Consider the following 72,089-nt stretch of genomic DNA (forward strand, 5'->3'; position numbering starts at 1 on the left):
TGGCCAGGTGGCTGAATCGAGTCACAGACAGACAGACAGACAGACAGACAGACAGTCATACAGACCGACCAAAATTTCTGCGTTTAAGTAGTCCAAGAAAGATTATCGTCTTTTAAAACGACGTTGGGTGAATAGAGCAGGCGAATTAGAACACATTGGGACACTTGCGGGGTGGGGTTCGTCTTTCGGTGCATTGCTTCTACAAGCAGACTGAGATACTTCACGCCACAGCTTCCCGAGACACAGAGCACTACGTGACTGGCGGGTAACGGCTTTACTCACGCACCGTCAAGTTCCCCTGTGACCTGTCACGTGATATGACGTATGTCAGTCCTGCCCAAGGCTCACTTTCGTGCCCACTTGCTTAGGGAGCACTTGCGGGGTGCACTCGGCACAACTCTAGAGACACCGGTTCGATTGCCACGCGAACCCTACTTTTTAGTTTTTCACAAAGAAAAACTAAGCTAGGGTACGGGGACAAAAGGTACGCATAAGTACCTGACTGGGTTCCCGTTCCCTGTACGTCCATCAGCAGGAGCACAGAGTTAAAAGATACCAAATGAAAAATTCCTTACGACTGGTAGCCGAGCAAACAATCAATAAATTTAGAAACACCTGCATCCCTTTGCATGACAGTGTGAACATGACCCAATATATCATCACGCAAACACAATTTTAACATACATATAATTACAAAGCACCGAGATCCACATAGGAAATTATTTTTAAAAGGAGGAAGTCGCATATGAAACTGAAATGTGTTTTATTTCACATACTCCTTACACCTAATCCGCACTGGACGAACAGTGTAGAACCGTGGACCTGAAAATTAATATGCAGAAAACTAAAGTAATGATCAATAACCTCGGGACAGCACAGCGATTTGAGATAGGTGGCGACGCAGTGGAAGTGGTAAGCGAATATATCTACTTAGGCCAAGTTGTGACCCCAGATCCCAACCATGAGGCAGATATAATTAGAAGGATAAGAATGGGGTGGGGTGCATATGGCAGACATTCTCAGATAATGAATAGCAGCCTACCACTGTCGCTGTAGAAGAAAGTGTTTGACAGCTGCATCTTACCGGTACTCACCTACGGGGCAGAAACCTGGAGGCTCACTAAGAGGGTTCAACTTAAATTTAGAACGACTCAGCGTGCAATGGAGCGGAAAATGATAGGTGTAACATTAAGGGACAAGAAGAGAACGGAGTGGGTCAGGGAACAAACACGTGTTAAGGACATATTAGTAGAAATTAAGAAAAAGAAATGGACGTGGGCAGGGCATGTAATGCGAAGGCAAGATAACCGCTGGTCATGTAACAGAGTGTATCCCTAGAGAAGGCAAGCGTTGCAGGGGGCGGCGTAAAGTTAGATGGGCAGATGAGATCCAACAGTTTGCGGGGATAAATTGGTCACAGTTGGCACAGGACCGAGGTAATTGGAGAATAATGGGAGAGGGATTTGCCCTGCAGTGGGCGTAGATAGGCTGCTGCTGCTGCTGCTGCTGCTGCTGATGATGATGATGACTCCTTACACCACGGCCATTTTCTGTGCGCACAACCACAGCCACAACACCAGCTTATCGAACAATGGGACACTGATGTCTTCTTTTGCTCCACGTTTTTGCAGTGTGGCACATGAAAAAAGGATTGCACAATGAAAGATGGAAGAAAGTAGGGAATGCGAGGAAGAGTGGGTGGGAAAATCACAGATAACACGGAGGATAATAAGAGCGGTCGAGTCTGTATACAGAAAGTTCAGTAGCTACCTTCAGTATCAGTGCTAACGCTTGTAGTCATCCGGTTTATCTAACCGGCGACCAGATGCTCCTGACGCGTTGTTTGTAGTTATCGTCGTACGCGGGCACATCCACAGAAGATGCTTGGAATACGCATCCGTCACCAGAACGGGAAACTTGGCACGGGCTCCTCGGTCTTCTCATGTGGATTCCCAAGTCCAGGTGACTAGAGATGTGAGGGCCACCCCAGCCTGAAGCCTCCAGAGAGAAACTTCTTCCTCGCTTTAAAGATTTTGGGACTTTGTGACGCCTAATGTACAAGTGAACGCCGCTTAAGTGATTGAAAAGATGACTCATTGTTCCGGAATGCGCTTCAAAAAAATCTGCATTGAACCATTCATTATTTCCACACCCCAAAGTGTGTGATTACACCGAGTTATGATCATGTAGCTTTCTCCATACTTTTTCTGGAGGTCCTACGCGTATACGGAAGGCGCAGATGATGGGAATGCCGGATGAATCGATGTTATCCGCGAGATACCACTTCAGTGAAATAAAAAGTGCTCCAAAGGAATTTCCTGATGGGTTAGTATCCCACTTCCCATCAATGGTCATCGTTTCCTCCCCACAAGTAGCTTTTAATGTCACTTTCAATTCCTCCTAGTCAAAACACAACAGAAAATAAGACAGGATTATCCTGTAAGACAATGGGACATTCTGTCGTTTGTACAACAGAAACCTGTGTCGCGCGACAGGAATTCTGCAGTTCAGCAACAGAGATTCCTGTCGCACAACAGACCATCCAGTAGTCCCTACAGAGGTATCTGCTCTACGGCAGATATTCCTGCTTTACAACAGAAATGTTTGTTGTGCAACAGAAATTTTTGTTGTGCGACAAAGTTTTGTTGTGTTTTTCGATTGGGCTGTGATCTCCTTCCACCTTCTATCACGCGTATGTAATTAATGAACAGTTCTCCCAGATATAATTTTACGTATCAGGGTAATGAATATCACAGAGAAAAGAAAGTGAGTTTGGAAAACTATGGCTCACCGCTTTGGATGCATCGACGCGAGGTATCGATCCCCAGTGACGACGAAGACATTTTATTGTAGGAACATGCGCTAAAACCATCCACACACACGTGCATGCACGAAAGTACATTCAACAATTTGTATACAGTTGAGTATACGACAAATGCAAATTTATGTTCACCATTTTTTGCATTGGCTTCATTCAGACACCGTAATATATAATGTATGTTTACAATAATAGTAAACAGGTAATGGCGTAAGCCGTGGCTTCCTGGTTTTAATCTCTGTCTCGTCACGCGAAGCTGAGCCGAATTTTGTGGATCCTCGTTTTCCGTCCTTTCGCAGGTGCAAGACGGAAGACGGTGACTATACATACAAGACGGTGACGAGGATCTTTTCGCAATGTTATTGGAACCCGACCGTGATCAACTCTTGGGCGCGGCATACGAAGTCTATGTTGTTGATGTGGTTGATCTTTGACACTAAATCTCTGGTAAACAGCGCACCCACCCCTCGGGCTTAAACGGCAGTCCCCTATTTCTTCAGGGTCTGACCAGAGAAGGTCGCACATGAGTCCGATGTGGGGTACTTTCCGCGTGCGCTGAATTTCGCTTATCAGGTGCAGATTTCGGTGGAATGGCGACAGGGCGTAGTAAGCAGAAAAACCCGTGCCGTCGATGAGAGCCGAAAGGAGTAGGAAGTCTAATATATCGCTGCAGTAGCGCCGGGCGTCAAGAGGGCGGTACTTGGTGAAGTGCTGTGTGCAGTCAGAACAGCTACTTAAGTGCCGGCTTTCGTCGTTGTCTTTAATCGGCGTGATGCGAGCGGGATGGCGGAATTCGAGGGCGAGCAGTAGGGGGAAAGTCTCGACGGTCTGCCATCTTCGGTCTACGTATAGTCTCCCAGGAAGATGTTATTTGATGCGAGCAGGTCTCCGCTCAGCTTGAAGGGCTGTGTGGCCTCTAAGAAGCGTCCATGGATGTCTCCACACATGGTCACTGGGGTCCGCACTCTCGGAAGGTTGGCTTCCGCGGCGAAGATTTCCCCAGCTTTGGACAAAGCGACGTCAGCCAAACAAATGGCTGTCGCACTCAGGCCGACGAGCGGTGGGCAAGCATTTTTACGCCGTCATCTTCGAGCAAACAACCGTTCACGAGACAGGGCGCGTAAGCGTCGCAGAGCAGAGAAATTGCACAGGGTAGGGGGAGGGATTGCCGGTATCCCACACACATGCTTCAAACAACGGACTGTACCGCTAAGCCGGTATATATAAGTGACAATGTATACGGTGCTCTATACCAGGCTGTTCTTGGTTCCGAAGAACAAAAACCTATAGGGGTATGTGAGAAGCTGCGCTAAAAACAGAGATGCCCCCCCTCCCTCCCCTCCAAAAAAAGAGGGAAAACCGTAGGCGTCTTCATCTTTAAAAACGGCCAAGGTCGCGCATTCCACTGCGGGAAATCACTCGCCTAGTGTGTCATTATCCCCTCTCCTTCCTAAACCGTCAGTTCGAGGCGCAAGAACAGTATGAAGTAAAGAAGGAAGATAAGGGGAGAGCTTGCTTCATATAGAGCGGAACATTTTTTCCACTAGACCAAAACATTCCAGGGGCCGCTCGAAGGCCTGAAGGGGGTGGAAGGTACGAAGAGGGGAACAATATGAGGGATGATAGGGGTAGCTGGAGGAGGAAATGGGGAGAAAGAAGAACAGTGAAGATGGCGATATAATGGAAGAAGGGAATGAAGTCGTGGCTTCATTACATATGCAATGGTTGGGCAATAATGAACATTCCATTTTGTTACTTTCTTGCGGTGCTGTTGACTTCTTGCAGTAACCAGGAGAATGGTATTTTGATAGGTTAGCCAAAGTAGGTTGATGTCTTCTCTAGGGACGAAGCCCCTTAGTGGCTTGGGCTGTCGACGTCTCATGTCGTCGTCGTCGTCGTCGTCATCGTCTTAACAATCGTCTCATGCAGTCATGTAGTCATGGTGCTAAAACACTGGGAAACTCATTTACGCGTCACCTCGTGGTTACGTCGCTAATCTCGTTCAATGAGCCATCACCTACGGTTTATTCAACTACGTGCTGAGCCGGATATGTTATATGGAGTGGATGCTATAGGGTCCACAGCGTCGGTAGGGTTGGCTGTCGGCTTTCCCAGGCTGATGCTTAGGGGCCTTAGCACCGGAGATTATGAAGAGGTCCGCACAATGAGCATGACAAGGGCTTGAAATTCGTTTACTCCTCGAATCACTTTTGCGTGTTTTTAAGGGAGAGTATTTTGCACTGCATGCCGCCCTCTATTTTCAGAGAGCGACTTTAAATGCACTACCAATAATCTTAAGGCATAGTAGGATACACGTTGCACATTGTGTGGTCTCGTGTCACTGCAAGCTTCTTTTCGGAGTTTATCTCTGCTTTTATCCGGGTGAGTTTGCCCTGTGATTTACATGAGCTACTCGACCACAAGGAGCTAAAGGTTAGCCAAAGTAAGTTCATGTCGTCTCTAGGGACGAAGCCCCTTAGTGGCTGGGCATGTCGGCGTCTCATGTCGTCGTCATCGTCGTCGTCTTAACCATCGTCTCATGCAGTCATGTAGTCATGGTGCTAAAACACTGGGAAACTCATTTACGCGTCGCGCTGGAACATAACGCGTTCTAAAAAAAATACCAGGACACTCCTTTACGCCTCGCGCTAGAGAGCTTCGTGCTTGAAAGACGCGAGACGTTTACGGCACAACTGCATACCTCAACCCCCCAACGGTTTCATCTCCGTTGGCAAAAACGCCAGGGCGCCAAGAATACACTTTTACACTGCATGATGATGATGATGATGATTTCTATTGGTTTCCCCTTTGTATCGGGGTGATGACATGTCATCTTACCAAAAAGGACTAATATACATATGTTTTACACTTTTGGTTTAATAGTAGCGCTGCTTAGGGCAGGCACAAAAAGCTTATTAGGCACAAAATACTTTTTTTTTTCCTGTTACAGGTGGTAACTGTCCTAGGCAATATTCCCCTCTCTGCTTTTCGTCCACCAGCATTCTAATCTTCTTTTCGTCCCCTCGACAGCCTTGAAGGTAACTTCCTCTGTGATACCCTTAAATCCTAGGGCTTCTGAAAGCCCAATATTCCCTTCATGTAGATTTGGATGGATACCCTCACATTTTAACACGATGTGCCGCATAGTTTCTGTTTCTTTTCCGCAGACCACGCATACCCCATCATTTTGTGAATACTTCCCCACAAAACTCTTAGTTCGCAGGCAACCTGCTCTAGCCTCAAAAAGCAAAGCACTGCCCTGGGAATTATCGTAGAAATTTTCCTTTCTGATGTTCATCTTCTCAGCCCTGTACATTTCTAACGGCGTTTTAGCTTCCATTTTTTCCCTCCATTTATTCGTTTCAATCTGCCTTGCCTCTTTTTTGGTTACCTTGGCTGTTTTGGATTCTCCACTGTTCTTTCCGTATTTCATCTTTAGCCTTCTAGTCTTTCTTAAATTAACCACTGCGTGTCCACGCTTTTCAAGTATAGGTACCTAAAAACCTTAGCTGCCCACCTTCGTTGATCCATTGCTCTCAACCTCATGTCAAAGCATATTTTACTCTGAGCTTCTCTAACTTCAAACGACGCCCAGCCCATATCTCCCTGAACTGCTTCGTTAGTTGTTTTTCCATGCGCGCCTAAGGCCAAACGTCCTACCGTTCTCTGGTTTACTTCAAGGCCTGATAGAACATCTGATTTTAAGCAGAGTACAGCATTCGCAAACGTGAGACCCGGAACCATTACTCCTTTCCACATTCCTCTTACTACTTCATATTTGTTATACCCCCACAGAGCTCTATGCTTCATTATAGCTGCGTTTCGCTTTCCCTTAACCTTAAGTTGCTCCTCGTGAGTACTTAAGTAGTTATCCCCTTCGTTTATCCACACTCCCAAATATTTATATTCCTTCACTCTAGGTAATTCGCCTTGCTGGATAGACACTACGTCGGTGGTAGCGTCATTGAAAACCATTATTCCTGATTTTTCTGCACTGAAATTTAATCCGAGGTCAGTGGCTTCCTGGCCGCAAATATTTATTAGCCGCTGCATATCGGTTTGGTTATCAGCTAAAAGAACAATGTCGTCTGCGTATAACATTCCCGGAATATGCTGTTGTACCACTTCGCCTTGCAGCATATGGGTTAGGCTAAACCCTACTTGACTTTCTTCCATTTTCTTTTCTAACCCTGCCATGTAAAGCATGAACAGTATTGGGCTCAAAGGGCATCCCTGTTTCAGTCCCCGATGGATGTTGACCTGCTGGGCGCATTTCTGTCCTTCCCAAGCAAGGTGCACTCTATTGTCTTTATAGATTGCTATAAGGAACTGTACTAACTCGTCATCTAATCCCTGGAGTTTCAGCATCCTCCACAGCCGTTCTCTGTGTACGTTGTCATATGCCCCTTTAATGTCCAAGAACGTAATCCATAATGGTCTATTCTGTGCTTTCGCAATTTCAATGCACTGCGTTATCACGAACAGATTGTCATCCAGTCGCCTGTCTTGTCTAAATTCATTCTGCAGTTCCCCAAGTATTTCATTTTCTTCCATCCATGCTTGAATTTCTGATTTTATCGCCTGCATTACGAATCTATACACCACTGACGTTACTGTGAGTGGTCTGTATGAATCAATACTGTCTTTGTCTCCTCTGCCTTTATATATTAAATTCATCCTACTTTCTAACCAGTCCTCTGGTATTTGTTTGGTTTCTATCACCTTATCTATTGCCCTCATAAACGAATCCTTACTTTTAGGTCCAAGTAGGTTTATCAGTTGCATTGGTATTTCGTCCGGGCCCACTGCTGTCTGGGGGGAAACCTTCTGCTCTGCTTTTTTCCAATCAAGGTTGCTCAAACTTATTTCCCTTTCCGCAGTCTTTTGTGGCGCTGATGTTATCGGTGCAGGTTTCCCTACCACTATTGTCCTAAACTTCTCACTAATCACTCGATGAATATGCGCCAACGCGTGCTCTCCTTCTAAATGTTCCCCCTCTTCATCAATCAGGAATTTTTGATGGTTATCGTTTTTTGAGCTTAGTGATTTTACATGGTTCCAAAACTTCTTGGATGCGCTTTTGTCCTTTTTCCGTATTTCTACCATCCATTGTTCGCTTTTCTGCTTGATCTTTGTTTGCACCATTTTCTGCACTTCTAGTTTTTTCTCACGGTAGACCTCCCACTTCTCCTTCACTACCTCCGGTTCCATACTAGTTCTTTTTGCTTCTCTATGTTCTCTCGACGCCTTTCTTCGCTGGTCAATAGCCTCTTTTATTTCCTTATTCCACCAGCTTCTCGGGTTTCTCTTCCCTTTCCATCGGTTTCGTTCCTTTGCTTCATTCATCTTACCCTTTATGAACGCAATCATTTCGTCGTAATCCCAATTTTTGCCTGGGTATTTATTGATTTCATCTTCCAATTTATCAGCGATGATCTTTAACTGCTCCTTATTCAAATTATTTCCTCCTATTGTACCTATTTCTGCATTTTTCCGGGTTGCGCCTCCAAAGTGCAAGCTAAATCGCTTGTGGTCGCTTCCTAAGCTGTCTGTTCCATTTTCATCTATCCTCATTTCCCGCAGCCTTCCGTATACTGTCTCGGATACTAAACTGTAGTCTATGCTAGACTGTCTGTTACCGCTTTCCCACGTTATTTGTCCATCACACTTGCTTTCCGTGTTTACTATTACAAGCCGGTTTTCCTGGCATAGATCTATCACTAGAGAACCGTTGTGGTCTGTGTATCCATCCAAACCTTCTATATGGGCATTCATATCTCCAACTATGATTATTTCGCCCGAATCTTTGAACTCGTTTATATCTCTTCTCAAACAGTTTACCATTTCCTCATTTTCCTCCCTAGCACTACTTCCGGTCCACAGATACACCACTCCTAACCATGTATTTTTCCCCTCTATGGTGCCTCTTACCCATAGATGCTCTTTACAACTTTCATGCACTCTCTGCCAGTCGGTCCCTTGTTTAATAAGCATGCCAACACCTCCCCCTTTCTTCATTCCTGTGGTCCTGTTGCAACCTTCCCAGACATAATTGTCTATGATAGGTGGGGCTTCTAGGTCCCGGAGGTGAGTCTCGGCTAAAGCGTACACGTCTATTCCTTCCTGTTCAAGTTGCTTTTGAATTTCCACCCACTTATCTGGCTTCCTGCCTCCCTGCATATTTATGTAGCTGATTAAATATTTATTGCATTTGTTTTTCCCTTTCCGCTTACGGGGTCTGTTTTTGTCTTTTACAGAATTGTTTGCTCCATTGTTTTCACTTAAATGGCTTCTGTCAACGCTCTCAGTTACGTCCGTGGGTTCTCCGTTTAGCTCTAGGCCTGGCTGCCTCCCCGCGTTGAGTGTGCATGTGTCTCTTGCTTCCCCTATGTCTCCTAGTTTGCCTTCCTTAGCTGCGCGGGGCCCCCTAAAAAAGCTACCGCTCTCCCACCTAAGCGCCACCCCACCTTATTTCCTAGCCTGGGGCTGAAGTGAATCCCGTCCCACTGAAAAGCTTGCCTATGTCCGATGTTGCCCACTACCCTGTTCACGTCTATCACTTCCAGCCCAAGTTCCCTGCCGCACCTCACGATCTCGCTGTTAGCAGCGAGTACTACCCGTTCGGTGTGCACGCCCTGCTTCATCACCTCCGGCACGGTGCAGACTGCAATGCGCACATTTGGGGCCGTCGCCCGCAGGTCCTTTACCCCCTTCGCTATCTCCTGGCCAAGTTTTTCCTCCTCTCCCTTTAGAACATCGTTAAGCCCCGCGGCAATCACCACAAGGTTTCTGGCTTTACTAGACAAGGCCAGCTGCCCCTTCGCTGCAGTCATCACCGTCTGCATCGTTTGACCTGGGAAACACCCCACCTTCACACGCTTATCCCCCTTTACCCTTTCCACTATGGCAGCGCTGCTCCTCTTCATGTTAGAGTCACCCGCAATGATTACCACGCTATCATCTGCCACGTGCCGCTCTGTACTGGTACCCGGGTTATCAACTGGCTTTGCTGTCCTATTTCGCAGCACGTGGGAGTAGCTGTTGCCTATCGTTGCTTCCACCCCCGGTGTCCCCTCGGCGCGTGCCTCCGCTTCGCTGCATGGGCCGAGGTGGTCGTCATTTGTTGGCGAAATGACGCTCCTTTCTAGCTTCCTCTCAGCTACTTCTAACTTTCCCTCAACGGCCCTTCGTTCATCGCGTTCGTTACTTAGCGCTGCCTCCAGTTCTGCAACCCGCTTAGCTAACCCCGAGTTATCCGCTTCTACGCGTTCTAGCCGCGACACCACTACGCATAACCGACACGTACCTGCCCCTTCGTCTGCCTCGCCGCCATCCCGCTGAAACTCCTCTGCGTCTACGTGCCGCGGACAGCTACCACACTGTACCAGCTTTCTACGCGTCATCTCGGCTGAAACCCCGACACAACGAGAAAGAAACCGTGCAGGTAAATACTCAGCTTCGGCTGTCCTCCGCTGTCTCTGCCGTTTCGCTGTCCTTCACTGTAGGAGCACGCTGTTGTCGGAGCACCAGAAAAGCACGTCTCCTTGTTTCGCCCCTCACCAGGCATGTTTCGCCCCTCACCCGGCTTCACCTTAGTGGAGATGGTCCGGGTTTTTTTTTTTTTTCTTACGGGCGTAGTTGCTACCAAGCGTAACGGCTACCACTAGATCCACAAAACTACAACCACAAAATAGAGGGAATGAACCACGCGGGAATGTCTGCGACGAAGACTCTAGACATTTCTACACGCGAAGTTCACCGTATTTTGATCCTCTTTTTCTAAGTCCTCCGTGAGCATAGGTTTCGTGGATCGACTTCTTCACTGATGCGCAGGCAGCACACGAGCGGGAGCTAGACTACCTACGGGTTTACAGGTTGTGGTAGCTGTTCCGCTTGGTAATAACTGACGCCCGTAAGGAAAAACTACATCAGCCTACTTTGACTAACCTTTATCCCCTTGTGGTGGAGTACTTTATGTAAATCAAGCGCGAAACTCATACAGATGAAAGCAGAGAGAAACTCCGAAAAGCAGCTTGGAGTGACCCGAATAGAGACAACACAATGTGTAACATGTTTTCTACTGTGTCTAGTGCTTCTGAAGTGGAGGTCAATTATTCTTTACGATTTGTTCTGCGTATCGGCTCAGTTTGACACATGCTGAAGACATGGCGGAAGAAATGGCCTGATCTGGCGGTACCATTTCACCTCGAAATGTGTGTATCTTTATTTATGACTGTCAATGGTATAAGTCACGCCTGGGAGCAAGTACGCCCGTAAGAAAAAAACGGCATCGGCCTACTTTAGCTAACCTTAGGCCCTGTGTGGTGGAGCAGCTTTTGTACATTAGTGGCCGAAATCCTTCAGATGAAAGATGATAGCAAGTCACGCTTCTGCACACCTTCGTACGAAAACAAATCTATTGACTCAACTGAACTGGCAACAGGTTCGGTGCCCTTTGGAAGCACTTAATGGAGATAAAGAATACATGTTACACTGGTTTCTGTGAAAACAAGAACACGCGCTTTCTCATTGGAGCGCGCGAAAGCGGTGCGAGCACGAGAGAATTAAGTTGAATTGACCGAAAAAATAGCAGAGGCTTAGCTCGGTTATGCCAGGATATACGTTGCGTGAGCTAAGGTTCAGCTGGTTATTCTTATCTTTCCTGGTTGTCTAGGATTAGCTTGATTATCATGCCTACTGCTGCTTCAAATGTCACAAACACACGGTATACGCATTATGTGACACACGTATATTTATCAAGCGGCTCCGGCGCAGGGTCACCAATCGCCCTAGAGCTGAGCTGGTTCCACAGGCGCACGCCGGTGTTGCTGCGACGCATGAACCATCGGGTCTACACCCGGCCACCCCTCGCATGATCATCAAGTGGACCGGGCCGCCACGTGCGGAACGGAGGTCGGCGAAGACGCTGGGCGCGTGGGGTGTGTGAGAGACGTCGGGCAGCGAGCAACGTTCTGTGCACCGTGTGACGTCCCTGATCCTCGCGAATGCGCAGCACGGCTCTCCAGTAGCCACGCGAAACTGCTCAACCTCGGCCAGTGTAGCTCACGTTACAATAAGCACTCTGTTAACCACAGGAGGAGCTAGACGGGAGTGGAAGCGCATGAGGAAAAGGAGGGTGCGAGACGTAGGCGTCTTACGTTGCAAGGGCGACAGAAAAATATCGCCTTTCTATAGTACGTTTGCAACGAAGCAGATGCGCATACAATTTTTACAACGGAGCTGTTATAGGCTTTTGGACTGAAGCAGCCGACTTCGACTCTCTTGAGGACCAAACAATAGAACTGCAAGCCGCGGCTCATAGCCTCGAGCTGACTCTTGCCGACCTGGGACTCCAGCTGGCTCCCGAAAAGACTCAGCTCTTGGCGGTATACGGCTGCAAACCACCCGCTCAATCCGATGTGATACAAGTTATAATAGAAAATCAAGTAATACAAGCCGCAACAGAACCCATCACCCTCCTCGGCCTGCCAGTCGGAACAAAGAACAGCGCTGGAATATGGCTGCAGAGGTTGAAGCAAAAGTGGAAGGGTCTGCTCCACACCATCCGCAGACTTTCGAACAAGTACGGAGGAGCAACCCAAAAGGCCACCCTGACAATGACAAGAGCTGTCACAGTGAGCACTCTCACGTACGGCGCTCTCGCCTATGAACTCAACAAAAGCCACACAAGAGCCCTCCAAGTGTTGCACAGGGCAACCCTCCGTACCATCAGTGGTTTGCCTAAGCACACACCTAACCAGAAACTCGAACAGGCAGTTCCCCTTCCTCCCATTGAGGACGTCATCAACGAGGCCAAGGCGCAGGCTGAATTCAAACGTCCTTTAACACACCAAGGACATGCCCTCGCCGCATGGGACGTGCGCAGCCCACCAACACCCTGCACTTTCCCCACCCCACTTGACCCATGGAGTCGCCCAGAAATCGTACCCACTACGCACAGCAAGCCGATTGGGCGCAACAATCCTGCACTCCGAGAACAACGCGTCCGACGCCTTCAGATGACAAAACTCGAAAACGAAGTGACATCTACACGGACGCTAGCGTAAGCTTAAATGTCATCGGACTGGCCTGGACATGCCCGGAGGTTCCTGCCCTCTCGGGGTATCACACCATGTTCAACAACCATGCCACGAGCCTTGAAGCAGAACTGCATGCCATCAACCATGCCATGACATTCCTTGCGTATGATACTGATTATCCGCTTCCGCCATCTATTCGTATCCTCACAGACTCGTATGAAGCATTGGAAACAGTAAGATCTCACAAGACCACAAATCCCCTGGCACATCAGATATTATACCAAGCGCAACTTTTGCAACGTAACAAAGTCCGCATTGACTGGGTACCGGGCCATGAACCCTCTTCCTCGGGAAACCAGGCGGCCCATGAGGTCGCACAGGAGAGTGCACATTTACAACCTCCACTGGCGCCTGACGAAGAGCCGGCACGGTCGCCTGCACCTCCACCGGCGATTCTACTCCACCGGTATAAGAAGGGCCGAAGAGAGCGGCTGAAAAACAGAACTCCAGCAGGATATTTGAGCGCTTTACCACCGCTACCCCGCTCCAGTGAAATCTTTCTCAACAAATTTCTCACCGGCGCAGCCTACACACCTGAAATGCATCGTAAATGGTACACTCCCCATTTACCCCCAAGATGCCCATACTGTCACACAAGTACATCAGCAGACCTCACTCATCTCGTGTGGTCATGTCCTACTTTTGCCAAACACCGAACATTCACGGCACCACAACTTCACCCTGATCCCCAACAACTTGACAAAAAATTAATCCACCAAATAGCCCTTTATTCTCTAAAGAGCCGTCTGGCACGAGTTGTCTGAGCGGAGACCTCACCGGTCCTACTCACAATGGACTATTTTGCCTGGCCCACCAGTTGGGATGGACTCATTTCAAGCGTGAACCTGAAAAGAACTGAACCCTCATAAGCGTGAACACGAAGCTACGCAGTGCAAGCCAAGAACTGTACTACTAGTCCCAGTGCTTTTACTACCCTATCCCCTTTCCATTCCCCTGTTTAGACCAGCGGTCTCCCGTTTTCAATAAAAGCTTCACTACTCTTTTTCTTTTCTTTTTTTTCGTCCATGGCACGAGAAAGGCCATTCGTTCTCTCATCTTCCGAGCCGGTGTTCTCTGCACCTGCAACGGCTGACCGCTCGTGTTCTTTTCTCGTGCTGTATGCATTGCATGCCCTCTCCCTTCGGCCAGCTGTTCGCCTCCGAATTGCGCATAATGCCCAAGATGGCGCGTACAAGATGGCGCATACAAGAAGGTGCATATTGCACAGGAAAAAATGCCTTCCCAGCAATCAAGTGTGTTTAGAAGTGAAGCCGACTTTAAGGAGATCGGTATAAGCATGGTTTGTGTACTCTGGCTTTCGCAAAGTGTGTATTGCGCAGTGAAGCCTACTCATGCAGAACATTGGGTGGCAATGGGCGCGAACAAGGCGGAATGAGACCACCGATGATGATCGGGCCACACACGCTCAGCGTAAGCGTGATGCCTGTCGTGGCCCCCAATACTGCAAGGCCTAAAACGCTAGACGCTGGTGTGGCTACGATCCCCACGAAAGCTTCGCTGCGCGAGGGCATGGTTTTCTGTTATCGTGATTGCATTTGGCTAACCATTAAAAAGCACGCAGCAAGGCCTGTAAATTAAAACCTGACGTACCGAGTCTTCTGCACAAACAGCGAGAAGCTTGAATCCATGCCCATTCTTCCCGCAAGACAGCATGATCAGTAGTACAAGAGACGGGATGGTGCACAATATAAACAAAAAGAATTACTTTCCGAGCTATAGTGCATAACAAAATGACAGAATTGCAACTATTAGCCGTTGCTACCTCTGGATCACTTGTGAGGCCAACTCTGCTGATATACAACAGCAGCCGAGATTTTTATTTGGGCTTAGTGCATGAAGTATTGGGTAAATATAAGCAATCACACAAGCGGAAGCGAGCCGTCAGCAAAACTTCAGCCATACTCCGGCTCAAAGCAGAGATTATAGGGTTGGCGTCATTTGTAGCACACAAAATATCTGCTTCAAGGCGCACGCAGGCTTAGCCAAGTCACCGGTCCTTAGAGACCCGGAATCCGCCTCCAGGAAATGAGCGGTTCGTTGAACCTGAAACAAAAGATACTCTTTCGATGCCTTGCTCTACGTTCCCACAAACTTACTCCCGTCAGCCGCCTTTCCCCTGTTAGCTCGGCGTTAAGCAAACTGATATTCAAGGGATCAGTGTAATAAACTACAGTAAAAGCGAGCAAAAAAATAACACACTAATGCTTCACGGTGCAGGAAATTGTTTCGGAGAATCGTGTTTCCTGCTACCTATGCGAATAATTCCCATTCTAATCCTTATTCCCATTTATTCCCATTCCCATTATTATCCTTCGAAGATAAATTGACACCAGGCGGTATTTTTTTTTGTCCCCAGACTTAGTGCTCTAAGTTTCTGCTTTCGCATTCAGGTGTGGTGGCATAGAGAGCGGTTAAAGGGACACTGAAGTGATATGTAAACATTGCGGGATTACTAGCGCAAATTGTAGTCCGGAGTCCCCAGGCCATGTTTCGACCACTCCAGGCGCGTTTACGCGATTTTATTTAGTAGAAAAACTAATTCGAAAACGCTGTCCTCCTCTCTTTACGCTCGCCCATTTTCTGTGGCGTTTTCGTGTGACGTCAGGAGGGGATGAGCTGGCAATTGGCTGCGCCACGGCTGCGCTACTGCACGGCTCCCCGGCCGACAGAGTCAGTCGGCCCAGCGTTTCGTCCGCCGGCCGCCGGCGGGTCGTCGCAATCAAGGAGGTTAAAAAAAAATTGCTTGGTCGCAATTCGTTCGCTTAGTTGAAACGAAGCCAGGACACGTTTGTGAATGGAAGAATGTGCCTTTCTTTACTTGGTTTGTTTGTACACTGTATCTAGCTCCAAGTCAAGGTCGCTTCACACAAGCGCTGCACATGCGACGCTTCGCTGACTGGTACGCCAGTAGGAAAATATAAGGCCTCTTGAAGGCGGGAGAAGAGTCAGCGAAGTCAATATAGGTACTAAGCAAATAAAATCAACTGATATTTTTACCGTACAGCGTAAAACTAGGGCGCGGGAAGCACTTTTTTGCGCTGGGCGAACAAGCACAGCGGTCAGCAGCACGACTACGCATCTGCGAACGCTTTTCCGTCTACGAAATGCAATTGCTAGACGTGAGCTACTGTGGAAACTCGGGCGACGCTTACTGCACGATCGCAGTACAACAAATAGTCACCTAAGCGGCTTGAAATGCCAAAAATAAATAAAAGTGTAAACCGGTTGTACAATATATACCCTATATTAGCAAGGCCTTCGCGTCCCGCTGCGTAGCCTAGCAGTCTGAGGCGCTAGGAATTCATTGCAAATGTTTTGCGAGTCACGAGTTCGAATCCCCGCGGGTACGTGCTTTTTTTTTTTTTTTTTGTAAGTTAACTTTTTTGTTTTCCGCCGATGTTTTCTATATTGAGTTCACCTTTTTTGGGGCCGCAACGTTCATGGCTACACGAACTATTTCTCAAAACGCGCGCAGGCTGGCACTGGCGCGCTAGCGAGTTCTCGTTGGCGTGCTGTTGCCATAAGCACCGACTGCTTGCAGGCAGTGGGCACAGGCCAGAATGAACAGACCCTTGGCCTGGTGCGAACACGCTTTTTACGATACAGGCATGAGGGAGGCAAGCTCCAAATATGGGGGAAAAGCGCATGACATTTGGGCATCTGCGGGTACGCGGAGGGCGTTCATGCACTGCGTAGGTCTCGGCTAGTGAATGCTACGACTACAAGCTGTCCTGGGAGGCTTATCTTGTGCATTTTACAGTCGACAACATGGCAGAAGCGCGGTACGATGATTACTGAGATATTGATAATGCCCATCCAACAAAGCCATTGGTTATGTTTTACAGAACCGAAACCGAAACCGAAACTTGTGTGATTGCTAACCTTGGGCATCGTCCAATCACGGCGCCCCTCCTCTCAACGTCACAGCCTTAGTTGGTGCGACCGCCGCAAACCGCGCATGGTAGTTTTTCTTCTTTCGCGCTTTGTAAAATAATTACCGATTTGTCAACCGGATAAACGATGAAAAGTGTGCTAATTTGAGCCAGTCTACGCAGTGCAAGCAAAAACGGGAGCTTGACAAATTCACTTCAGTGTCCCTTTAAGGGAGAAGGAGTAGGAGGAGGAGGAGGAGGAGGAATGCGAGCTGGCTGGGGAAAGGGGTGGGAAAGAAAATTGATGTTCAAACCAACTGTTCTTTCTGGGTAAATGTCGCTTAAACATCGCATTTGATAATCAGTCTTGCTTGATATCATTATCAGCATTTGCCTTGTGTCCTTGAAAGACACAAGGGGAGGGGGGGAGAGAGAGAATAATGTTTTTACCTACAGTTTTCTCACTTCTCTCTCTGTACCGCTCTTCACTTTGCAGTCTTTTTATTTTTAAGCTCCCGAAGCCATCGTCACAAATTATATTACCTATCACAAGAATTCGTAATCCCGAAGGCGGGATGATTATTTTTCTGTACACAGCATGTAGTAAAAATAAGAGTCAATTTAGCGAACGAGCCAGCCAAGTGGAGTTGGGAAATCTGGTGTTGCGCTAACGTTTGCGCTATGAAATGCAATTGCGTTGCAGTGTTTGCCAACAAGTAGACTTTCAACAGTTAGCAAACACTGGTCGACACTGGGCACCTTAGACAACCCGCTGGATATTTATCACCATGTACACTGCATCCTCTCCAAATTTTATCAGTATTGTGTTGAACACTCCTACCACGTAACACATGCTCGCAAATTCTATCCACATTTAACGTACCTACCTTGGATGTAGCAATGCCGTGCGTGTGTAGGGCGTTGAAGCACCTTACCGGCGCCCTCACAGATTGTTCTTCTCGATGTACGCTCGCATCATCTTAGCGGGCTCGATAAAAATACTGATGACGTCGACGCTCCCCCATACTTCTTCCGTGCTGTAGAGAATGACATGCTGTTGGTTAGAACGTTGTTTGCACACCAGAGATTTAGCAAAGTCTACATAAATAGTGAGTTGATTCACGACTGCGAATAGAGAGCTCGACACTTTTGTGTTTCCTTGTTCTGTAATCTCCTGTTTGTTCTTTCTGGCACGGCACTCGCATACGAAAACTTCGCACGCAATTCAACAATTTTTTTCGTACAAGAAACCATGGAGAAGGCAGTTTAGGCAATCCTTCACGTCACTCTTACGGCCACTTTGTTCGGCAGCGCCGCGGTACCGAATGGCGGCGGCTGTAGAAAACAGCGACGCCAGGTTCAACATGGGGGAAATAATATGGAGCGCCAAAAAAATTTCTGCTCGGTTTATTTCTTATGTGCTCTCACGGGAATGGCTGTGCATACAACAACGTCAAGAAAAAAATTGGCCCGTGTCCACTCACTTCTCCGCAAATGTCGTTGAAAGACGATAGCCTTCTGTCGCGCCGGACATGCAGTTGGTTAGAACGTTCCGCTCCGCCCCGCCCACCTGTCATGCCCTTCACCTCCCGTCTCACTCTCCCATGACAAACACATGCAGATATGCTGAAATTAATTCAATTTTCTCGCTTTGATAGATTGGTTGATTAATTGTTAATGGTATCCCCTTTGGTGGTGACGTGTCATCTCACCTAAGGATCTACGATATCTATGTCGTACTCTTGGTGTAACGTTAAAGATCCCCGGGTGGTCTAAATTAATCTTGAACCCTCCACTGCGGCGTGCCTCATAACCTGTGTAGTTTCGGCGCATTAAACCCCATAATCAATCCATCAATCAATAATATCAATCAATCAATCAATCAATCAATCAATCAATCAATATAAGGGTTGGCAGTCAACAATTCCTCTGAAAGCAAAGGTTGAGAATGTTTTAGGTCATTGAAACAGATGAAGAATTTTGAAATACAAAAAGAAAGTGGAGAAAAAATTTCCGGGTTGGATCCGAACCCACGACCTCCAGAATAGGCGTCCAGAATGCGCGTTCAGATACCACCCGGCGGGCATTTTTTCTCCACTTTCTTTCTGTCTTTCAAAATTCTTCATCTGTTTAAATTACCTAAAGCATTCTCCACCTTCGCTTTCCGAGGCATTTTTGACTGCCAACCCTTATTTCTGTCTTAATTCAACGAGCCCCTCATTTTCCATTCTGATTCGCTACATATATCGGAATTCTTTCATCTTTTGGCCGGCTGGTGATATCAAGGGACAGACAGACAGACAGACAGACAGACAGACAGACAGACAGACAGACAGACAGACAGACAGACAGACAGACAGACAGACAGACAGACAGACAGACAGACAGACAGACAGACAGACAGACAGACAGACAGACAGCCAAAACTTTTCGAGTTTAGGTAGCCAAAGAAAAACTATTCTCTTTGAAAACGGCCCTCGCTGCCTATCACGCGAAACCACACGAGAAATCAACCCTAAACCGGAAGTTTTGCAAAACCCCGTAGGATTTGCACGTGGGCCACGCTAGCCCAAGAGACGGCCTGTTCAACACGTCCGACGCACCCGCGTTTCCGCGGCTACTAGATGCTTGTGTAAATTGTAAGGGAAGTATTGGGGGTGGTTCAACTGGCCACAAGTGTGCAGCATGTCGCACGTTGGGTCAGTTGCAGCCATGGCGCCCCCACGGCAGCCTGCTACGGGTGTACTGCGTAGGAAGCCGGCGACCTGCAGTTTCGCGTGGCGCGTATTTCCGCAAGTCAACTAAAGTCCCGCTATTAAATCCTTAGAAAGCCGCTTTTAAATGCGTGAGCGCTTTTATATGGACTAAACTAGGAAAACCGTCTGTGGCGCTTGATGTGCCCTACTTTATCTGCACAGGAAAATGCTGTCTAAATAAAAATCGACGCGAAACGCAGAATGAAAGCAATTTGCTATAAATAAAAATTCGCCGTCTTGAAGCAGGACGTTTGAATATACATTTCTTGTTTTGTACCGAACAGCATGCTTATTTTGCATTTTAAAGCTCTAAGTTAAAACCTCCCGTATGAAGAACGAGACATTGTTGGGTAACTGAAGTAATTTTAGTTCAGCCCGGGACTGCTGGCGCCATCTCTTGTTGACAGAACGCGGACTAAGGCGCACCCGAAATACTTTTTTGTATATCGCCCAGGAATACATGCGAACAGGCTTCAGCCCTTCAGCTTCCCAGTCGAAAAACCCAACAGAAAAATACGACAGAATGATCCTGTGAGGGAATGGGACATCCTGTAGTCTGTAGTAAACCCTGTCCTGTAGTCTGTAGTAAAGCCTGTCCTGTATTCTGTAGTAAATCCTGTTCTGTATTCTGTAGTAAATCCTGTCCTGTAGTCTGTAGTTAATCCTGTCCTGTAGTCTGTCGTAAATCCTGTCCTGTAGTCTGTAGTAAATCCTGCCCTGTAGTCTGTAGTAAATCCTGTTCTGTAGTCTGTAGTAAATCCTGTTCTGTAGTCTGTAGTAAATCTGTCATGTCTGTTTTCGTAGTAAATCCTGTCATGTCTCCAATTTCAACTAGTTTGGCATAAGAAATTTACTTCCCGTGATGTTTTTTCTATTAATTACCTGAAGTATGCAGGATATGCATAACAATTTCAATAAAAATATGACCAACAAACATAAGCATTTGGGGTCATTCTTGCTTTTCTGGTAAAAGCTTGAAATTGTTTTCAGTGAATAACTGATTTCAGAAAGCTGTACCAAAAGGCATTTAAGCAATGCAACTAGTGGTACTTTCATGCATGCAATACAAAAGTTTGATGTTACGCAGACTGCACATGCCTGATCACAGTCCGAAAAAAAAAGCAGTTTGCGGTGCTTATCCATTTTATTTTCCTCTTTTTACAACACTGTTCCTGGGCACTACCGGGGCTTCACTTTTTGTCATGGAGAGGCTTTTACTGCCCTCTTATGTTGCTGTTACACCAAACAAATAATTTTTATTTCATTGCCAAATATAAAAACAAAATGTGGCGCGTTATTTGTATGCTCCATGATCGTGCTGACTTGGAAACGGTCAGAACTATAATTTCTTTTAGTACAAAACAGCTTTCATCCGCCCGTCATGCGAAACTGCGCCTGCTGCAAATTCACGGGAACCTGGACGCAGGTACATGCCGGACACGGAAACTCGTGGATCGAGCAGCCGCTGGAACGTAACGCTGGAACACGCCCGAGACCACGCCGTGTCTACCGAATAGCGTGGCCGATGCTCGCGCTCTGCGTTTTTTTTTTTTAAATAGCCGTGTAATTGCAAACCCGCGTAGCTGTTAACAAGAAATACAGAAGTCATTCCTTCAGGGAAACCTCAGTAGCGCTACAAAATTTAGCCAGACTCATTTGGGCACTTTTCAGCTGATTTGGCCGTGCTTCGGAAGCAGGGCCAAATCGCGTCCCATCATCGCGTTCCGTCAATGACGCTCAACCTGTTCATAAAAGCAAATTTATTCTCCCCGATAGAAAAAAAATATTAAACGAGCATCGACAATAACCGTTCGATCCTTATTCGTTCCTTATATTAGTTAGGGCCATTAAAACACAAGTGAACAAATATTTCTTTTACACTGCAACACGTGAGAGAACGTGAGAAAATTAAAATGGAAAGTCAATCTTTAGCTGGAATGCTTGCCTTTGTGAACCTTGTTCCGTTGCATTCGCACAGCAAGGCGTGGAAGGGTATCCTGTGGCGAAAAGCGCACGTCTCTGTGGTGCTGCACTATCTTGAAGAGTACGCACACACGATAACTGCCAAAGTCACGCAGGGATCGTTGCAAGTTCAGTCGATTGTCGAAGCACATCGCACGTATTACAAATCACGCTGCCTGCGAGATTCGTCGCATTCACTCACATTAAAGTGCCAATTATCCCAAGCACCCCGGTTAGTCGTCGCTGGAGGAGTCCTCACATCGAGATGCTTGAAATCCGGACCACTGATCTTGCTTTTACCACAGCTTCCGAAGCTTCAAATGTTGACGCTGACACTCCGCGGAGACATAAGATGCACGTTTTTACAAAAAAGTTAAGCCTAACTTCAACTAGGCAAAGCGCCGATGTGAAATGTGAACGAGCCACTGGGCCACGCAGCCACCGCAAATTTTGACCGGGAGACGAAAAGCAGGAAGGAACAAAGCAGGAGGGAACAAAGGAAGGGTAAGGAGGGAACCGGCCGATCACGAGAAGTTGTTTCGCGACCCCTCCTGACCCCTCTCGATTCTTCGTATTGTGGTCTCCCCTTCCCGCGAGTTCTGTCGCGCCCCGACATGCCTTCAGTGGTGACGATGCTTCCCCGAACTTCTTCCAGAGGGCCGGGCTAGAGGGAAGGCGCGCGTTTTCTTTCTTTCTACATTTATTTTTTTAGCACATCTCGGCAATGCAGCGAGTTCACTGGCGCCATTTCTTTTTTTTTTTTTCACACAGGTAGCGGCAACTGGTTCGCTGTTTTTAAAATCTTATTTTAACTATTTCGCTTGATTGGACACATCTTTCGCGTTAAAATAAACAAATTGCTCGCTAAAAAAACAAAACAAAACAACAGCACGCAGATTGAAACAATGGGGCTCTCAAAGACACCCAGAAATACATGTCAGAATGTGCACTGCAATTATTACACCACGTCTTCAAAAAGCACATCTTGCTTGTTTTTTAAGCGTCCGTTTTGCCGAGGGGCTACCCTTGTTGCCTGATTCTTTTATCAAACATTGTCCACAGTACAATATATGCAATTGCAATTCACTCGAAGAACCCGAGGAATTTCCGAAGTTCCCTATGTATCCATTTTTTTTATTATGGGGCTACGCTTAGATGCTCCAACATTAGTGTGATTTGTGCTAAGTTGCGTTGTTAATTGCAAATTTGTAGCGAAGGTTTTTTCCAACACGGCCGGAATGCTAATGGCCGCAATGCAACAAACGTTCATTACAACGGACGCTTGCAATGCAATTGAACGAGATGACCGTCACTCGCACGCAGCATTGTTTCCGTGCAGCGCACGCTAAAAAAGTGGGATTTTGCTGCACCGCACGGGCCGCAAACACCAAGTTTCGGAGCATCTGCGTCGATCGCGGCGCTGGAATACAACCAGTCCACCCCTTAACCGGCGCGCGGCATTCCCGTGTCCAGCCAAGCAGCGGCACCATACCATCCCGTACTATAACGTTCGTGCTATCCCCTTCGCATTGGCTAAAGCCCTGTCCCCAAAGGCAATGTCCCCATGTTATTCCATGCTCTCCAGCAACCTCCCCGCGTTGCTGTCGTTCAGCGCGGCGTTTTCCTATGTATTCCGTTCTTTCCGGGCTATTCCATCGCTCTCCTAATGCTGGAAAACGCGGGGTTTTCCGACAGGGTAAGCAAAAAATTTTGTAGCAATACTGAACGGTCTGCCATGTGACACTTTCGCAATGCATCTAAACTTCTCTTTCACACTATAAAAATCTGCAGGGACTACAAGATGATCCGTCGCATGGCAGATATAATAATGGTAATTACGGAATGCTGAATGTAGTGGCTGAAGGACAGTCTGTAGGCCAACAGAAGTTTGTGTAGTGCCTACAGGGTGTTGCACAAAAACTGTAGTACAACAGAAATGTCTCATGCGACAGAAATTTTGTAGTTCTATTACAAAGGTTTTTGTAGTGGGGACTGCAGAATGTCGGTCGTATGATAGATATGTCTGTTGTACTACATAAATTTCTGTCGTACGACAGACATTCTGTCATCATTCTGCAGAGATTCCTGTCTCACAACAGACCATCCTGCATTCCCAACAGAAATTCCTGTTGTGCGACAGAAATGCCTGTCGTACGGCAGATTTTCTGTAGTTGTACTACAGAAATTTCTGTCGCACGACAGGCCACCCTGTAGTCCCAACAGAAATTCCTGTCGTGCGACAGAAATGCCTGTAATACGACAAATTTTCTGTAGTTGTACTACAGAACTTCCTGTCGCACGACAGACCATCCTGTAGTCCCAACAGAAATCCCTGTCGTGCGACAGAAATTTCTGTCGTGCGACAGAAATTTTTGTTGTGCGACAGAAATTCCTGTTGTGTTTTTCGACTGGGTTCCGCCGCCTCACGCTTTACAAGCTCTTTCTTATTCAATACTCTTTTCCTTATTCCCCATCTTGCTTTATGAACAGGATTGGAAGCGGTCTTGGATAATTTTGGCTCGCGGGAACAGGACTTCGGATATTTGAACACATGTCCGCCGAAGGGTTAAGTGAACTTTAAAAAAAAGTAATAAATAACGCGAGGTTTGGTGTGCTTACATTATTTTTCCTTTTTATTCCACTACTCTTAAAATTCCCCGCATATGTTAAAGATTCCCTTTTCCCCTTTTGGCCACAATTACAGCCCAAAATTCTGCGAAAAGGGGAAATTCCCCGCACAGTACATCACTGTGTTCGGTTCGATGTGACAAAAGCGCAGGGGAGCCTATTTGGCACGCAACATCAAGTATTTTCCGAGAAAGACGTTACAAGCTTCCTGGTGTGCTCTATTGAAAGGTACTCAGCGCGACGGCTGAATTCCTCGCCGCCGGTCTGCCTCAGGAACAGGTTTGTTTACCTGCCGCGGCCAGCGCCCCTTGCGCCAGTAAACAAAATCAGCCGGCGCCTTACTCGCACCACAAACTCCTTGCATGTCCGCGGAGCTGCTGGTGCACGGCGGACAGCTTGGGATTATGGTCCAAATAAAGTTTCTGTGCACGAAAGCGAGATGGTCACACCGCTTCGACACTTACCGCATTGTTAAACCTCCGTGGAACGCTATTTTATATGAATAAACGCTATTCCATTCTACAGCAGAAACGAAATATATTGTAAGGCGGTTCACATAAGAATCAAAAGTCATTCTCCACAAACCTGTCCGAATCCTCGGCTGGTGGCGGATATGATGTTGTGCCAATGCATTTCTGCAAAAAACAAGGAAAAGGAAATGAAAAGCGCAATTTGAAATACGGGTGAGTTTCTCCGTGGATTACCCATGCCGTTTTTGTAGCCCCGTTTTTTTTTTTTTCTTTTTCAACATGCTCGGCACAATGGTCGATCTACTGAAGGGCAATTGCGCTGGGTATTGCCCACGAAGACGGGCACAGAAAAACGTACACTTTGAGGTGAATAAAGGGTTCGTGAGCAATACCCAGCGCAATTTCCCTTCAAAAGATGTTATACCAACTAGCCCGACACCAAGCATTACTGAACGATGCTCCAGTATTTTTTTATTTTACTTCCCCAGTTATGCATCGTTGAGCATTGTCCCCTTTTTGCACTCCCCTAAGCCAGGAAATTATAACAAAGTTCAACTAAAGTTCGGAGAAACAAGAGAAAAGTGTTAGGCAAAGAGGGGATTCGCCTTCCGTTTTCAGTTTTAACTATTACTCTCCCTGTGCAGTAACTACGACATAAGTAGTTATGCATTAGTCGCGCGCGCTGAAATCTTTTGGATGCTTGTGACAAAAGGCTGATCTCCCATGTGAAACCATCGCAGGACTTGGCTTAGTCCTTTTGCTGTGTGATCGACGCCACTATAGCTCTCCTGATGGAGCAGTTAATTCGCTTAGGGGTTCACAATGTAATAGGTCTAGGGTATGAAGAGGAGCCGATCCACTTGTTGGGCTTCTATCCGACAATCTTTTCAAAAGTTAAAGGGGCAAGTTGCAAAAGCGCTCGGGTCTGCACTGGTAAGAGAATGCCCGCAAATGTTTGCACTATGTATGGACTAGAGGTATTACCAGGCGGTGTCCAGGCGGGCCAGCATACCAATGACTATAACACATATTGATATATTCGTTACTTGTCCTAATTGGTTACTTTTCTGTGGAGTTGTACCACAGTTGGGAATTCACGCCTGCTTGTAATGCATAGGCTCGTACCGGAAGTGAGCGCTAATGTGCTCACTTCCGGTACGAGCTCGTATCGAGCCCATATCGCCCATATCGGTACGAGCCCATATCGCCTATCTTTCTGTGGTCTTCCCTTTTCTGCCGTGAACGTTTAGAACGAAGGTGTATTGTCATAGGAAATGGTCGGAACTGGTAATTTAACACGAAAGTGTTTTATTCCGGGATACAGAAACATTTGAGGGACGTCATATCCGTCACGGAAGCGACGCCACTACAACGAAGCAAGCGGACTGAAAAAGGTGCACCCCTGCACACAGGGTCTTCTTGCGGGGAAGCATCCCTAAGAACTAAAGAGTACGTTATACTTCGGATTGTTCGTTTTCGGGTTTTATATTTTTACACGAAAAGGTTTTATGCCGGTATACACCAAGATTTCCCTGACGTCATATCCGTCACAAAAATGACGCCAGTACACCTTTGCCGAAGCGACCCGCCAGCAGGACGTCACTCCACAAGCCCACCCACAAGACTCGCAAATCATGCTCAGCTTCAGATTTCGCTGCCCATTTCACTTTCGTGTTTTACCTATTCCTGTGACAGGAATCAACCACAGTTTTTTTATTACAGCTATCCCGAACCAAAGTTTAATGACGTTGGTGTGCTCAAAGGATTGCATACGCGTGGGAACTTTTATCTCAGCAGAGAGATATAGAGAGATCAGCCATTAGGACGCCAAGAAGTGCGTAGAGAAAGTGCTCCGGCTTTTTCGTGTTAACGATTGGCATTTCTAAACATTTTAAGCATATTGGGAGAAAAACGAACAAAAAGTTAACGGGAAATCCATTGGTGGACCTTTTGGAATGCATGTGCGTATCGTCCCTCTCCCTCGCAAACTTTAGCGTCGGCCCGATGCGCATGCCTTGCTCCAGCTTGCCAACCAAGCTTTGCGCTCTAACCATATCGCTACATTCGCTCGCTTTAACGCTTTAACCTCGCATCCTCGTTCCCACCGTCTCCCCATCCTATCCCGCCGCGTTGCCGTACTATATACAAGCAATATATAGCACCGCAGGTAGCCAACTCTGTGCCCGCTACCGCATTTAATATCTGTAGACTCTCTAATAGCGGCTTAAAAGTGTTTCGAAATCTTACATGAGGAACGGGACGAACAGTTGGTTTCAGTGTCTTCATGCTGGATTTTTATGACAGTTTTAAATGTGTACTTTATAAATCAAAATAAATTCTACGTTCACTTTGTGTTACCAGGTGTTAGGAAACAGGGTAAACGCGGCCTCACGTGTTGCATTTCGAAATGCAGACGAAAAATACTGTAGCATCATGTTTTGCATCTCTCGTTGCCACTTACCTTAAAGTCACTCATCCAGTTTATAATGTCGTCACGGGTTTTTACATTGTGGAACTGGCTCAGAATCTGGAAAGTATAAAAAAACACATGACAGCATTGGAACCAGCCAGAAACGCTAAGGAGTGCCGAGAAATGTAACCATTGTCCATTCACAATGAGTGAAGCTCGCGCAATTAAAAACTGACCCCTACAAACAACTTCGGTGCAGGTTGCATTCCAATACACTGAACCATTACCAAATAGGAAACAATCTCATCTCTTGCCTTCAAGACCGAACCACGCATCAAGTACGCCGACACATTATAATCCACTACCTTTAAGGAAAAAACGGGCCATCTCCACTAACTGGAAACCTCGGGAGCGGTGAAGCATGCAGTGTATAAGTGTATTCTAGGCGCCTTGGAGTTTTTGACCACGGAGATGAAACCGTTGGGGGTAGAGGTATACAGCTTTGCAGTAAAAGTCTCGTCTCTTTGAAGCACGAAGCGTTCTAGCGCGAGGCGTTGGAAAACGAGCGTCCCGGTGTGTTCTTTTAGTAAGCGCTACGTTCTAGCGCGAGGAGTCGAAAAGCGAGCGTCCCGATGTGTTCTTTTATTAGTAAGCGTAACTTTCTGCAGCTAGGTGCTGGAAAACGAGTGTCCCGCTGTGGTCTTTTAGTACGCGTTTTCGCCCATGAAGATTAAACGTTCCAGACAGACAGACAGACAGACAGACAGACAGACAGACAGACAGACAGACAGACAGACAGACAGACAGACAGACAGACAGACAGACAGACAGACAAAGAACTTTTATTTTTGGTCCTGAGGAACTACGTTGGGGTTGTAGTTGCGGGCCGCTCCCACGTAGGGACACGAAGGCCGTGGCCCTCCGCCCTTTCTTATGCCCTCTGGACGGCCACGAGTTGCACAGAGAGGTCGCGCCGCTTTTGAGGGCTTCCTCCAAATCCTCTTTGTACTTAAACAGAGCGTCGCGTATTGCAGAGCATTCCAAAGCATGTGATCTAATGAGTAATACGCCTCTCCGCAGTCCGGACAGTGCAGGAGCGAAAAATGACTAAACCTGTCCCGCGAAGGGAAGGACCCCGTCTGGAGCCTTCCAGCGCGAGGCATTGGAAAACGAGTGTCCCGGTTGTTTAGTGCCCTGACTACATCAAACGACGACCACGACGATGACAGGAGACGTCGACAGCCCGAGCCGCTAAAAGATAATACTGGCCCCGCGGCGGGGGGTACCAAGACATGAAGCCCACACCCTCCGAAAACTGCAGGTGAAAACATACCTCCACAACCCTTTGCTTTACGCCCTATTCGCCGCGAGCTCGACATGTAGGTGGCGACAGCGTCGCGCTGCTATGCTCCGCTGAGCGGCCCGGGAGAATGCACACTGTGGGCGCGCTTCGTGCCTTTTTCGCGCCGTATGTGAGCCCCAAAGGCGTAGAGAAGAGTGGTATGCTGTAGATCGGTTCCTCAACGTTCAATATGCAGCATGAAAACTGCAATAAGATTGGATTGCTACGCAAAAAAAAAAAAAACGGTGACCCAGCGGGAATCGCAGAACGGCCGAAATAATTCCAATGACCTTGTACGGCGTGGCTCGTAGCAAACTCTATCTTTTCAGACTATGGCTTTGAGCCTTCAATAAAAGCATAAATAGAAACAAATAAGGTAGCCTCGATATCTGGAATTCAGTTTACAACAATAGTTTCAATCGCTTACATTGGTAGCATGACGCATTGTTTCATTTGTGAGATGCCCGAAAATGGTAACACCACTTAACTGCTCCTACATTTTTTCTAAGAGCTTACAATTTTTTTGTGTGTGTGTTCGAAAGGCAACATAAAATGACTGAATTTTAACCAGCGCAGAGATATAAATACAACTATCCTAACGGGTATTTTGCGCGCAACCCTAGTTAAATGAAATTTTAGCGACTCTGTAGGCAGGTTTGATGAATAACGGTGTCAGTCACTTATTCAAGGCTTTCGTCGCAAGTGAACGCGCGCAGTACAATCACCATCTCATGTTTTGCTAGACTTGCAAAATGACAAGCAGGTTTACATGTAGGAGTGTGTAGACCAAGCTTCTGGGTCCTACAGTGAGCACAGATTTTGTTACGGCTGCACTGCTGACCGTTTGCGTCAATTTTAAAATCTAGCAGGTGCTTAGAACAGGGAGATGTGTTTGTATTCTTGCATGATGTCGCTTACTTACCATAAAGATGGCAAATGAAGTTGCCCTGTTGCGGATGCAGTAAAACGTTACTTTTTATTAACGGGACCCTGGAATCCATCAAGAACAGTGACGAGGGTGTGGGCAGCCGACCGCAGCCGCGTTGTCCCGGACTAAGGATGCCTCCCAGTTAACGAGTGCCCTATCATCTGCGCACGATTCTATAAAAATGAAGATGTCTTCAATTAGCCAACCAAACGGAAAAAAGCATCACCTTACGCTAAAGATTGGTAAATTCATACCCCACGTGTCTATTCGTCGTTTCTAACCATTTTTAATGCGAGAATCATTGTTTTACATAGGGCGACGAGCCCACCTTTACTCCTTAAAGGAGCCATGAAGACAAAATGCAAGTTCGTTTTAAGATTTTCTGTTTTATAGTGTCCCCAGTGCTTGCGCGGCAGCAAGTGATGCCGTATTCACTGATACATTAATCAATTTGGGTTAAAATTTTGATTTTCCCGCCAAATCGTGTGTTTTGGTGACGTCTACAATGAAGTCATAACGGCGCGTAAAACAAACGAACTTCCACTCCGCCATTCGGCTGTGCAGCCTTGCTAGCCGTCAAACGTCCCAGATGGCGCTAACATACTCAGCACTCCGCCGTTGCTTTGTTTTCCACGGTATTTACACCTGGCTTGTTTTTGTTGCGGTAGAAAGTAATCGCTTCGGGAAACAGGGGGTATGCTTGACAAGCAGGGTCGCGTCAGGCAACGTCGCTTACGCCAATCGGCCAGCGTCGTATAAGACAACTCCAAAGCGTCGGACTGCTGTGCACCTAAAACAAGCATAGTGCCCCCAGTACCAACACCAGTGCGCATCGGTGCTTCTATTTTTACGTGTATTTTCGTAACTTTTGCTGTTTACCGCACCATTCTTGCTGCTGTAAAATTGATATGTATTACATTTAGGCGCAAATAGCTTGTTCGGAAAGCTTATAAGCTCTGCCTAATTCGCGTTTGCTTTTGCCGGCCTCCGCCTATCGCAGAGCTGGCTGGTATGACATCATAGGTTCTGTTGCGGGAAATGAGCCAGTGGGTAGCATGGCCATTCCCTTTTTCCCTAATATATAGCTTATTTAAGCGAAATTTACGTTAAAAGTGGGGTCAGAATGATTCTAATGAGTCAATCTTTTGAATGAACCAAACTTGTGTTTTGCCTTCATGGCTCCTTTAATGCGCTCCTCACTTTTATAACGGGTAAGTATAAATGGCCCCTTGAATGGGTAAGCCGACGTCTGGCGGCTCTACACTGAACCAGCCTCTTGCACAGACAAGAAGAGCACAAAATGAGCCAAAATTGACAACAAATCAATTCCGCTCCGAAGGAGGAGGAGGAGGAGGAGAAGGAGGAGGAGGAGGATGCCTTTAATGATGAAGAGAAGACAGCCCGGCAGCGAGCTTAGCTTGCTACTCCACATGAACATGAGAGGTGCGAAAATGAGCGAAGGAAGCGAAGACACAAAAACTCATACAAACACTAATAAACGCAAATAAGCACACAGAAACTGACAGGCGCAGGAACACGCACACACAGCACACGCACAGCATTAAAGTTAAGGCAAACGTTCACAAGGTTTCGTTCACAAGGGCCGGAGTCCCGGAGAAATGACACATAGGCCCTTGTATTCCTTGTCGCAGCGACAGTTGACTGCCATGGACCGATGACGTCGGAAAGTTTCAGAGCTCAGGAGGAAAATCCCAGCCTGTCTTCTCGAATACGAGTGAAGCTTGCCGCACCCCATCCTGCCAGTTCGGCTGTTGCTTACTGAAGGTGAACTAGTGAATGCGGTGTGGTGTTGGGCTTCGCGGGAAGCGTCGAAAACAGGTACAGGCATCCCGATGCGCAACGAGTTTGACTTTCCTAGGTACGTCGGTAGGCTAGACATTAAGGTAACCACGCATTAGAGCTGCACATTACACAGGCAACGTGTGCACTCGGGTGGATTTGTCAGCGACGCTTTCTGTGTCGCATTGACGGAAGAAAACGCGCAACATTCCATTTCCAAATCATCGCAGGCTGGGCTCTTCTGATGCGATGCAGAACTTCTTAACGCGGTCGTAGGCTCCTCTCTGCACCTAAACCGACGTAAGTGACACCAAACTGCCCTTATTCACGAAAACAATACGCAGAACTGACCTCAGGGAACTTTTTTCCAATAAAAAAAATCCTGAAATACAGAAAACGGTTGACCAGCTGTGGCTGCAACTCTGAAGACTCCACGACACTACCTGCTATAGACCACAAATGCCAAACAACAAGCTCGTTTTAGCAGTCGATCAAGAACATTACGGCTGGGTTCATGGCTGACCGTTAGAGGGCGGTAAGTGTGGCAAGAAATCCCCGGCATGGAGTGGCTTGGAAACAGGCACAAAAAATTGGTCGTTTTCTGTACTAACACCTCCAGTCGAAGAAACAGCTATTCTGCCTGTAACCAGTGCTTGGGGCCGTCGCCGACTGTAGGTGTCTCCTATCACATTACAACTCTGCTGCCGACCTGCTCGCACTGCCACCTCACTTCGCGTCCTGGGATTGCAGAGAACCGCGTCTGGGTCAGCGCACATGTGGCTACGTTCCGCTCTACAAAAAGCGAACCAAATGCTCCACCTCGTCGGACGCATCTCACATAAGTCTAGTTTTTCCTGTTTTGAACAGCCCCGTCTGTTGGTGCGGTCTGTACTCCATCCTCCACTTGTTTACCAGGCTCAATTGAGACACTTGAACCAGGCGGAGTTGGCCCAACTTGAGGCAATCAACAGAGCCGCAATGCGTACCATTATCTGCATCCCTAGGATAACACCGATCCCTGCTCTTCAGGCTGAAGCTCAAGTTAACACCTTGGATGAGCTTATCTATCATCGTCGGTCCGCCCGTATGCCCAAACTCACTTTTGTTGCTGAGGCAGCGGCGTTAGGTAACTACATGGGTCGTTCACTACCCACATCACCAACCTGCGGCGTTGCCAGGCCACCTTGGCTATACCAACAGGTGACCGACAACAGGCCACTAACTCGACTTCATAATCGATCCAAAGGACATACAGACGCACTTTTTCGAGGTCGCACAAGTAGTGGCGGCTGAGTCCCAACCCAGGTGGTACAGGCATTTGTGGACGCCGTGGACAAGGACTGCGTGCTCACTACAGCACTGCTACATCCCGCATACCCAGAGGCCTGTCAAATTTGCGTCTATGAAATACACTGCGCCCTGCCATCTACTCTGGCCGAGCTTAGAGCCATCAGGAACGGCTTACAAGCCCTTAGCCCTTACTCCTTCTCTTCTTCAAGCCCCTTTACAACTTTATACAAGTCCCGTGGCGGCCATACATAAATTTTTCCTCGAGCAAATAACAACTTGGCTCTCTAGAGGGACATTAAAGAGATACTCGATACGTACGCCTGCCCTCTCCGGTGGTCATGGGTCCGGCACTCATATTGCTGCACATAGTGCCTGCCGCCAAACATTCGTTCCACGACCATTGCCAGTACTGACAGTCGTTACTACAGAACAATTTCTCCAGCAGAAAGAATATCTCCATCATGCCACATGTGCTCTTATCCCATCGTGAAGAACGGAAATCCCCAGTCGATTCGCTAGGAGGTCTTGCTGCGCAGACTTCGTGTTGGTGTAGCCCTCTCTCCTGCTGTGACCCGGGCGTGGTCACCACGCTATCATGCCCGTTCAATGAGAACTGCCCCTTCTGCACAGCTTCTTCTGAAGAGGCCTGACACAGAATACCTGCTGCGGACGTGCCCTTTATTGGAACAGGCGCATACCCAGCTTTCTCACTCAAAATGTCAACCTCTCATGAACCTAGCAAAACCACTTCAGGATAGTGACATTTGGCATAAAGCAAGAAGTCAACGTGAAGATGAAAACACTAAAGGAACTTTCGAGTATTTTGAATATTGTGTGTGTAATTCGCTGTCAAATCTTACTCTGCATGCATTTCTATGGGAAAGTTTCCCTGACTCAGGAACCTAGTCGCGCAACGTGCGAAACTTGAAACCTTGCACAAAGCACGTTTTCACCCCCAATATTAGCTGTGCAGAAAATGTTTCCATTTCGCTTAATAACAACAGAGAAATCACTGCTGAAAGGACTGCCATGAGCGGGAAGGCTGCACATGAGAATGCGACAGCTTTGAGGCACAGGGCTCCACCCCGGAAAACCACCCGACTTCCGTCGGTGGATAGGACGACCCCACCGCCGCTCCCTTCTCGCGTACCTCCGCGAAACGGGAGCTCACACCTACTTGTAATGTATACTCCATAACGTAAACTATTAGAAAAATTCACCCGCATTTCCCCGAAGGGGAGCATAGGGAAGTGCGAATGCACGGGTGATGCGAAGGAACTCTTCTTGGCCAATCGCCCTAAGTGGGTATGTGGTGGGGTCGCTTTCGCACTTAAAAACTCTCTTGGCCGCGGCGGCCGCTTTTCTGATGGAGGCGAAAAGCAAAAACGCCCGTGTGTACGAGATTTCGGCGCACGTTAAAGATCCCCAGGTGGTCAAAATTAATCCGGAGCCCTCCACTACGGCGCGCCTCATCGCCTGCGTTGCGTCGGCGCGTTAAACCCTACAATCAATCAATCAAAAACTCTTCTTGGCCAATCGCCCTAAGTGGGTATGTGGTGCGGACGGACGGACGGCGGTGGACGCGTGATTCAGGGTCGCTTAAGAAGTGCATTCGCACTATTTCCCGTAGGAAGTGGTTAGTATCACGAAGATATGCCGAATGGGTAGCGAAGGAACTCTTCTTGGCAAATCGCCCTAAGTGGGTATGTGGTGCGGACGGACGGACGGCGGTGGACGCGTGATTCAGGGTCGCTTAAGAAGTGCATTCGCACTTAAAAATTGGCATTCAGTTGCGACATTGGCAATGGGTTACCAGCAAGCTATGTCCTTTCAAGCCTGTCTCCCCGCTATGGAGTCTAAACCTCTACCAGTCGGACGATGACAACATTGTGGCTACGTAAGAAGACATCAAAGGAGTGAACCTCTTCGTAGACATTACTGAAATCACTGCGTGGAAATAAATGCGTTCAAATTATAAGCAACACCTTCAAAAGATTCCAGTTTTCCTCCAGCATGCTACCTCAGAAACGCTGAGGTGTGACCCGCATGAATTCAATCATAAAACTGCAAACCGTACCAAAAAAAAAAAAACTATCTACAACCATACCCGCAACACGTAACGCTCGGGCGTTCAACTGGACATTATTGCTTTGGCATTAACACCTCGTAGAGATGATTAGATGCACTCGAAGTTTTTCGCTGATTGGTATAGCACTAACAGGGTAGGTTGCACATCCCGCAGTACCAAGTGAAAACAACGTTATGAAAGCCAAACTTACCACGGTTTTGTTATCCAAGTAGTCATACTGGCACAACAGCAGATCCAGCAGCTGAAAAACGAAAGGGACACTTGCCGCGCATGATTAAAAATATGGCTACATCGTGGTGATTACAAGGTATTACAGCATTCTTTGTATCAACTATTTAAATAGGAAATATGTGATTACACCATTGCAATGTACGATGCCATGTCTCAACGACTTAGAAAAGAAATGTGTGATAAGGCCATGGTGAGGTGCGATAGACAGTAAAATTATTTTCATATTTTTACTTTCTCTAAAAACTTGTCTCGCTGAAAGATAATAACAGAGCGCTCTTCCCAGCACTAAATGGTGTTATACAGTACTGACACTTTCTGGTTTTACGATACGTCCGAACGGGGGGCGGAATGGAAGGAAAAATCTGCAGAAATTCTAAATCTAGCATTTTGAACACTTTTGTCTCGAGTGTGAGTTCTTTAAGCCAAATATGGCAATGAGTAGCAAGAGTCGGTGGATTATTTTATGCTATTTTGAGTTGTTTTTTTTTTTGTTTATTTTCGCCAAGGATTAAATATTTACCATTATAGCGATGAAGTGCCTTTACTTCGTTGATTATTTATTTTTTCCGAAGAAGAAAAGGACAGCGCAAAGTTGGCCCTTTACGCTATTTTTGTACGTATCTCCAACGTTCTTTTGTGAACTTTTTTGTTTATTTTTAGGTTTTGCAGGGAGATGTATAAGATGCATATTTTTGAGTTTGTCAGACGATTTTCGTTAATTCCTTTTATTTTTATTTTTTTTTTCGAAGTTCTGTCCCATTAAAAAGCTCCATTTACGCTATTTTAACGATTACAGGTGTTACTTTCGCCACATCTGCATTTTTGTGGAAATGCGCGGCGTTACACGTTCCTGGCTGTGGGGGTCCTCGGTAAAAAACGTTACGCATTAAAAATAAAGGGAAATTGTGGTTTTACGTGTCGAATCGACGCTCGGGTTTTGAGGCGCACGCTGCAGGGGAGGAATACGGAATAATAAAGGCCTGTGCGGATCTTTAGCATCCACCGTAATTTCGATGCCGGGCCTCGGTCGACTTGCACTTCGGCGACCAAAATTGACATCTATTTCTCTGCCCCAAGAAACATACACATCAAATCAAATCAAATTAATTTTATTTCCAAAAACCTGGACGGTTCCCGAGCTATACGCTACTGCAGTAGTTTGACCTAGACCAGGGAACCGTGACAGGGCGCAGCGAACAGCGCATAAAACCAGTTGTTGGATACCAGTTACCAGTTGTTGGACAGCTCAATATTTAAAACGGTTTCAATAGTTGAAGCACACAAAGCGCAAAATTACAGTAGCGTGCATTTTAAGGGTAGATACAAAATATCCAGCATAATACCTCACAATACATTAAACAACACAACGAAATTTGGGGAAAATACAACCACAACAAAACTTACACTTACAATCTCACAAAGAATAAAGTTATTGTTACTCGGAGAAATTTTAGGAGTACATTTGTTAATTGTTTCTTATAGAAAATGTTCGGAGTACATTTCTCTAATTCATTTAATTGGAACATTCACGTAAACTATGCGATAAATAAGCTATCTTCCGTTGTGGGCGCGTTATCAAAACTGAGATTCATAATAACAACTGCAGTAAAAATACTCATCTACCACTCTCTTTTTCTGTTTCATCTAAATTATTGGCAACTTGTCTGGGGCTTGAAAACCCAAACAAATCAACAAAAAATATTTATTTTTCAAAAGAGAGCGTTGAGAGCAATTTTCAGTATTCAAATAGACCAATCCATGGAATCCGCCATGAATACCTCAAATAAACTCAGTGTTCTAACTCTATACGAAATCTGTTTATTCACGGCCTATAGAAAAGCGTCCCGTTCCCACCAGCAAAACAGTTTTCTTCAATTAGCAAACCTTACCGAGCGAAATCTACCTTATCCTACACGACAACCTGGTAAATAGATTGTAATGTGCCCCAGAACAAATTATGGCTTAGAGATGTTGTCTTTTATTCGACCCTCATTGCTAAACCGGTTGTGTAAACATAACATGGATACCATGTAACGCAATCTACAAGATATTATTAGTTTGCTGCGAAGTTGACTACAGACTCAATAACATTTTTTTTGGTTGTGCAGTAATGCGGCCCCTTTTTGTCTCTTGTTGATTTTTTTGTCTCGTTTACTTGCTGTCTCAAGGGCTGACCACCTTGCCTTTGCTTTGTGCCTGACGGGGCCAAGGGCTAGTCAAGCTGTCTAGTACAGCTTTTTTCCTTAGCCCCGCCACTTTATACGAAAATATCTGTATATATAGATGAATATAAGTGGAAATAAGTCAAGTCAAGTCAAGTGAAGTCAAGTTTATTCGACATCGAAATACAGATATTACTACGGGCCATAATTCAGATGTCAGGAGCGCGGACAAAAAGCCAACAGAAGCGGCTTGACAGGGTCCGTGCACGCTAATGTATTTATAAAACAATTGTGTATACTTATGCAAACAAAAATACATACATAACTCAATGTAGTAAAAACATAATTCACATTCCTTGGCAGCAATATAATAAATCCAAACTTAATAAAGAATTTATTAATTCATTCATTCATTCACTTTCGGTTTGCTTGTATTTGTTACATGTCACCGGGAGATAATCTCTTAAAGATTTCATTTTACAATTTGTACGGGAATGCGGTACCGTCCATACGTCAGAGTTTCTATCGCGTGCATCTCTTCGTTTGTGCTCAAACATTCAGGAGATTTTACAAAATTTACTACAGCAACAGAACAGAAATAAAGTGCTCAGCAACCGGAATTCATACACTTGGCCAACCCGAGCAATGTTGTAGGTTAAAAAGGCATTTTTTGTGGTAGTAATGCGTTCAAAATTACAATGCGCCGTATCTATCGTTTTTGGCTTACTACAAGCCTATTGGTGTTCGTATCGTGCTCATTTGTTCAGCTATAACGCTTAGAGCGGAACAAATTGTACCGAGCAACCCTATTTTAGCCATAGTGGTCGTTTCATTCACGAGGAGCAAACGTTACCGGGCCAAGGCAGTGCAGCCTCCTCTACTACCATCGAAGAAATTTGGTTTCAGGTTTCTTTTCGGAAGGGCCACGTGACCATACCTCGCAGAGTTGGCGCGGCTCACTCAACCTCACTCAAAAATTTATTTTCGAATCACTACTCACTCAAACTCAGACTAATTGCTGAGCAGCACATCTGCGCTCACTCAAACTCAAACTCACTGTAAGCGCAAAACTCTGAACTCACTCGGACTCAAAACTGAAAATGTACTAAAAACTCAAAATGTACTAAAACTGAAAATGTACTCAAAACTCAAAATGAACTCAAAACTCAAAATGAACTCAGAACTCAAAATGGACTGAAAACTGAAAATGGACTCAGAACTCAATATGTACTCAAACTCAAAATGGACTCGGAACTCCCTCGGTCTCAGGCGTACTCAAACTGAGTCGGTCTTAAACTCACTCAAGCTCAAACTCACCATGCCACACTAGCCTCGCGCTCACTCAAACTCAAACTCATGCTTGAGTTTAAGTCCAAACAAGTCTGAGTCGGTGGACTCATGAGGGAGTCCACCGACCTCTGCACGTGACACAGGCTTCCTCCAATTGTCTCCCGAGCAGGATGACGCCGGTTTCTAGAAGGTTTACACAAGTTTTTACTCCAGCTGTAATGAAATCTCTTGGAGCCGAAGGAGTACGCAGAAAAAGGGACAACACGTTTTAAAGCAGTTGTGGTCGAGCTGGAGAGAGTGGGGGATGGCCGCGAAAGGGGGGAACGTCATGCTGAGAAAAGCGCTTCGGTATGAGTGCTCTGCCATTCCAATGGGTTCTTTGTGGCAAGAAATGACCAAATATTGTAATCTTTCTCGCACTCACAAAAGTTAGAGCAACCATACCGAAAAAAAAATAGCAGTGGCTCATCTCGACTACGCCAGGATATACGTAGCGTGAGCTAAGGTTCAGCAATTCAATCCAGTCCCGCCCAATCCAATCCAGTCCGGTCCGGTTTGGCCCAGTCCAGTCACTGCTTCTCGCGCATGCGCAGCACGGCTCTCCAGGAGCCACGCGAAGGGGCTATCAAGCGGCTCCGGCGCAGCGTCAGACTTGGCTACTGCGCAATGGAGCACAGCTGGGTCTGCCGCGGCTATGACGTCACTCCTGGAATGCGCAGACCGGCGAATGTGCAGACCCAATTCTCTACACACCCGTACTCCAATTGGATTTTATTTCCAATCCAATCTGATACACTTTAATGTAATCCAAATCCAATCCAAATCCAATTTAGTCCTCCTCGCGCTTGCGCAGCACGGCCCTTCAAGGTCCACGCGAAACTGCTCAACCTCGGCCAGTGTAGCTTACGCTACAAAAGATACGTACGGTACTACAAAACTGTGCCACACTTATACTAAACGAATGACCGGGGGGAGGGGGTGTATACTGTTCCCATTTTTCGGGATGAGAGCGATTTTTTTATGTGTGTCTGAGACGCCAGGTTTCCGACAAGCATTCCGGGATATGTGGATGAGAAGCGTCATCCAACGCTACTCTCAACGCTGCATTTCAAACTGGAACGAATTGTGGATAAGGTCTTCTTGCTACATTTTATACGACAGGAAAAACTTGAAAGAAACTGTGGTTGATTCGTCTGTCATAGGAATCGGTAAAACACGAAAGTGAAATGTGCAGCGAAATCTGCAGCTGATCATGATTGGCGGGTCGGCGCCTGTCTTGTGCGTGTGCTTGGCGAGCGACGTCCTGCTGGCGGGTCGCTTCGGCAAAGGTGTACTGGCGTTATTTCCGTGACGGATATGACGTCAGTCAAATCTTGGTGTATGCCGGCATAAAACACTTTTGTGTTAAAATTTAAAACCCGGAAACGAACAACCCGAAGTATAACGTACTCTTTAGTACTAAAGGTCGCTTCCCCGCAAGAAGATCATGTGTGCAGGGGGGCAATCTTTACAGGCCGCTTGCTTCGTTGTACTAGCGTCACTTCCGTGATGGATGTGACGTCAGCGAAATTTTGTGAATCGGGGAATAAAACACCTTCGTGTTAAAAAAGTACCTCAAAAGAAGCTAGTCATACACAGTGCTGTCTTCTTCCTTTCTTCTCTGATGGCTGCTCTGTGAAGCCGATACTCTGCAGCTTCCTAAAGGCGCCCGGCATAACTAAGCTGATCTGAGCCGCCATCTTGTTTCTTTTATCGCTGCGACCATTTCTTGAAGATGAGTCGCAACGTCTCGTTATCAAAACCTGATCATTCTTTGTGCTATGTACAAGGTCTCCGCCGTTTATGTAAAACTCATCACAACATCGCAAGCAAAATTTATCACGTAAGTTTCCCCGCTATTTTTTTTTCAATCCAACCGTACGTCACTGCAATAGATTCCTTCAACCTGAACTTTCCCACACCACCCGGCACTCCCTTCGCTGTCTCCAGACTCTAACTAGTACTTTGCACCAAGTCCCATTTGTAGGAGTCTTTCGCTCGGGTAGCTCCATCAGCAACGCATGGCCATCCCCGCTCCCCTTTGCCGTAATTTGAGATGTCTCCTAAATTTGGTTTTAACTTAGTCCTGGTTATGCTGGTTTGTGATCACCAGGAGATGCTTGTTCATCCGTCCTTGGAATGCTCTTTGCGCTGGAAAGCGCTTACAAAGCCCCTCCCCCCTCCCTATGCCACCCCCCCCCCCAAAAAAAAAAAAAAATTGCCTCCACCTCCCCGAAGGGAATCGTGAGGAAGTGCGAATGCATTTCTTGCGCCGAGAGTACACGGCGTAGTAATTCTGACATCGCCTTGAGAGGCGCCCAGCCAGCGAACGGTCTAAACTGGAGCAGAGCGAGCAGGAGACTGTAGCGAGAGAGCGCGCGCGAGCCGACCCACGGAGGTCTGGCGGTTTATCGCTGCATATAAAGGGGGGTACGCCGCGCTGAGCGCGCCGAGCCAGGTGGCTGAGAGAGAAGGCGGGCGCGAGAGAGAGAGGGGTGCGCGCGCAGCTGCAGCCAGCGAGGAGAGAGGAGGAGCGAGCGAAGGGGGAGGGGGACGCGCGCAGCGGCGCACGGCAGCTGCCGGGAGAGGAGGTGGTGCGTGACGTCACGGCGCGGGTGAGGAGAGGGATGCGCGCGCCGCACACCGCCGCGCCGCGAGGGAGCGGTGAGGGCGTGGCGTCACGTGGTGAGTGACGTCACTGCGCCGTTGCTACCGACGCTCCTCTCCGCTCTGCGCCGTTGCTAGGGAGAGCAGGACTGCGGACGCCGCCGCCGCCGGCGGTGGATGGTTTGGGGTCGCTTATAAAGTGCATCGCACTTAAAAAAATAAAAATATTGGCTGGCGATTACGATGCTCTCTAATGCGATATTTGGGCGCAGCAGGAGCAGTGCGCTGAGGCAGCACTCCCTCCTCGTTTCTCTTGACGGCCGCGATGATGAGCCTCTGCGTCGGCGGCGCGAAGTGCATCTCAGTAAGGGACCGCGAACTGCGTCTTAAGCGAACGCACATCACAGTCACGTGCACGCCTCCCTCACGTTTTCGCCAAGTGTCATGCCATCATACTCCTCGTGCGGGCACAGCATACTGCTCACTCCCCTCCCCCACCGCACACTTTCGGAGGGGGCTGGCTCGCGCCGCCACGGCAAACCGCCCTCCCCTCTCCCCTTAGCGACTCTCCTCCTTTGCTTTCGTTCATCGTTCGCTTTTTAGATGAGACGCTGAGAGCATCTCTTGTCAGCGGCCCTGTCCTTCCTGCGTGCGTCCGTTGTTGTCCGCAGCCTTTCCGCTCTCCCCCTCTCCTCTCCCCTAGCGAACACTCTCTCGCGAGGGGCATTGGATTGGATTCGATTAAATTGGCTTGGCTTGGCTTGGATTGGATTGGATTGGATTGGATTAAAGTGGATTGTGTTGGATTGTGTTGCGTCATAGCCGCGGCAGACGCACTGGCGCCGGCGCGTGCCCAGGTGAGAGCGAACACACTCTCTCAACATCTGCGGGTGTGCGGCCCAGCGCGCGCTCTCACTACGCCGGTGGGCGGCGCTGCGCGCGGTGCTGCGCATGTGCAGTACTCTCTCTCTCCGCGGTCTCCTCTCCTTCGGGCGCGCTGCGCATATAACCCGCGTGCCGCTGTGCGGCGGCCTTTCGGTCGTCGGTTGCTCTCCGCTTGCGCCTGAATCCCCCCCTCAGCGTCGCATCACACCAGGGTTCCCGCGAGGGGAGGTGGGCGTAATTTTTTTCTTCACTCATGGGTACAGCCATCGGTCGCTCGGTCACGACGACGGTGACGCGGCTAAGCCCACGAACGGGCGACAAATGGCTGTGCTTTAAAAAATCTACACGAGTCATATAGCCCCCGAAGCTGTGAAAGGGACTGCTAACCACGGAGATTTCGGTAACCGGCGCAGCCTGGTGATCCGGGATTTTCGAGCTACAGCTGGCCATGCGCTCCTAAACTGGCGGACTAAGGACCGCTAAGGACGACCTAGGGACTAGGGACACTACCCATTCCGAATAACCGAAGGCCATCCCAGCACCTTTAAGGCTTGGAAGGAAACGAGAGCGTTGAGTCGCTTGCGAGAAGTCTTACGAACCGCAGCGACGAGGACCACTCCTACGCCTTTCCACCATACGAATCCTACGGAGAACGTCTTTAAAGAAAAAGACTTGAAAGGAGAACGCTACCCGCTCCTCACATGGCACTAAATGCCCACAATGCACAATCACTGAGAAGAATACAATTTAACGCATTCCCACACAAATCAAGGCTGGCGTTTATGTTGCCAGACAGATTTAGTGAGGACCAGTATCCATGCAATGAAAAAGCCACCCTTTTCCACACCTTATGGAATTGCCCAGTTATATGGCAAACAGAGAATATACCTCATTCACTAGAAACGTGGGAGGCGACTCTGGCCAGAGAGGCCTTGGAAGACCAGCGCCAGCTGATCGACAGGGCCTGGGCCGGGGCACAAGCTTCTGGGGCCCTGGAAAGAGGACTCCACCCACGTTTCTCCCTTTAATCCCTTCCCCTACCTCAATAAAGTTTTACTGAACTGAACTTCCCAGTCTATGGGGAAAATAAACTTCTATTCCTCCACCTTCTCGCACCCTCCTAGAATTCCATGACCTGGACTAAAATGCCAACTTATCGGTTGACAAAGACCCCTACAATCGACTTCGCAGAAGGCAACAAAAGCCCTTCTGCGTTTTATGAAGGACACAGGTTTAGCTGAGAGACTCTAGTGCCCACGAAGGGACTAAAGTGTGTGCGCGACCCCGCTCCTATCCCCCCTTTTTCGCCTGACATCTCTTTTATCCCCTGAACACCCCTTCCCCAGTGCCGAGTAGCAATCCGGGCTCTAAGTGTGGATAACCTCTCGGCCTTTCCTTTCGCTTTTCTCCTCCTCCTCCTATCGGTTGGCATTTTAATATTAGATGCAACGCATCTCTAACTCGCCTTGTCCCGCGTCGTTGTCGCGGCGTAGTCCGCATCCCTCCCGCAGTCTCCTTGCCGCGGAAGCTGCGCGCTCCGCCACTCTCACCGCAGCGCCATCTGTTCGTCAGCGCGGTCAGCGCGCAGCTTGCGCTCGGCTACGCTCGCTCCCGTCGCCGTGCCATCTGTGCGTTAGCGCGCAGCTTACGCTCGGTTAAAAATTTGCACCATCTTCCCGCGAGGGGAACCATGGGGTAGATGCGACGCATCGGGGGTGAACATGCTGCGTAAATAGGATACACAACAACAGCAATCCACACGCTGACATCGCTAACATAACGGAAACGCAACGGCAACCCCCGGTGCGTCGCATCTACCCCATGGTTCCCCTCGCGGGAAGATGGTGCAAATTTTTACCTGCGGCCGCACTAAGCTTTATTTCGCAGCTATTTTTCAATTCCGAAATATGCTTCGCTTCTAGCTTTTGACATTATTTTACTGTTCTAGACCTTCTTAATGCGCATCCGCTGTTTATTTTCCCTTCTTTTATTTCGTCTTTCCCTCATCTTTTTCTTCGCGCCTCGCGGTTTTTGTTGTGCAATGGAGTACAAGTTTAATAAGTATCAAGTGCTTACAAGCTTCGGATCAGCACATGCGCCGATCATCTCTTGGGAGAAGGTGTACAGTCCGTAGCAGCCTATTGTCACCACGACGTCTTTCTTTGACACACCGTCCATCTGAAACAGAAGGTAAAAATCGTAAGCCAAGAAAAAACTGCACTAGGCAGTTTTAGAGACATGTCCTGCCGGATCATGCAGTGACACTTTTTCATATTCCCCAAATCCCACCCCACCAAGATGAGCATTCACAAATATATACACATCAAAATGAGGGAAGCTCACCGTAACGCGTAAGACTTAAAGGAGTACTGACACCAATTTTCGGCGTTGATATTGTTGCACAGTTCGCTTCCTTTACTCAACAGAATACCCTGGCTGAAATATGAGCGGCCTGCGACTCGAAGAACATACTTCAATTGGATCTCATTTATCGCGCCGACGGAACAGCACGCGGAGCGGCACTCAGAAAATGGACATCAGCGCGACATCATCCCGTGGTAGCCCGAAGAAGTGACGCGGCAGCGCTCGTCGAAAACTCGTGACGTCACTTTACGCGCGCGGCCCCGCGAGCGGCGAGCGGGCTCCAGCGCATTGACAAACGGGTGCACGCAGCCAGAGCTACAGGCATAACCACGGCCCAGAAAGGCGCTGTTGGCGAAAAAATTACACCATCTTCCCACGTGGGAACCCTCAGGGGATGCAAAGCCGTGGAGTATGTTAATTGGTTGTTGTTGGAGGAAAGACACGTGTCGTAGGGTATTAAATGTCTTCTTTATTTATCGAGTAGTGGGGAGTGTTTTGCGGCTTCTCGTTCTCGAAGCGAGGAATCCGCTGTTCGGCGCTGGCGTTTCGAAGCGTTGTCACGTTGCCGAACGCCACCTGGATCAGCTACTCGCCGCTGGCATTTCAAAGCGGCTTCTCGTTCTCTAAGCGAGGAATCCGCTGCTCGACGCTGCCGTTTACGTTCGGCGTCACGAGCTCTCCTCTGTGCAGCCTTGTCTTCGGAGGTGCTCGCGGTTCTGACAGTGTGCTGGCTGGCGCTAGTTGAAGGTGTGCCAGCCAGTTCGCTGACGGAATCCTTGGCGTCCATTTCCAGTCATCGGACGGCGCAGTACCGAAGAAGCAACTGAGCGGAGCACGGACCCGGGTTTATTTACAGAGCAGAGAGAGTGGCGAGGAGGAGCAGCCGTATGCGCGTGATTGGACAGGTGGTGGGGAGAGGGGCGGCGAGGAGTAGCGCGCGTAGCGCACCGGTGGTGTGGAGAAGATGAGCAGCGCGCGCTAGCGCACAGGTGGTGTGGAGAGGAAAGAGGAGAGGGCGGCGTTATCACAGCTGTTGTGGAGAGGAGGAGAGATGCGGACGCCGGACGACGGAATGTCGACTAAGAGATGCTTTGCATCTAAAATAAAGTACCACAGGAAAGGAAGCGATAATGTACCCCGGAATCGTAATAGGAGTCGCCATCAGGCTTTTCTTGATAGCGGTCATCGAATTTCCGCCGCAATGGGAGGCCTAGCACCTTCAGGCAGTTCAGCCATCCCGCTCCGGCAGCGGCGCTGTCGAAAAAACGCCCCCACCGGCCTTCGCGGTGTTTTGACGTCCGCACAAAGCGGTGAGGCCATGCCGGGATTCTGTCATATGCACCTTTCGGGATGAAAGCGCGGGAATTTGAAACAAACGATTTTCAGGCCTTTCAATGCAACTAACTATTGTGCGCTGAAGTATTTAAAGTATTTAAAGTGAAATTTCGGTTTCGCCAGACCATTAAGCATCGATAAGAGCAATAAAAGTGAAACATAAAATTTTCGGGTCAGTACTCCTTTAAGGGTAGCGAAACTGTGCGCAACCTTCACGACCATCAGGAAGGTTTAAGTCCACGTTTGCACCGATTTGGTTCTTCTTCGCTGCCGCAACGACCTTGTGCTCCATCACTTGCTATAAGTGCGAGCCTCTTTCATTTGTTTTTTGGAAGTGGTAATCTTTGGACATCACCTTACAGAGGCGTACGCTATGACGTGTCTTTCTCGTTCGGAACAAGTGTTGCCACGATTACGGCGAACGCTAGAGTTATTTTTGGCCAATCTTCGCCAATCTCCCTAAGTGGGTATTCTTGGCCTGACAAAAGTGCGCAGGGGACACTGAGAGGCCGTTTTGAGGCCCGCACACGCGAGCGCTCAGCATTTTCGCGGTTGTGTTAACAGCCGGGTGGTCGCCGCGAGGCGCGCGCTCACGTGCGCGCTCATAAATTTCTTGGTAGTTTTACCTGCGGAAGCGAAAAATTAAGATTTGCTAAACAGCTTCGTTGTTAAAACCTTTAGACATAAAAAAGGTCGAATGAGCCAAGATCTCTTTGATGTCCAGAGTGTGATTGCATCATGTGCTGGGATATCAAACTTGCGTACTAACTTCACTTCAGGTCATAAGCCGAATAAACTCATCTCTCTGTCAGAAATATCTCCCGTAGGAACTCGGAGATGTCCCCGTGGTCGCAGTAGACATCAAAGTGAACAGACGTCGCTATAGACGAGAGGTCAAAATGCGGCGCCGCGCATGCGTGGTACCGCTTCTATAAAAATTTACCATCCCGTCCTGAAGAAAGTTGAAAGAAGCGCGAAAGCAAAGATTTTTCGCGCAATAAGTGAAGGCTGCTACCAACGATTTAAATGTATACCGGTAGGTGATTTATGAAAGACAGGTGCACTATTGTACTCCTTCTTCGTAATCGATGCATGTGTTGTCTCATCCAGAACAGTTACTTATTCACGATTTTCAACTGGCCGTTTTAACAGAATAGAAGCCCAGTTTAACGCATGTAGAGTCGTCGTAGGGCGTAAGTGTGATGTAATTCGTTTCAGAATACTTTGGATAATACAACAGTTAGCGCCGTTCATTGTAATCAAACTCCCTCCGTAGATGGCCATGCTTCACTGCAGAACAGGTAAAGTGGGAAAGCCCGCTTACAAATACCAAGCTTACACCGATACTTTGCAAGTCGGCTTCCCCTTAAACAAGACTGCATTGCTTAGAAGAAATCTTTTCAGGAGCAATTTAAGCAGTCGTGAAAATATGAAGGCCCTGAGACCTTTTTACATTTTTTATGGTAGCTTTTTGATCGGCGAACCGGTGTATGCGGGAATTCATTCGTTTTCTAACAGGGCGCCTTCAGCTCCACTGAGAAATCTTTCGCTTTAAAAGTTGCTTTCGCGGTGGCTGTGGTCCCAGAAAAAATAAAAAAAATCCCGGGCCATCTCCACAAACGTGAAACCTGCGGAGGGGCGAAGCATATAGTGTATAAGTGTATTTTTGGTGCCGTGGCGTGTTTGTACACGGAGATCAAACCGTTGGGGGGTGGCGGTATAGAGCTTTGCTGCAAAAGTCCGGTGTCGTTGAAGCACGGAGTGTTCTAGCGCGAGGCTTAAACGAGTCGGACAACTGAGCCCCCTTCCTCTTCTCATTCTCATCCTCTCGTACAGAGGGCGCCATTGTGTCGGGCGCGCAACGTGAGCTTAACTGCGTCTTCGTCGCCTGATTGTACACTCCCGGCTACGTTCGTTGTGGACGGCTACGTTGCAGTCTACCTCGCCGGTCAGTGCTACGGTGAGGTGGGAACTGCCTTCACGGCTGACACAATTGAAAGAACTCACCGTGGCGCACTGGGAGAAAACCCAGTGTACCTCGTAACGTTGAATATATCAAGAGGCTCAGGATAGATATTTTGTGTCTCTATCGTCTCGTCATGTAAATAAACGTACCTCTTCTTTCGAACTCTCCGGCGATCCCCACAAATCATTGTTGGACGAACATGTATGCTTAGCAATGCGTAGTTCCCGCCGTCACTACATGGGGGAGCCCGAACGTACGAGGACAGAGTTACAACGTCATCACTGCGGATGAATCAGTGCACAAACACTGCGCAGAATTTCCCAGGTGGGATTCCTCTGCTGGTGCGCAAACATTAGATCTAGCTGGTCATCTCCACACATGCACCTCGAGGTACCAAATGTGTCTCTGAATACTCTTGAACTGAATTGTGTTCATTTGGGTCATTAAGGCGACCCAAATGCGTCTCGATTTGCGTATGTGCACCAGATTTTTTTCTCCGTATATGATTCATTTGCGCCATTAAGAGAACCCAAATGGATCTCGATTGTTCTCTTTAACTAATGTGCATCAGGCTTTTTTCTTCGTCTATTGCCCCCTCCCTACTGGCGCAGCGCCTCTTCCTCCTCTTGCGCCGTTGCTGATCGCCGAAGCCACAAGTATACAAACACACAAATACCGGGAGCCGAGCCTCGAACTGAATATCAGACGTCACAGCCGTAACTGAATCAATATTCATTACCCTACATCACATTATCATGTCATGATCAACCGTTTAAGTGGCCCCCAAGGGTCCATGGTCAATGACTTCAATGTTCCATGGTCAATGATTCCACGGTCATTGACTTGGGCCCCCAAGGGTCAAGGCCAATCAGAAGCCGCTGCGCTCTTTCTTCGTGATTATCGGTGAAAACGAGATGAAGGCGCTATTTAGTTGCACCGAAAGCCTCTTGGCGATGGGCTGATAAAGGCCTCAGAGAGCACCCGAAGTATCTTTCTTGGAGGTACCACAGGGACCTCTATTGCAGGTAGCAACACGAATGTCTCTAAGTACACGGTCTTATACATGAAGAAAACCGGACAAGACAGGCACATTTTTTTTTCTCTTGCAACGCGCGCCAAATGGATAAGTTATCTTATCACTGAACTACACATGCTATTTCTGAAATAATCGGGCATGGTGGATTACTATTATCTTTATTTAGTAATGTACGGTATTGAATTCAAGAAAACCTTTCGAGTTTCGTTCATCAAGTTTTGTTCATCTAGTGCCTGGACTCCCTATCCCCGATTTTCAAACAAAAAACGGGTCAGGCCGCCGGGGTTGCACCAGTTTTCATGATTGTTCTATTCTTTCAATTAACTTCCTGAACAGGCTAGAACACCCTGTCGCTGATAACCAGGTCGCATGTACAATTGCGGATGGTTGCGGGAACCATTCTTTCAAGACAAGGCATGTCATGCCACGAATTCCAAAATTTAACCCCAACTAAGGATCCATTATGACATCCGCCTATGCGCACAGGGAAAGCAAACCGTACACGTTATATCCCTTCGGTAACTCTAACGCTACCCTGGAACCGCCTGCTTTGATAGACAACTGTGGAAGTCACTCACCGTTGTGGTAATGTTGGAGCGCAAAATTTTGGCATCACTCTTGTTCAACCAGCGCTGTTCAAACGCATTGCAAGATTCGTTGTTTTGGGGACCTGCAAGAAAAGTTCACATATGATGATGCTGAAAAGCTGCCACCAAAGCCGGCTCATTCAACAGACAGACAGACAGACAGACAGACAGACAGACAGACAGACAGACAGACAGACAGAGAGACAGACAGACACATAGACACACAGAGATTTTTGCATTTAGGTAGCCCAAGAAAGAACCGCTATTCTTTGTAAACAGCTGGCGTTGCTGCAGCGAGCATTGTTTTATATATAAAGTGTCGTTAAAGGGACCCTGCAACACTCTTTGAGCAGTGCAAGTAAACCTGCGCAACGTTTAGATTACACTGCCAGGAATACCTGAGCCAAATATTGCACGTGCACCTAAAGCGTTGAGCGCGCAAATCGCTGTGAAAGACGCGGGAAAACCAATACCGCGCTCTCTTCAGTTTTCCTCATTATGCACCCCTGGGATGGCCTAAATGACGTCATTGAGGCCATGGTTGTCCATTGGCTGTCGCTTGTCAGCTTCGCGGCTTATTTCTCGCATTTCCTGTGACGATCCGGCGTCGTCGGCGCTGTGTACCAACCTCTTCTATGTCTGAGCCTGTACACACAGTTTTGACGTTTCTTTTGTGTTTTGAGAGCGGGGGTGGAGTTTGAGTGACGAACTCAATACCCCCCTTTCAACCAGACCACTCGGAAACAAACATTTATTGCTTCAAATACGCCCTACCGACCGCGAGCTTCCGAGCAGGCAACCATGCCTGCTTTTTTGTGGCACCAAACCGGAAATAGACCCCTCCACATTTCAGAGAAAAGGAGAAAAATCCCCGCCCTGTCATATAACGAATTCCTGCGGGAGGAGGTTGCGGGGATAATAGACTTTACCGCAAGATACATTCCGAGTAGTCGATGGTAAGTGCTTCAAGGTCCGTTTAAATTTGAGCAGTACGCCGGCAATGATTTCCACCTTTTTTTGCTACAACTAACACTCTTACATCCAATCGAAAAACAAACGAAAACGCTCTTTGAAAGGGTGTAATTAACTATAAAACACCCTTTAAGAGGGTGTATTCTTGCGTTTTTGCTAGGGTATAAGGGTGTTAGTTATCGAAAGCAAAAATCGCCCTTAATAGTGCAAATCATTAAACAGCGTAAACACGGGTTTGAAGTAGCAAAGCTACGTACATATGGCGCTCTTATATTCTGTAGTAACACATGATTATTTAATAGTGTACCTACAACAACGACGAACTCTCCAGTTGCGCTAGTAATTATATATGTTTATTACACTCGTTATAGCTAACCTAACTTTCCGCCTTCACTTCGTCATGTTCGTATATTCTGTTCCGCAGACACCTTGAAGCCAGAGTGCATTATTATTTCCGTGGTCTTTCGAAAGGGGCGAAAACAAATGAATAACCAAACAGCACCTATAGCTTAAGAGCAAGTACACGATAGCGTGTACTTATGATTCCCACTCGAGAAGCAAAGTGGCCTTATATAGTTGATCTCCAGGACTCCCCAACTTGAAAAGTCTTCTGTTTTTCAGATCCATGTTAGGCCGCACGTCCGCCGTGATACAGGTAACGGCCACATGGAGGCGCCAACATGACAGGGGACAAAGAGCGACGGGCACACGCGCCGAGAAGAATAACGTCTTGTAAAAAATTGCCCGCATTTCCCCGAGGGGAAGAATGTGAAAGTGCGAAAGCACGAGTTGAATTTGCGCGGTTCGGTAATGTTCGCGAAAGAGAGATCACACACACACACAACTACAAAGAAAGAAAGATGCATTTATTCACATACACCTATTTGTGTTGTCGTTGTACTTGATTGCTAGAGCGGATCTCAGCTTTGAAATTTCGTGTCAGTACTCCCTTAAGCAGGTGCATTAGCCCTTTTCACGCCCGATTCTTGGCCAATCCCCCACGTGGGTATGTTCCATGTCAGCGGCCAGGCAGCGCGCGCCCATCTCCCCCCGTTGCCAAGGAAGACGAGGAGATTCCTGGCCAATCCCCCACGTGGGTATGTGCCATGTCAGCGGCCAGGCTGCGCGCGCCCATCTCCACGTGCGCGGACATCGCCGGTGGACGCAGGTTCAGGGTCGCTTAAGAAGTGCATTGCACTTAAAATGGGCAGCGTGTCTGTTTGCTTCGGGGCAAACTTCGTCGAGAGAGAGAGAGAATCAACTTTTACTGAGCCCTTTAAAAAGGTGTGTGCGCGCAGGCACCAGATGGGGTGGTTCCCTAGTCACGGGACCCATATGTGTCCAGCAGCTCCTGGCCCCTGGCCACCAGTCCGTACTGAGTAGCGAGGTCGGGGCTGGACAGCAAGGTCTCCCATCGCTCGAGGGGGTTGGGGATAGGGGTGGGGGGAAGGGAAGCTGGGGGGGTCTTGAGTTTCGTGCACTCCCCTATGATGTGCGCGAGAGTGCCTCTCAAGACGGGAGTCTTCTGACGAGTCAGAAGACGGCTTTTTAGGGGCGAAGCACCTTAAGACCTTGTTTTGTCCGTGGCTTGTCCCTTGGCCTCCGTGTACACAGTGTTGCGCATGCGCGAGGAGAATTGGATTGGATTGGATTGGATTGGATTGAATTAGATTCGATTTAGTTCGATTCGATTAGATTTGAATTGGATTGGATTGAAATGAATTGGATTGGATTGGACTGGATTAAATTTAATTGTATCGGATTTGATTGGATTGGAACTGTATATACTGCACACACGCGTTGTCACTCATTTACATGCGCGAGTGGGCAATGCCACGGAGGATTTGCGGTAAGAACGATCCCCAGTGCTTCGCCCACTCCTGATGACTCACTTCGTGGTTGTAGCGTAAGCTACACTGGCCGAGGTTGAGCAGTTTCGCGTGGGCCTTGAAGGGCCGTTCTGCGCAAGCGCTAGGAGCATTGGATTGATTTGTATCGGATCGGATCAGATTAGATTGGCTTGGATTGGCTTGCATTGGTTTGGATTGGATTGGATTAGCTTGGATTGGATTAAATTGGATTGTGTTGGATTAAAATCCAATCCATTTGGAGTACGGGTGTGTAGGGAATTGGGTCTGCGCATTCCAGAGGAGTGACGTCATAGCCACGGCAGACGCACTGGCGCCGGCGCGTGCCTAGCTGTGCGCCTCCGTTGCGCAGTAGCGAAGTCTGATGCTGCCCAGGAGCCGCTTGATAGCCGTTTCGCGTGGCTCCTGGTGAGCCGTGCTGCGCATGCGCGAGGAGCAGTGACTGGACTGGACTGGACTGAACTGGACTGGACCGCACTGGATTGCACTGGATTGGATTGGATTGGATTGGAAATTGTTTTAGCAGCAGTAAGCATGATAATGAGCTAATCCTAGACAACCAGAAAACCTAAGAATAACCAGCTGAACATTTCTTAGCTTACGCTACGTATATCCTGGCATATCCGAGCTAAGCCACTGCTAATTATTTTTCACTCTTTTCTTCCACCTCTCTCGTTCTCCCCCTCCCCTTTCGCTCTCTTCGTGGTGAATACGGTAGAGTTTTGCTGAAAGGCTTGTTTAGGAACTAATTGGTACATGCTTGAATTCAAATTTAGCATATGCTGCATACTAGGACGAGGAACAGGGGCAGTGGAAAGAGGTAAACGATACGTTGGAGCGCTCCAACGTTTACTTTGCCTTTTTCCGCTGTCCCTCCAACGTATGGTTTGTCTTTTTATACTGTTTCTGTTTCTCGTCGAAGTATGCAGCGCACGCTAAATTTGAATCCAATTAAGGTTTGTCCAATTGAATTCTCTTTCTCGCCTTCGCGCGCCAGATATTTGGACCTTGTGTTCTGTTGTTTCTGGAATAGCTCAAGCCACATCCTTTTTTTTTTATTTTAGTGTTTCTTATGTCTCCTATCTCTGCGACGCCATTCGAGCTTAGTTTGATAACAGCGCTAGGACAGGACACAGAGAAGGCGACACGAGACAGCGCCCAGTCTCGTGTCGCCTTCTCTGTGTCCTGTCCTAGCGCTGTTATCAAACTAAGTATGTACCAACAAGCCCGAATCGACACAGTTTTTCAGTTCATGCCATTCCAGCGTTGTTTTTATTTTCTATGGTAAAAACAAATCCAACGTCTTTTTGTTTCTAAAAGAACGCTAGTATTCTCGTTTACGTACTTATGTTTCGCTTGAACATATGCTTGAGGCTTCCTCTGAGCTGGTATAGTGGGCCTCCTCGATTATCAGTACCGGGTCGTCCGCGGACTGCCCGTGGCGCGATCGGGTGCTCGATCTTTCCCATTTGTTCCTATGGGACTTCCGGTCCGAGGGCAGTCCTCGGACTGCCCGCGGACCGTCCAGGTCTGGTAAAACGAGGAGGCCCAATGTAGACATGTATGAGCCATTGCAGTCGGTTTGTAATTTCAAATAGTATTGTTTATGTACACTTTAATTCAAGCCCTTTTCAGCTGTTTTTCACCCGGCAAATGATCCTTGTGACAGACAGGCAGACAGCCATATAAAAAGTTTCGTATTTACCTAACTGCAGGTCAAAAAACATGGAGTAGCGTAACTGAGGACACATTCGTGAACTCTTCTTGGAAGCTTTCACCCAAAATCATCTGCGTCCAAAGCATGCAGTGCATTTGGCTCAGAAATTTCCAGGTGTTGTTCTGCTATATATTTGCGTCTGTGCCGCACAACCACATTTACATCAAAACTATGGCTTTGTTTGTAGGTATCATTTGCTACTGCCAACCGACTAGTCCTACCGACACTACACTTCAGAGCAAGCAGTTCATGTGTGGGCGATTATACGAATACATCAAGAAAACTGTTAACGAAAGAAAATGGTTGCGGCCAAGCACAGCTATGCCAGGATATGCGAAGCGAAGCTTGGCGTTGCCTGTTTAAGTCTTGGTTTCAGTTGGTTAACAGCTTAGGGCGTTTTCCGAGCCGAACGGCTCGCTCTTCCTCAATCTCCGGCGCCATTTTGACGCGCCCCGCATTCCCCCAGTGAGGCCGCGCTCGCCGGGTGATATTCGATGGATGGTCAGACGCCGCTTTCCGCTTTCGGCTCAAAGCCTCCCGATTCCCACGCAATTCTCAGAGAAGAGAGAAGAGAAGACGGCCTGTAACCGCTCTCATCCATGGCAGAGTTGCCATGCAAGCGGCGAGTCGCGTGGCCAAGCGGCGACCCAGCTCCAGAGAGCGCATGCTCCAAGCCGGCAGTGCCGGATGGCGAACGCGCTGTCCTAGCAAGTCACGTGATGCGTTGGCAAAGGTACGGCGCAGCTCCGGTCAAACGAAGGTCAAATCCTCCGCGATGGGGAAACGGCTCGACAAAATTAGTAACGCGTTGCTTTAAAACAAACTGCTGTTCATTATTCTGTCTTTTGTATGTAGTTGTGCTTCGGCCAGATAGAAAAAATGGCCGCGTATCTGCTCTTTTCGTTGCAAATGTCGACGGAACACGATAGTCGTCTGGAGGCGCTGTCCAGTAAATGTCTCCCTTCTCTTTCCGGCTCACCTCTCATGCTGTTCCTCTCCCGTCTTGTTCTCCCCAACACGCTGAAGGTTTGCTCAAGTCAATTTAAAGTTACCGCGTTCCCCTGCTCGAAGTCGGGTGCCTCGATGCCTGCGCTGCCCTACGGCGGAGACGCGCGTGAATCGAGGCACCCTACCACAACGTTTGTAGAACCACGTTGCCATTCTCCACGAGAGTTACAAGCGGAACGTAGAAACTACCTAGTGGAACCTTTCGTTGCTGTTGCCGTATGATTTCTTAAATGCTGCCAGGAGCGCGGGAAACAGCAGGCGAGGGTTTTCGGTTGTTGATGTAGTATTTCATTTGCTATATAAAAAACAAGCACCAATGAACTTTTCTATAAAGGAATACTGCAAATACCAAGTATATATTGATTTTCGTATTTCATTTGCTATCGTAAAAGCCAAGCATTAACGAATTTTTCAATAAAGGAACGCTGCAAACATAACTTATGTCTTGATTTTCTGCCTCACATTTGCGTAGTGTTTTGTTCTTGTTCAACAATGTTGACAAGTACAAAGATCGCCACCGGACTTAGACGTTTAAATTTGGCTGTGGGTATATAAGACTACTGCGCAGTTCCTGTTTCACTTTGGCTGAATGGCTGAAACGAGTACCCGACAGACAGACAGACAGACACACACAGACACACAGACGGACAGACCAAAAATTCTGCGTTTTAATAGCCCAAGAAAGGCTATCCTCTCTAAAACTTTTTCTGCAACTCACCCCGTTTTGCACCCACACTTTTTATATATGTGCGGCTAGGACCGGAGGCCGTCAATGGGGCACTTTCAAACTTCGCAGAGTAGCAACACTAATTCTACTTAACCGATTATAGCTTTCGCTAAACGATAGGCGAGAGTTACCATGACGACTATGATTTACCTTTAGTGCGTAGGCACTCTCTTGTCTCTGTTGTCTGCACCTTGTCCGTTGGCCCATCGATCTTCACCGGCTCGTCTATATGTCCGCATGTTTCGTCCCACAGCGTGATGCTCATCACGAGCAGAGCGACGGCTGAAACGAGCCCAACCGACTTCATGGCCAGCGGAGGTGTGTGCTACGCAGAACCGGTAGGCCAGGGAATGCCGGGTTGATCTACTACTCTCGCGCTTGGAGCAATACGTGTACCCGCGAGCGGCGTCAGAGCGATACGCAACACGGGATGGCACGCTGCAAGGCCCCATTCTCTGCTTGCCGTGGCGTGATAATAAATTCCAGGTGCCATTGTTCAGAGGTAATAAATTCCATGCGCATTAGATTTAGCCAAAAACGAATAAAAAATAAGATAGCCTCCATCGGTCATTAAGCGTGGTTGAAACAATGGGGATCGTGCGTTCTATGCACTTGCAGTAACCCGAGTGAAGATCATATGAGCGCATGCAAAAATACGAAAAACGTGACTCCATTTGGCTCGTAGCTCTAGTTGCGTCTTTATTCGCTTTCTGAAACAGGACGGGAAGTTTTGGAAGGAGTCAGAATGTCCTTGCTGCGTGGTTCGTGAGACGTGCGCAGCTTGGACTACCGTCTCGTTACCCTCCAGCCGGTCGTGTCCTTGGGGGGTCGCCAGGTGTTCTATGGTTTAGGTTGGGGTTCGAGAATGCAGCGAGACGAGTGATATAACCCCTTCAAGTTGGCTCTGCAACTTTCACTCTCTTGCATGAAATGACTGGGTGACATATACACTAGTGGTATTTTTGCCCACAAACTTGACCCGTGCTTCTTATTGGCGGTCTCAACTAGGTAGCCCAAATCGTGCTATTAGCTCATTAAAGCGTACGGAAGCACTGCCGTCGCAAGCAATTTTTAAATATTGAGAAAAATCTTCTACGCAGCCATAATTTTTTGCAAGTTGTTGGAGCATAAAGCAACATCACCAACGGTTGCGCCATACGAATGAAGCAATGTCTCCTTTCTCATAAATCATGTTGTATTGGTTCCTCGGCATGCATAACAATTCAAGCGTTTTACAAAAAAAAAGCGCATTCGCTGCTTCCGCTGTTTTGGCTCAATGCAAATCGACTTGACTTTATTCGTTCTTCGAGGATGGAGCTGGAAAAAAAGTATTTTGATTCCACTGGAGCACAGGATGGCGCTTGTTCTCTGTGTCTTTTATGTCTTCGGCCACTTTCGCGCTTCGATGTGTCCCGTAACATCGTTGTCACTCTGTTATATGAGAACAGCTTTGGGGTATAGTTTGCTGCGAAACACGGCCACTATTTCTGGAGACGCTAAGCAAAGCAAAGGATCAACAAGGTTACTGAAAAAAAAACTACTGAGTGGGAAAACAGCTGAATGGGAGCAAACATTTCGGTGATGCCACTATTTAGAGGTCTAATTGTCGCTGACTCCAAAACGCCAACTCGGCTTATCTTCTGTCGTTCGTAATCGTTTTCGACGCAGACTTCCTAATTACCGCGTTTTTTTTTAGAATAAACACTAAAAAAATGTTGGAGATTTTACTTGCCGTGAGCCATTTTTTTTATCAGTGAGCTACACGAGCTTACAGCCAACTTTTATTGGCCATACGTGCGTTATAACGTTTCTCGCGGAGCAAGTCCAGGCTCTTCGCTTTCCCGTTAGGCGCGATACTTTCCCATCTGGGACCAGGCATACTTGAGTACTTCCTCGGGCGTAGATTCCAAGCTGGGTGGCAACCACGGTGCCCCCGGTGAGGCGCCATTCAGGAAACCTCCGGAAAGAACGGGTGCGCCAACGTCAGGCTTGTTGTGGTGTAGAACACTGTTCAGGGGTACCGGTGGGTTGATGGGAATGATAACGGGCGCGTTTAGCTGCAGCTGCCTCTCCGGAGGCAGGTAGACCAAGACTGCCGGTGGAGCTTGCGTCCTCAGCCCTTGAAGATGCTGGGACAGCTCGTTGACGGCTTCTGGGGGGCCGACGATTGGCAGAACTGCGTACCTCATGGCGCCGTTAGATCTTGTTGGTCCGGCTCTCTGGTACTGAACCGGTGGCGGCCCTCCGTTGGCTCTTAGCTGAGGGGCTCCTCGTGCCCTTAGCGCCAGTTGGTTCCGTCTTATTCCGTTCTGTCGGTTCGGCGGCATGTATACGAAGAAAGCTGGCTGGTCATCGGGCACTGCATCCTGAACCTTCGACTTGAAGTACGACTTGAGACGTCGCGGTTTTTTGACCAGGGCAACGACATAACCGTGCGAAAGTGGTGTTCTCAGCGTTGTTTTAACCACTCGGTCATCTTCATGATGGCGTCCATTCGGTGTTTCTAACACTGGTGGATCTGTTTCCGGTGCTGCTATTGGATCGTCGTCCTGTTGTCCTGAACCGTCGATATCGTCATCAGGTAGTGGTCCTGAATCCGGCTGTGGCTGCGGCTGTGGCTCCGAATGGGGAGACTCCGGTCGCACTGCGGGAACTGCGTGGTCTGGTGGCCAGGTAATGGATGCCGTGACGGTTCGGGAGTGCGGAGGACTGGCGCTTAACAGTCTGGGGTTGTCCACCGCCCCGTTCGCTGGCGGAGTGTTGTCTTGGTTTCTTGCGTTGTAACTTCGGCCGTTGTCTACAGGCTGCTGTAGATTCTGGGGGTTGGCTGCCACGGGGACGAGCGGCGCCCACCCGAACGCCGAGAACGGGGCGTCCAGCCTCTGACTGAACTGGCCGGCTCTGGCCACAATGGCCAGAAGAGACAGGAGGAAGGCGAGGGAAAGGCAGGAACCTGTCATGGTCACTCGCACCGCTGGGCTACCTGCGAAAGGACACTGCTCGTATTATCAGGTGCCGCTCTTAATGAGTCCAAAATGGTCAACTTTCCCTTTCACCGAGTTTTGGTTTCTTTTAGCTCACTTTGGAGGTGAAGTAAGAAAACTAGCGGCAGACACCTTCAAAAAAAGATATCGGCATTTACCCTAACGAAAGCCGAGTTTAACGAAACATACGAACGCTTAGCTGAGTATGTGGCAAAAAAAGACAAGACCACACAATAAATTACAAACTCCACCAAAGGACACAAAAACCGAGGGTACAAGTCGCTACACCTTAGATGGAAGTAAAAAGATCAAGGCCCAACATATATCCGCGCTACACTTTGAGCAATGAGCAGAGAACAACCTAAAAATGGCTGTACAAATTAAGAATTGCATGACCAGTGAAATTTCCTGAAAGATATGCTATCTTCAATACCAGGAGCCTTATTTCCAATAAATTACAACGAAAAAAAGCACTTACCATATCAACTGACGATCATACGTTCAAAACAATCAAGTTCAAACTGAAGATTTACCTGTTGAAGTACACCTCGGCCATGAGGTCTTCCTTAGCGATGAAATACGCATTAGTTGGTAGCACCTTGGATTCTTAAACGTTCACTGAAACGTCGACAAACCGGCATTGTTGTTTATCGCCTCAAATAGGAAAACGACCACGATGGCTTAGAAATGAACGTGCGCATGGTCTTGTGCTCAGTTGAACAATGCCTTGGACACTGACCTATCTGACAATGGCATACTGAAGTGGATCACCGTCGACACGCCTCGAAAATTTAATACATGCAATATGCTATCATAACCGCATACCTCTGATTGCAGCACCATAGCAGTCGACATGTTGAAGTCGAACGGCCGCTAAAAGCACATGTCTGTTACCTACACCACCCCAAAGTTAGACTTGTTTAACGGTGTGTCGTAAATTTGATAAACCATTCTTTTCGTAGCGCATTCAAGGGTACACGCGCTACTATGTTTTATCAGCAGCAGCCTATCTACGCCAACTGCAGGGCAAAGGTTTCTCCCATGAATCTACAATTATCCCGGTCATGTGGTAACTGCAACCAATTTATCCACGCAAACTTGTTGATGTCATCTGCCCATCTAACTTTCTGCCGCCCTCTGCCACGCTTACCTTCTCCAGGGACCCATCCTGCTACCCTTAATTACCAACGGTTATCTTGCCTTCGCAGTACATGCCCTACCCAACCCCATTTCTTCTTCTTGATTTCGACTAATATTTCCTTAACACGCGTTTGTTCCCTGACCCACCCCGCTCTCTTCTTGTTCTTTAAAGTTACACCTATCATCTTCCGTTCCATTATTCGCTGAGTCGTCCTCAATTTAAGTTGAACCCTTTTGGTCAGCCTCGAGGCTTGTGCCCTGCAGGTGAGTACCGGTGAGCGTAAACATAGTTGGGATATAAAGCAGGGAGGATGATAATGTTGACAACGCGGTTCTTCCCAACAAACACCTACTAGACACGAAGGCTGCAGAGATATCAGCCTCCGCATGGTGACACTTCTCCACTTCCTTAAAACTTTAACATCCCTTTCTAGAGAAAGTTTAGAGAAGCGCGAAAGCTAAACCTTCGCTGAAAGCACGTGTAGTCGATCACCAAACCTTTAATGTCCCAAATATCAAGTTAAGAACGGACCCATGCGACGATTTTTGGGACACTAAGTAAACTCATCTACGAACGATCCAAATGCGTACCGATACGTGGTTTATTAGATAAAAGTATACTAGTATTTTACTTCTTCTTCATGGTCGATGCGTGTATTGTCTTTTCTGGAAACGTTTATCTTTCGCGATGTTCAAGTAAGTGTTTTGACACAAGGTAGGCCCGGTTTCACGCTGGCGCCCTGTGCCCAGAGATTTTACCGGAGCTTTTCGGTCGACCAACCGGTCTATGGAGAAATGCATTGGTTTTCTGATAGGACGTCATCGGTTCCGCTGAGAGAGGTTTCGCTTTAAAACTTAGGTGCTGACCTCAGGAGGCTGTTTTGTCTCCGAGTGACCATTCCGCAAGGAGACTCTATCCTCCTATGAAGAGATGTTGCCTCTAATGGGAATCGGCCCCTCAGTTGAAGGCAGTGAAAGAGATTTTTTTCCCGTCATCTGAGGACAAGTGTGAGGAATAAGCTATTGACAAACAAACAAGGATTGTTCCGTAGGCGCGGAAAATCCGTTGTTTTGTCTTGGGCGACAGGGTGCTACAGCACAGAGTGGCAAGGTGAACATCGAGAGAAAGCTTGCTCAGAGCCTGACTCAGTGTAGGTCCTGCAGCACCGTGGCAGTACACTTCCCGCGTGCAGAACAAAGCATTTTAAAAGCAGAAAGAAGTGATCCCCCAATTCAAATTCGATTAGCTCTGCGGCAAAACCTATGATAAGAACTGGATGGAAACGGTTAACGGAAAGGTCTTCAGTGTCTTAAAAGCCCCGTTTGATGAGGGTAGCCTAAATAGTCGTTCCTCGTGGAATGTCCATCCATTAAGCCACATCCGCGAGTACACCACTGACAAACTTGCGCATCCCGCTTGGCCCGGCCCGGCTGACTCAATCGGCTACTTTGCCAGATCATCTTGCTCTAGTGGCTCATATACAGCGCTGTCTAAAACTGGGCCACAACCGTGAAAGCGTCTTAGACTAAGGATGCCCAATCCTCCGGGATAATAAAGTTTTTCAATCGATCAATCAATCTATGGCAAAGAGAGCGTGAACAAAACCGGTATACGCGTTGCCTCGCTGTCAGGTAAGCCTGCACCCTTTCGAGCAACATGTTCGACTGCCTATTCGTCGGCAGCCTTGCTTGTTCCTCTGTCCCAGCTAAACCATCTTGTCGCGTTTAATCGACGAAGACCTCCACGCGACGTTGTAACATTCATTTGCATCGGGGCACGGTTGCTGCTTCGGTATTCCAATAGGGGACAGTGAACCGCCTATGCAATGCAAACGTACCTTTAGGTCGGCTGCCCAGGTCTCTCGGTATGAGTCACGGACGTGGACCCCATGCGGCGACGTTATATACGAAAGGTCCCACGCTTGCCGTCTGTGTGTTTGTTTCACTGCTCTATGCAGTGTTGCCAAGTTCCTTTTCCTTTCTACCAACGGCGCTCGACGGCGCGAGAATCGAGGGGGGCCATGGTCGCCTGTGGTTGGACCACCCCTCGCACTGACACTGCATTCTCTCTTTCTTTGTTTGCTTTTCTCTTTCTTTCTTTCTTTCTTTCTTTCTTTCTTTCTTTCTTTCTTTCTTTCTCTCGTTCATTAGTTCGTTGATTCGTTCTTCTTCCCTTACTTTCTTTCTTTCGTTTATTCGCTTGTTCGTTCGTTCCTTCCTACCTTCTTTCTTTCTCTCTTTCTTTTTTTGGGGCGCATTCCGCGGGGACAAAAACACTGTGCAAGTGAACTGGAGAAAAGTGAAAGTAGGGGAGGAAAACAGGTCGAAAAGAATGGGCTTATGGATCTTCTTGTACGTGCACTCTACTTGATACTTTCGCCGCAAACGAAGGAAAATCGAGAAGAAGAAGAATAAAGTTCGCTGGGGAAAAAAATCAGAGGTAGCGAGCAAATAGTGATTGAATAAAGAAGTTGTACGTGACGTTCATTGGAGAAAGAGCAGCGATATGAAGGTATGGCGAAAGAGAAAGCATCCACGACGGACAGAGATAATGCAAGAAAGATGGCTACAGGAACAAAGGACGAGGAAATCATCGAACCATAAACTCATTCCAAAGATTACTGTTTCTTCACAAGGTAACACAAAGGGCGAAGTTGAGAAACCCCACTCCGACTTTAAAGAAAGAAGAAATGGGACGAAAAGATGAAGTAAGGAAATAAAATCAAGATCATGACGGCGAAGGAAACAGCGAACAGATCAATATAACACCGACCAGCTTGTCCTTTGTTCGCCCAGAGTTTGTCCCCGAGTCAATTACTAGGTCAAACCTCCTCGACTGGAAACGCTTTGCGATTCGACCCAATCATAAACGTTGATTTTTTTTTGCAAAGATCGCACTTTAGACCCGACAGTGCCTTCTCCTTTGCAGTAACAGCGCCCGCTACAGGCGCACCGCGGGCCAGGCCATCGTTATATTGAGCGAGGCGGAATCACAGGGCGGGGTCGACTGCAGCATCTGGAATTCCACGCAGTCGTAGGATGCGCTCCCCGCGCCCTACCCCCCTCCGCGGACAAACCGCCGTCCCGATAAAGTTTCGGCTACTCCTTATGTCTACGTGTGCGCGACCCGGCCGAGATTCCCCTCCTGAACAAAAAGACGGCGGCGTCGGAGATGGGCGCGGGGCGCCTACCGAACTCGTGCGCTTTCATATGGGGGTCACGCGCTGCCCCTGTTGTCGAACAACGTCGTATTTTGAGGATTATCGCTTTAACGAACCCGATAGCTTTTACCCCCCCTTTGTGTCGGTACCCGTTCTCGGACATGAAATGAAAGCCCTTATTTCGGCTCCTCTTTGTTCTCGTCGTCTTCACCGTCATCCCCGTGCAGGATTAAGCATCGCGTCACGTCCAAGCACGAGGGAGATGTGAAATGGTCGTTTCGATCGGGGACGCCCCGACGCTGTGGACAATCGGTGATCGGAGTTTTTTCCTGTTTCACTTGGTAGGAGCTCGCCAGTTGACACGGTGAGCGGTGTAGGACTGAACACGCGGTGAAAAGTTTGAGTTTGCTTGATCTATCTAAATGGGCTCAATGCGAGAGATACGAGGTTTACTCGGTGTTTTGTATGGCTTTGCGACCCGTAACACAAACGCGCTTTCTCGGTTTATACCTATAAATGTAGCAGAATTTCGTCTCTGCTTGAATTTTAATATATATTGCCACGAGATGGCGAAGATGGCAGCGGTGCATAGCGGTTTGCTACCCTTCTGCGAAGAAAGCAAAGGCCTGATCGATTGCAGAGTTTAACGCGCCGACGCAACGCAGGTGATGAGGCACGCCGTAGTGGAGGGCTCCGGATTAATTTTCACCCCCTGGGGATCTTTAACGTGCGCCGAAATCTCGGACTCACGGGCGTTTTTGCTTTTCGCCTCCATACGAAAAGCGGCCGCCGTGGTCGGAAATCGAACCCGCGTCCCTGTGCTCAGCAGCACAACGCCTTAGCCACTGAGAGCAACGTCCTGTGTGGCGCGTAACCTGATTCGAGCTTTCTAATGCCCGCCTTGTAAATACATCGTTCACCTCCAAACGTGGTTAGCGACAACATTATTACCTTCTTTACGTTTTTAAGAAAACATACAACTGGAATGATGTCCATAAGATGTAGCCATTCTTTTTTATTCAGGTCTGAAAGTGAGAGAATCAGACCAGTGGTGATAAAAAAACTAGGAACTTTATGTCCTTTAACTCAATAACACAACTTCATATTTTAGTTGCTTTCAACAGAATGTGTTCATGTTGGCGTGTTCATGATAAACTCGATACACCCGGTCATCACGTACAAGCGAATACAAGCTCAAGGCACAGTTAAAAAAATCCCGGGCCATCTCCACTAACGTGAAACCTGGGGAGGGACGAAGCATGCAGTGTATCAGTGCAATCTTGGCGCCTTAGCGTTTTTGCCGACGGAGATGAAACCGATGTGGGGTAAAGGTATACAGCTTTGCTGTAACAGTCTCTTGTCTTTTAAGCACGAAGCTCACCAGCGCGAAGCGTAAAGGAGTGTCCCGGTGTTCTTTTAGTACGCGTTTTGATGGGCTCCAGCGTGAGGCGTAAAGAGTTTGCCGGTGTTTTAGTACCGTGACTACATGAAGCGACGATTAGGACGACGATTACGACGACGATGACGACGACAAGAGACGCCAACAGTCCCAACCCCTAAGGGGCTTCGCACCTAAAAAATTACACTATCTTCCCGTAGGGGAACCCTGAATAGTATGCGAAGCACCCATGCTGTCGACTGAAGTTCCCATTAGTTTTCAGTTCGTCGTTTCCGTTGACATTCAGCTTCGCGTGCCTTCGTTGTATCAGTAGCTTCTTGACGTAGTTTGAATGAGTGAAGGACATAAGACGCATTCGTAGCACATGCTCCCGTCTCGGTTTGTAGCGCGGTGGGAAGAGCGCCACGTACCTCCCGTTGCGGCCAGATATTCCTGGGATCGAAACCGGGCGCCGCCTAACTATTTCTTTTTATAGTGGACTGCGCTGACGTCAGGCCAAACGCTGACGGGGCTGAAGAGACGCGCATACGCAGTAGAGTGTGGACGGCTGATGACAACGACAACAAGGGAGGGAGGGACACAGCCCCGAACATGAGATGCTCCGCATCTAAAAAATAATATTTATCTGGTCACTTAAGTCTGCTTACGCGATTTGAAGGCCAAGGTCAGGTAACGCTTACCAACTACTTGTCCATCGTATTTCCGTCTCTTCGTCCGCGTTCATTAATTCGTCTAATGGCGCGATTTGTTTCAGAAATCGACCTGGCACACGCTACAGCTAGCTTCCCTAAATTCCAGTTCGGCGCGGCAGCTGTGCACCCGTTCTACTCACGTACCATCGCGTTCAGGTGTCATTCTGTACGCACTAACATATAACTTTTACGTTTTCACTTCATAGTTTTGTGAAGCGGGCACATTAGCTACTGAGACCTGCAGGTTCCTGGCCAATCCGCCATTTAAGTATGGTCCACAGGAAGAACATCAAAGATGACTTCTCTTACACTGCTGGGAGCATGCGGTGGTGGCAGTAGTAGGGAACCTTTACTAGATAAGGAAGACCACCGGTCACGATGGAAGAAAGGCGTGGGGATGGAGGGAAAGAGAAAATAAATAGTAGCGCACTGGATTCCTATTTTGGGGACCTGCGTCAAAGTTCCATAGCACTGTGTTTTTATATTTATGTACTCCTTGCAGCCGCGTTCATTTTCTTGACCAGACAACAACAAACGCAGTTTTTCGAACAACTGGGCACTTAAGGCCTTCGGCCTAAAAATTTCGTTGCCATCAAGATTCATCGCCTTCAAGATTCGTCGCCTTCAAACCACCTCCAAGGCTATATTGTCCGATTCAGAACCCTCCTGCCGCAGGCTCTCGTCGGGACGGTAGCCCCTCCCCCTCCCCCATGCGGACTTCTGAAAGAACATTCGCCTACCCATGGGCACCGGACACTGAAGTTTGCCCGCGACTGCAGCGCCGCCTCTCGCCGCCGCTTGGCAACTTTGGGTCGGTGGATGTCGCGACCGGCCGTTCAGCGCACGTGAAAACACGCGCGCTGCGTGCGGTTCGACGCTTTGTGGTGGAAGTTGTTTGAGAAACTTAGTTTTAATGGCACGTTGCAGTGTCCGAATGGATAAAAATGCTGCCGGAAAGAATTCGCGGCAGCGCCGCTACTGCTGCGTGAAGGACTGCCACAATCGCGTAGGGTAGGCTGGCATCGTTTTGTACAGGTTTCCCGGGCAGCCACGGGAGAAGGAGCGTCGCAAGAAATGTATTTCTTCAGTACGAATAGTCAAGCAAGTATGAAAGCCATGGCATGTTTTGTCAGTGGAAGGTGTAAAATTGTGAGTACTATTACCGTTTATGTGTAGCGCAGACGCGAAAGGCCGTAATACTAAAATGTTTGCTTTCAGTGTTTCAAGAACATCGCAGACTGCGATATTTGTGAATCTCATGCTGTAGTTTTTGCATAAAACAAGGTATTAAGGTTTCCGCCGCTATTGTTTTACCAGCAGTAACCTTTTTTTCAGCGATCTTCGTGGCACCGAATGGACGCCAAAAGGCGGCAAAAGAATGTGCTCATAGCACTTCACGGGTGGTGCCAAAAGCAATGTCAAGACGCATCCCGCATACTGTCCTACTTTGTTCCCCGAAGCGTACAGAGTTCAGCCACGCATTCCAAGTGACAGTGTAGCAAGATATCAAACGCAACGCGGCATTCACATGCATTTTTTGACTACTTTAATGCGTTTTGCGTTATTATTTTTTTAACCAGAGGAAAGAGAGGAGGAGGAAATACTTTTATAAAAAATTCTGAACGGCCCGAACAAATTGCATCACAATTAGGCGCTAAGAAGACCTAACATTATACTCACAAGAAAGAAGCCGAAACTAAACGTAATATTCGTAAACAACCCGCAGCTCGATCCGCTGTATCAGCAAATTTCACACTGGGTGGAACTGTGTTTTGGATACTTTGTCATCAGCTAATAACGTTTTCAATGCGTTGTTAGTCAGTGACAACATCAACCTAGCTGAGAAGAGCCACAGAAAAAGTAACTGTAGTGTGGTGGCGCGCGAACAGAGCACAAACACGCAGCTGTCGTGGAGCGCCGTTGTATACGCTGGAGTCACTTTATTAGGCCGTGATACACAAAAAAATTGGTACTGACCTGGAGAGAAGCGCTGTAGATACGCTTTTCCCTTGCAGAGATTGGCACTTCGCAACGATGTCTGCGCCGTCAATTTTTTTCACGGCGTACGCGTATCCGGCAACGTACAATTTCTGTCCCTTCTCGCGCACGCGAGGCCGAAACTAGTAGTCCAGCCCCGTAATTGTCCGTAAACCGCACAGAAGCACATAAGACTTGGGAAACTATTAGGCGAAACAGTTTTCGAGCACGAGACACATTTCAAAAACAATTGCAGAATCGCAAAAACAAACAACCAAGATGTGTCGGACATACGAACGCGCGGCCGCCGTCTGGCTCTCACCGTCCCAAAGTTTGCTCAAGCTTCCACGGGGCGGCGCTGGGTGTGCCTATTCGTCGCGCCCTCTGAACAGCGACCAGTCCCTCTAAGATTGTGTGGACTCCCGCCTACTCTGAATTGACGGGCAACAATTTTGCTCATCGACAGGCTCGAGACCTCACTCACCGAGCCGCTGAGACCGGGGCTGTTTCCGTACCTCTCCTCACCTACCAAGAAATCACCCAATACTACCGAACCACGAGACAGACCTTCCCCAGTCCTCACACATCTTTGACCAAAAGCCAAGATATCACACTCAGGCAAATTCAAGGAGGCACTTTCCCCACCCCATCCGTATGCGTTTTCTCTTTCCTACACAGTACTCTGATAAGTGTAAATTCTGCCACGAACCAGGAACTCTGACACACATATTATTCGACTGCACAAAAGCTCGGACCTTCCGCCCCTGAGCCCATCCCCTTCCCCTGAGCAGTGGGAGATACTGCTGTCCAGCTGTCGACCTGAGGACCAGCTCCTGCTTGTGACCAGGGCTACGGCAGCCTGGACAGCGCATGGACTCTTGGACTGAGGAATATTGCATAATAAAGTTCTCGCTCTCTCTCTCTCTCTTTGGAACCAGCCCCTATGGTTCTGTCACGGAGGCGTGGCTGCATCCACTCACGCATGTGTTTCGGAGACCAAGTTGTTCATCATCATCAGCATCATCAGCATCATCATTGTCACCATCATCAGGGGTATACCCTTTAAGTTCGTATTCTTGAGCATAATTTACGGGCACAAAAATTTAATTTCTCTCTTCAAAACTCCACCTCCTATCTCTTTTTTTACCATTTGTCTTGTAATTATGCGCTCTTGCATCGCTTTAGTTTATATGTTTCCGTTTATAGTTTCGGGAAGCGGGTGGGCTATTTCCTCAATACTGCTGATTCTTGGCCAATTCCCCACGTGGGTGTGCGCGATGAAATAAGGTACAGCCTCAACCAGTTCCTCGTGGAAACCAGCCATTATCGTTGGAGGTTCCCCGCCATCAAATGGTAATTCCTGCCATCCACGGCGTTTTGTTCTCCGTGGCACGTCCGGAGCCGCCCTCGTATTAGCAAGCCGCCTCGCTGGAGCCGTGATTTCAAGGTAAAAAGAGAGATAGCTTTATTTCCCGCGCGGACGACAAGCCGATCGTGGCTTCGTGACAAATGATTGGACAGACGGCGGCGCCGCGGCAGCTCTGCCGTCTTAGAGGAGTAAACCCAAAAGGTGGTATGAGTATTCGCACTATTTAGCAAATATACTTTGTCCTAATGTTCTGGCGACGTACGCATTCGCTTGCAATCGCAGAAACAAATTCTTACTTTTCAACAACAAACTGTCAAGGCTAAGCCGTTAGAAGTAAACCATGGTAGTTCGGATGCCTACGATGAAAGGCTTACCTTCCGACTCTTTTAAGTCGCAAGCGAACGGCAGAGCTGTTGCGACCGCAGCGCACCGAGAAATTTATGATTCGCAGGTCCTCCGGATAGTCTGTACTACTTCACTTACTCATTCGCTTACTCACCCACTCACTCGCTCGCTAGCTCACTCACTCACTCACTCACTCACTCACTCACTCACTCACTCACTCACTCACTCACTCACTCACTCACTCACTCACTCACTCACACTCACTCACTCACTCACTCACTCACTCGCTCACTCACACTCACTCACTCACTCACTCACTCACTCACTCACTCACTCACTCACTCACACTCACTCACTCACTCACTCACTCAATCACTCACACTATCACTCACTCACTCACTCACACTCACTCACTCACTCACTCACTCACTCACTCGCTCACTCACTCACATGCGGATATGCACGTTTAAAAAAAATTAAGTCGTACACACACGCGCACAAACACCGACTGAGTAAGGGACTGAGTGGACGACACGGGCCGACTGCCGAAGAGTCCACTCGGGCTTCGTTTGGGCTCAGACTCGCGCGTGAGTTTGAGATGTATGGGACGTGAGCCCAGGGTACATCCTGAGCCTGAGTCCGCGTGAAACAGCTCGAGTCGGAACTCCGGTGAGATTTCGCCAGCATGACAAAGAGTAGGACTCGGCGAACCTGAGCCCAGGGGATTCTGTGTTCACGGACTGTGCGCGCGAATCTGAGGCCGAGTGAAGTGTAGCCCGTGTAAATCTGAGCCGCAATGGTCGTGGAGCCACGATATGAGCCTAAGTGAGTGGTCTCAAGCTCACATCAGTGAGCGGGCCGCAGTCACGAAATTTAGTCCCGCAAGGGCTGAAATTGGGAGGAAAGTTGATGCCAGGGGGGTAACAAACTGTCACCTAATGCTTATGGTATTCCTTGCTTGAAAAGGGGGTAGCGGTGTTGTCACCTAATTTGTTCTGGTGACGTCAGGAGACTCACCTTACATCTTATTCGCCGTGGTGTCGTAGCTCTTGAAAACTTCCCCTGTTATCGTGTAGGACTGGGTGCAGTTGTTACGCTATTTGAATTTGACGAAAAACAGCGGCGACGAATTCTTGGCGTACTACTGTACCTAGCTAATGACGCTTTCTGCCAACAGGATGGGTAAATCGGTGCTGGTGCTTCGTGGGCGAACTTTCGTGCAGGAGTTGTACAATCCAGGTGAGTGCATGCCTAGCTATTATACTAGCCTAACCTATTATAATAGCCTAGCTATTATTTCGGGGAAAACGGGTGTCCACCGTATGTAACAATAAAAATCAAAACCCATTCTTTAAGACAAAGGTGGGTAAACGCGAAGCTTTCTCTCATACAAAGTCAATCGAACTCAAGGTCCAAAGCCAACAACCACGCAACGAACCCAAGAAATGCTGAGCGACCCGATGCTACGTCTTGGATCTATTAAACTATTTTATTCAGGTCACGCAGAATTTATTGAGTTCGTTCCGTGTTCGCCGATATTCGACCTTGACTTTGATTCAGTTACCATGGGAGAAAGCTTCGCGTTTTCCCAACTTTCCCTTTAAAAAAAGGGCCGTGGTTTTTAAGGCGTAGCATTCTTTACCGAATACCTCCCCCCCACCCCGTCCAGGACCGCGTAACGGCCTGCATTTCCACAATAATGCAAATTTCGTGAAAGTTCCACCTGTAATCGCGACAATGGCGTAAATGGCGATAACTGGTCGCACGAAATTTTGAAAAACTAGAAAAATAAAAAAAAATATGAAATAATTACGGAAAATGGCGAACCCTTTAACGCCCTGCATTTCCGCAATAATGCAGATATCGCGGAAGTTCCAAATGTAATCGTTGGGATAACGTAGACGGATATAATTGGTCGAACGAATTCATTATAATAGCTTAATTGGAGATAATTGGTTGGACAGGATTTGGAAAAAAAAAAACAAAAAAATCTGGCTGGAAGAAACTCACATTCAAGACAGGCGGCATAAGAATGCTACGCATTAGTAGATAATTTTCTGAATGTCTGCAGAATATTTTTGAGGCCCTAACGGAAAGCTGTGTGGACAGGAATCTCGCTCACCAAACGTTTTGAATTTCATCCTCATCAACGAATTGACTTTCCTGAAGTGCGTTTTCCGCGCTCACGGGCGAATCAGTCAGCCATATAGCAAGCGTCTCTTTACAATTGCTCCTTCTGAGGCGTGATAGCTTGCACTGATGTCACCGCAGCTTCCGAGTTGGAGCACTGCATGCACGCGGTGAAAGGCTGTGAATTTATCTGGCGATCTTATCTCGAGCACAGCTGCGGAAGCTGGGAGCGGTGCAGCAGAAGAGGCGGCAACGTTGTTGTGTGCCTGCCATTTGTGTCATGAGGCGTTCCGCGGAGTGCTATACTCGGTGACAACTTAAGAACGGCACCGGAAGTTGCCGCTGTGCCTTATCACCGTAGCCGGATGTTTCTCCGCGCGGCGCAAGTAGGGCGTTACTGGGAATATTTTGAACAGGGCGTGAGCCGTTCCCGTGATTTTTTGGACTTAATATGCTTATAAACGACTCCAGTGACGACAAACAAACTGCGTGAGACAAGGCAGACGATATCACGCATTCATAGCAAACCCCTTTCAAAACGCGCGCGCACTGACGTCACGGGTCCGGCACTTTGGCGCAGTGATACACGTCATGAGGTGGTGCCGTTCTTGAGTTGTAACCTACTATAAAGAGCGAAATACCCGGCGTGAGTAATTGGCGTCCCCAGTAGAGATAGAAACGCATTTGCTGAGTCATGTGGATCGTACAGTTTCATACTAATGTACGCTAGGGGGAAATCTGGCGCCACTGTCTAGGGGAGCCACGCTTCAGTGAGCATTCCGTCATGTAGTACCTGACAGGAACGTTCCACTTGCCTTTGGCATGGCTCATAAACGGGCTGGAAAAGTTGCCTCTGGCTGAAAAAAAAAAATCGACAATATTACTGTAGAAGAACTATCATATTTGTTTTTTATGGGCTCTGGCTGTTGGCGTCTCGTGTCGTCGTAGTCTCGTGTCGTCGCAGTATCATGTAGTCACGGTACTAAAACACCGGGACACTCGTTTTCAAACGCCTCGCGCTATAATGTAACGCGTACTAAAAGAACACAACTGTACAATTGGCTTCCAACGCCTCGCCCTAGAACGACACGAGAGTAAGCTTTGTACCTCTACCCCCCCCCCCCCAACAGTTTCATCTCCGTGGGCAAAAACGCCAAAGCGCCAAGAATAGACTTATACACTCATGCTTCTCCCCTCCCCAGGTTTCACGTTAGGGGAGATGGTCCGGGATTTTTTTCGAAATCCCCCTGAAGCACACTCTAGGGCAGCGGTATTCGCCGCGAGCTCGACATGTAGGTGGCGACAGCGTCGCGCTGCTAGTGTGGATGCTCCGCTGAGCGGCCCGTAAGAATGCACACTGTGGGCGCGCTTCGTGCCTTTTTCTCGCCGTATGTGCGCACGAAAGGTGCAAACAAGAGTGGTGTGCTGTAGTTCGGTTACTCAACGTTCAATGTATAGCATGGAAGCGGCAGTCAGTTTTCATTATTACGCCAAAACAAGCGACGACTCATCGGGAATCTCAGAATGGCCGTAATTGTGACAATGAACTTGTACGCTGTGGCTCGTAGCAAGCTCGATCTTTCCAGCCTATGGCTTTGAGCCTTCAATAAAA

General features: G+C 47.9%; 1 protein-coding gene across 1 annotated transcript; it reads right to left on the reverse strand.

Moving 5' to 3' along the window:
* Window positions 1–14,735: 14,735 nt before the first annotated feature.
* LOC144149547 (uncharacterized) lies at window positions 14,736–55,677 on the reverse strand. The gene is made up of 8 exons (XM_077681172.1): window positions 55,431–55,677; window positions 48,980–49,071; window positions 43,777–43,878; window positions 34,677–34,727; window positions 27,089–27,154; window positions 24,743–24,792; window positions 17,699–17,848; window positions 14,736–14,982 (listed from the first exon to the last, which is right to left on the reverse strand). Exons 1-7 carry the CDS (start codon window positions 55,585–55,587, stop codon window positions 17,755–17,757), a joined length of 612 nt encoding a protein of 203 aa, XP_077537298.1. The 5' UTR covers window positions 55,588–55,677; the 3' UTR covers window positions 14,736–14,982; window positions 17,699–17,754.
* Between the last annotated feature and the right edge of the window lie 16,412 nt (window positions 55,678–72,089).

The sequence above is a fragment of the Haemaphysalis longicornis genome, unplaced genomic scaffold, assembly GCF_048455015.1.
Source record: "Haemaphysalis longicornis isolate Haplotype H1 unplaced genomic scaffold, Haemaphysalis longicornis Haplotype H1 scaffold_8, whole genome shotgun sequence".
Taxonomy (NCBI): domain Eukaryota; kingdom Metazoa; phylum Arthropoda; class Arachnida; order Ixodida; family Ixodidae; genus Haemaphysalis; species Haemaphysalis longicornis.

Excerpts from the sequence above, each read along its gene's own strand:
- LOC144149547 (XM_077681172.1), bottom strand. The coding sequence starts at position 55,587 with ATGAAGTCGGTTGGGCTCGTTTCAGCCGTCGCTCTGCTCGTGATGAGC. Across the intron at positions 34,728-43,776 it reads CATGTGCTGATCCGAAGCTT|CTGCTGGATCTGCTGTTGTG; the intron begins GTAAGCACTTGA and ends TTCGTTTTTCAG. Across the intron at positions 24,793-27,088 it reads ACTGGATGAGTGACTTTAAG|AAATGCATTGGCACAACATC; the intron begins GTAAGTGGCAAC and ends TGTTTTTTGCAG.